The 72,089-nt window shown below is 36.2% G+C and overlaps 3 protein-coding genes and 4 pseudogenes across 3 annotated transcripts; 5 read left to right on the top strand and 2 right to left on the bottom strand.

Annotated features, from left to right (window-relative positions):
• Positions 1 to 6,677: 6,677 nt before the first annotated feature.
• LOC140809141 (secreted RxLR effector protein 161-like) lies at positions 6,678 to 7,454 on the bottom strand. Its single transcript, XM_073166634.1, has one exon. It carries the CDS (start codon positions 7,452 to 7,454, stop codon positions 6,678 to 6,680), a length of 777 nt encoding a protein of 258 aa, XP_073022735.1.
• A 7,154-nt stretch (positions 7,455 to 14,608) lies between these two features.
• On the top strand, positions 14,609 to 16,217 carry LOC140810728 (cyanidin 3-O-galactoside 2''-O-xylosyltransferase FGGT1-like). The gene has a single exon (XM_073168613.1). It carries the CDS (start codon positions 14,723 to 14,725, stop codon positions 16,109 to 16,111), a length of 1,389 nt encoding a protein of 462 aa, XP_073024714.1. The 5' UTR covers positions 14,609 to 14,722; the 3' UTR covers positions 16,112 to 16,217.
• A 3,115-nt stretch (positions 16,218 to 19,332) lies between these two features.
• LOC140810660 (cyanidin 3-O-galactoside 2''-O-xylosyltransferase FGGT1-like) lies at positions 19,333 to 20,983 on the top strand (annotated as a pseudogene).
• Positions 20,984 to 30,428: 9,445 nt separating this feature from the next.
• On the top strand, positions 30,429 to 31,923 carry LOC140810123 (cyanidin 3-O-galactoside 2''-O-xylosyltransferase FGGT1-like). The gene has a single exon (XM_073167946.1). It carries the CDS (start codon positions 30,492 to 30,494, stop codon positions 31,845 to 31,847), a length of 1,356 nt encoding a protein of 451 aa, XP_073024047.1. The 5' UTR covers positions 30,429 to 30,491; the 3' UTR covers positions 31,848 to 31,923.
• A 3,620-nt stretch (positions 31,924 to 35,543) lies between these two features.
• On the top strand, positions 35,544 to 37,144 carry LOC140810609 (cyanidin 3-O-galactoside 2''-O-xylosyltransferase FGGT1-like; annotated as a pseudogene).
• A 7,399-nt stretch (positions 37,145 to 44,543) lies between these two features.
• LOC140809138 (cyanidin 3-O-galactoside 2''-O-xylosyltransferase FGGT1-like) lies at positions 44,544 to 51,823 on the bottom strand (annotated as a pseudogene).
• A 4,634-nt stretch (positions 51,824 to 56,457) lies between these two features.
• Positions 56,458 to 57,969, top strand: LOC140810592 (cyanidin 3-O-galactoside 2''-O-xylosyltransferase FGGT1-like; annotated as a pseudogene).
• Positions 57,970 to 72,089: the final 14,120 nt, after the last annotated feature.

Below are 72,089 nucleotides of genomic sequence, written 5' to 3'. Positions count from 1 at the left end.
TAGGCCCATTAACCTGGTATAATATGCCCATTAGATAATATTTAAAATATTTTGTTTAGGAAAATTTGCAAATATATTAGCTGAGTTCTCAAAAAGTCCCTATTTTCATAAAAAAAATCGAATATCAATTTAAAATACGACTCGGCGCGCCAAAACAACTTAAAAGTTTTCATTTTTGGAAATACAATTTAAAATATACCATATATTAAATCATTAAAAAAATCATTTAATAAAATATTTTCATTCATGTGGTCACCGATCTTCGTTATTCGATCGCATCTCGAATAGCCTTTAAAACATATTTTTATGCATTCTAACAGAAAACCCTATTTTAAACATCTAAACATGTCCACCACATTTAATTAATGCAATTAAAATAATTTACTTAAAACATATAAGAAATTTGATAGCTTGCATGCATGTGGTTCATGTGGACCATCAATTTTTTTTTTCAGGACGTTACAATCTACCACCCTTAAATTGAATTTCATCCCCGAAATTCACTTACCCTTGATAATCAAAAAGTTCAGACTCTTAATTCTAGTATCTCAATAATTCACGCTTCCGCTGCGCAACTCTGATAAAATAAGTTTTAGGCTATCCTTATGTATGTTCAATCCTAATTAAATTTGGCTTCAAGATCATCTTTCGTGAATCGCAACTTAAAACGACCTATGGTGACTTAGTTCTATTTTACTTTAACCTCGAATTTTGACTTTTCTCACAATTCCCAGTATTAGAAATGAGGGTCCAAACTTATTGTATCTTACTTTCCTTATTATACCCAAGGTATTCATCAACCTATTATAATTCAACATTAAAATCCCAAAATATCATTTCTTAAATTTATTGAACTCAAGGCATGCTCAGGCTTTAAATCCAAATATTAGAATTTATGCAATTCAACTTAAGAGATCTTAGCATTAAAATTTACTAATCAATTTCTATCCCGGGTAGTACAGTTTAATCATTAAACCTTATCTCAGCCTCATAATAATATTAATCTAAGATCCTTGAATCGAACCTTTATCTTACGGCACCTAACACAACTTAACTATTTACAAGTGCATCTCAAATATAAAATTTTTGCAAATCTTAAATTTCGAAAATGTTAATCCATAAAACCCAAAATACCCAATATCGATCTTCCACATATATAATGAATCCCTTTCTAGCATCAAAGACATGCTTATATTATTTTCTTCCCTAGTTACAATTTAGTTGAATCCTAAGACACTTGGACTTTCCTCACTGTAATGAATGTCGTATTTTGACGTTTCCTTAATGTTTAATTAACACTAGTGCATAAAACTTAATAAGTTATCCTATGTTAATGTTGTACTAACTCTAATAATTCGACTTCATTTATAATCCATAGCATTCTATAATCCACATATCGAGATTTTAGATTACTTGCTCGATAAAAATCTTAATATTTGTTCATTGGTAACCTAAGTTGAACACAACTAATTCCTTTTGGTTTTCATTTCGCCCAAAATTTTCATATAAACACCTATCTCATAAACATGTAATTCAAGCTTACACAACTCAAATAGTCTTAGATAACATAATTCCAACACACATATCCACTTAATCTCAAGTTTCTTAATGTCTTTAAAAAATTCCTCAAGACATGGTGCCTATCTCACTTCTTACATGCGTCTTTTAAGTAATCTAACCATCAATCATACCCAACTTTCTAAAAAAAATGAACCCTAACAAGGTATAATTTTAACTCTTAAGATAATGACTAAAACTTATGATACATCAAACTTTAAGCTCTCAAAAATATGTTAACTTAATGTCTAATCCTATAGCTTAAATAATTGATCAAATTTACCTTAAATTGTCATCAATCTAAATTCGTAATTTGCCACAACATTATTCCACTAACGTTTAGATTTTCAAGCACAATATTGATTCATTTTACAATGCCATTGACTACCATTCCTTATAGCATTATAACATAGATATATCAAGATTCTAAATATCCTTTACAACCTAAATGATCGAAAATTTCTATTATTTAAACCATTCAATTTTCACTTATTACTAAACTAGTCGCTAAATTTCTTAACAATTGCAAAATTAATTCTTAATTTCTTCTAAAATTATCTAATCGGTCCTAAATTTCGAAAATTCTACAACTAACCCATAAGTTCTTGGTATTCCTAATTCCATTCTATAGGCTTCCCGTAACATAATGTTCAATAATCTTAAGCTTGTTAAACCCAAAATCAATTCTCATAACCAATTTTACATTTCCATCAAAACCTAAAATCTCAAATTATATATTTTTATACTTCTAAAGATCGTCGCAGTCTTCAAATAATTATTCCTTATATTAAATTCTCAAAAATTAACTCAACTAGTAACTACGAATCATCAGTATTTTCTAAGAAAATCTATATGTTCCAAAAGAATTCAGAATCTTCATGATTAACTTATGACCCAAAAAGTAGAACATCAATACTCAAACCCAAAAATCAATATAGTCAAATCATTTTCAACTTTTCCTAACGTCCATTAACCAAATTCTTAAACATGTCCAATTCCACCACAAGACCATCATTCATGAAAATCATACAATTTCTTGTTTCATGTCGTAACAAGCATAAAAATTCTAAAGCATATAATCTTTCAGCATAAAAAAAATCATATAACCATGCAGGTTAAAATCATAAAAATAATTTATCATGCAAGTTTAAAAATAAATGTCATTTAACTTCAAAAAATATTTAAACTTGTAGCTTAAACGTATAAACCGTGTAAATATGCAAGTGATAACATTGAAAACATTTAAATTAACAGAATTGAGGCTTAACAACTGAGCTTTCCGGAAAATCCAAAAGAACGCATTAGAAATATAAAATCGTAAACGTCAACCAACCCTTAGCTAATATTATTTCAAAAATAAACTTAACTCTAATATCCTCTCAAAAGTCTCTCAAAAATATCATAAGTTATAAAATCTTTAAAGTGGCTCAAATCTTAAACATATTTTTATAGGGATGTAAACGATCCAAACCAAGCCGAACAGTATCAGGCTTGAGCTTGGCTCGTTTAAGATTAATTCAAGCTCAAGCTCAAGTTCGAGCTCGAGCTTGATTCGAGCTTTTATAATCTGGCTTGAGTTTGGCTCGTTTAAGATTGATAGAGCTCGAGCTCAAGCTCGAGCTTTATTCGAGCTTTTATCATCAGGCTAGAATTCGACTTGTCTTGAAATTACTAAGCTTGTGAAAAGCTCGAGTTCGACTCGTTAAAAGCTCGTTTATCATGTTAATCAAGCCGTGCTCGAGCTTGGTTTATTAATAGCTCGTTTATCATATTTAACAAGCCTGACTTGAGCTCGGCTCGTTTTCGAGCTCGTAAAACATACAATTGAGCTCGAATTCGAGCTTGATTCGAGCTTGTTAAAATTAAATATATCTATGAACTAATTTTATATTAGACATAAAATTTTAACTTTTATTAGTACTAATATTTTTATTTGTCAACTCAACAAATGAGTCAAGCTCGAGCTGACGAGCCACCTAAACGAGCCAAGTTCGAGCTCGCGAGCCTATTAACGAACATGTTTGCGAGCTCACGAGCCGAATACGCTTAGGCTTGAGCTTGGTTTGATTAAGTTGTCGAGCTCAAAATCTAGCTTGAGCTTGGTTTGATATGATTAACAAACGAACTCAAACAAGCTTTTTATCGAGCCGAGCTCCGAATAGCTCGCGAACGGTTTGGTTTGTTTACATCCCTATATTTTTATTTGCGGAAACCTAGCGACGGTCCTCGAGTTGTGTGCACCTTCAGTCCAGCTAGTTCAACCATCAAGTCCTCTATCAATACCATGCTCATGATCACACCTAGTGAATCTATTGACTCATCAAACCTTAACCGTAATAGCAAGTAATTAATATACATCCACATGAAACAGTGAAAATACTTTTAATAAAATAACTTTTCATGAACATGCGTAAACTTAAACAATTTTCTTTCATCATATACTTTTTATTTTTCATCATATACATATATGTTCTCCTTTTTATTGAATTCGGATCCTCAATTGTGACTTTCATATTAGTTGTAGGTCGATGGATTCATCTACATATAACCACAGTACCGGACGACGGGGACATCAGCGATACTCTCACCCGTCAACTGAGACTTGACCTTACATATCATCGTATTAGTCACAATTAATTCACCTCCTTCAACATTTTATATTTTTATCACTTGTAAAAATTCATTCATATATAAATCATTTTTCTTTTAAACCAATGATACAACATGTCTTTTAACATTAAATTTTCATCATGAAATTTAATAAGCGTTTAAAATAAAAATATTAACATTTATTGTAGCATTCAGAGCACTGCCAGGACGTCTAACATTTTTCAAGTGTAAAATGACTGTTTTGTCCCTCAAACCCGGACTTGCCCAATTTATCCTAAGACATTAAAACGACGATCCATATCTATCCGAACTTAACAAAACACCTTAAAATACACCATAAGTACATATTTATTAGATGTAAAGTTATGCTCTCTGACTAATTTATCAATTCGTATTTAAAACTTAGACGTAAATCTTGATTTTAACCCGAATTAACTCGAAACTTAACCAAAACTTACCAAATCTGAACTATAGCTTATTAATACCTAATCATACCAAATACCACCCAATTCAAGCCATTTAAAACCATAGAACAAGCTTACAACCTTGTTGGACATTTATGCCCATGATCGACCAAACCCTAGACTTACAATCCACGTGCCCCCTCTATTCCTAGCCCTTAACCAACCCAACCAGATCCTGCATAACCCTCATAGGACCTTGACCGAGCCCCTAAGACCCTTCCTATACTAGCTCTACAGCCCATGTAAGCAAAACCCTAAACCCGCGCCCCTTCCTGCCTTATGCGATCCAAAACGCACGTGCAGCCTATGTCCTCCCGTTCCAGCCCTTGCACACCCTCTATAGGACCATGACAGGACTCTCTTAGGACCCTTGAACACGCCCCTCTCCTAGGATGAAAAACGTAAACCCTAGCCCATAGAAACCCAATTTTCGTTCATCAAGGTACCCTATCTTGTTCAGCATTTAAACATGCACCTAAGAACCCTTAAACATGTGAAAAAAAATCTCTTCAAGTAACCCTACAATGGCAGTCACTTTGTGCATCATAAGTAAGAGTTTTAAAAGATGAAAAATATAGTTTTATCATGTTTATGACATAAAATCGAAAATAAAAGAAGTGTATCAAAATTTTCATATAATCATATATCAAAACGCATAATATGGTGTGAAATATGAGTGAAAAAAGATTAAGGCGCGCCTTTTCTTATATTACGCTCGAAAATCAACTTGTGATGCAAGGAAAGTTGGCGGAGAGACGGGGGAAGAAGCTTGCTGAATTTTTCTCCAAACTTGCGTGACTTTTCTTCCAAATTTTCATGTGGTGTGTGTTGATAAAGAGTCCTAGTAATCCTAGGTGATGGACGTGTAGTTTGAAGGAAGTAAAAGAGCTTTGAAGCTTGATTATTTGATATCAAACACATGGTGTAAGCTTAGGCCCATTAACCTAATATAATAGAATCATTAAGCACATTAGATAATATTTAAAATATTTTGTTCAGAAAAGTTTGCAAAAATATTAGCCGATTTCTCAAAAAGTCCCTATTTTTATCAAAAATAGAATACCATTTATAATACGACTCGACGCGTCAAAACACCTTAAAAGATTCCATTTTCGGAAATACAATTAATATATACCATATATTAAATAATTAAAAATAATCATTTAATAAAATATTTTCACTCATATGATCTTCAGTCTCCGTTACTCGATCGCATCTCGAAAAGCCTTTAAAACACATTTTTATGCATTCTAACAAAAAATATTTTTTTAAACATGTAAAGATGCTCAACACATTTAATTAATGCAATTAAAATAATTTATTTAAAATATATAAGAAATTTGATAACTTGCATGCATGTGGTTCACGTGTACCTTCAATTTTTTTTCGGGACGTTAAAAATATATTACTTTTAAGTTATTTTATTTTCGTCAAGTAACTCGTCGAATAGTGTGGTAACATTTTTATGGGCGATTTCAAAGTTGTTAAGATTTCTTGTAAACGATTTGCACCGCAATCAATCCGATCACTTAGAAGCAAACACTCATTCAAGCAAAAGAGTAAATGCACACAAGAATTACTTGGTTCGGTGCTGAATCGCCTACGTCCATGGAAGAATCTGCCAATCTTGTATTAATCAACTCAACACCAGAAAGTTACAATTGCAAGTAACAATAGCCAAGAAAAGTAAAACACATTCGAAAGCTTCTCTCCTCTCAAATGTTCTTTATCTACTTAATGCTATCCATGCAACCTCTCGGCTCCTGAGTTCTAAAAAGTAGTGATCTGTCGGATTTTCTCTCCACCCTCACTCCTTTGAATCTCTGAACTGAGGGTGCCTTATTAACTAACTCTTCCCCAGGTCCACGTACACTGTCTAGCTGAATACCTTCCTCAAGTTTGTTGCTAACTGTCTTCGGTTATGGCCACTAACCACCTTTAGCTTTTCCTTGCTGTATTCCAACGGCTACTACCTTGAGAGTCACCTCCAAACCCAACAATCTCCACCTTGACTCCAAGGTTGGCATTCTTCCTTTTGTTATTTACTTAATTCCAGGTCACTGCTTTTACCAAGTTCATGCAGTGCACAAACTTGGTCCTTGGCAGTGGCTTGGTCATTATATCTGCTGGATTGTCCTTTGTATCAATCTTCTCCATCTGGACTTCTCCCTTTGATATCACATCCTTTACAAAATGTAGCCTTACGTCAATGTGCTTTGATCTTTCATGGTACACTTGGTGCTTGGACAGATGTATTGCATTTTGATTGTCGCAATGCACTACAACCTTGTCCTGTTTCACGCCCAGCTCAGACACTATTCCTTTTAACCACAGTGCTTCCTTAATCCCTTCAGACAGAGCTATGTATTCAGACTCTGTTGTTGAAAATGCTACTACCGATTGTGAGTTAGCTTTCCAACTAACTGCGGTTCCATACATAGTGAATATGAAACCTGAAAGGGATTTCCTCGTGTCTATGTTTCCAGCATAATCAGAGTCTACATACCCCACTATGGGATTTTCCAGATTCCATTCTTTCTCAAACATTAATCCAATGTCTGCTGATCCTTTCAAATATTTGAACACTCCTTTCAGTGCATTCCAATGAGCTTCTCCTGGATTAGCCATGTATCTTGATATTACACTCATGCTGTAGGACAGGTCTGGTCTACTACAGACCATTCCATACATTAAGCTTCCAACACCACTGGCATAAGGAATGTGTGACATGTCCCTTATTTGTTCTTCATTATAAGGTGATTGATCCTTGGACAACTTTAGGGAGTGAGGTAATGGTATACCAACTGGTTTGGATTTATGCATCTTGAATCTTCGGAGGACTTTGCAAATATATGAGTTTTGGCACAGGAAGAGTTTGTTTCTTTTTCTGTCTCTCATGATATCCATCCCTAAGATTCATTTGGCTTCTCCTAACTGTTTCATGTCAAACTCCGAGCTCAGAAGTTGTTTAATCGCTTCCATATTGGCCTTGCTGGTGCTAGCAACTAGCATACCATCGACATACAGCAGTAGATAAGTCTTGATCTCATTTTCCTGCTTGTAGATGTACACACAATTATCATAGCTGCATCTTCTGAAGTTATTGTACACCATGAACTCGTCAAATCTCTTATACCATTGTCTTGGACTTTGCTTAAGTCCATAAAGTGACTTTGAAAGTAGGCACACGTTTCCTCCGGTTTCTGGATTAACAAAACCTTCAGGTTGGTTCATGTAGATAGTTTCTTCCAGCTCTCCATGTAGTAAACCAGTTTTGACATCAAGCTGTTCGAGTTCGAGGTTTAATTGGACTGTCAATGCTAGTATCAGCCTAATGGATGAGTGTTTAACCACAGGGGAGAAGATTTCATTGAAATCTACTCCTTGTTGTTGTGAGAAGCCTTTCGCAACTAGGCGTGCTTTGTATCTTGTCTCTTCTTCCCCGGGCACGCCTTGCTTCACTTTATATATCCATTTGCTTCCTATCACTCTTTGATTCTTGGGTCTGTCCACAAGTTTCCAGGTTTTGTTTGTGTATAAGGATGTCATCTCTTCATTCATGGCCTTAATCCACCTATGACTGTCTTTTCCTGATACAGCTTCTTTGTATGAGCTCGGTTCATCATATTCCAGTTGTTCTGCCACAGTCAAGGCATAGTGGATCATATCGGCTTGACCAAACTTTTCAGGGGGTCTGATTTCCCTTCTTTGTATGTCTCTTGCCAATTTGTAGTCTCTGAGGTCATGATTTGTCTGAGATATTTGATCGTGTTGTTCCAAATCTTGGTCCAGATTTGTCTCATTTTCATTGGTTGTGATATCTATTGAAGGCTCCACCTCGACTTGTATTCCATTGGTTATCTGTTCATTTTCACCAGTGCTGGTGGCCCTCACCTTATACCCCATTTTGGACTCATCAAAGGTTATGTCTCTTGTATAGAAGAACTTAATGCCGGTGCTTTCTAGATTCCAGACCTTGTAGCCCTTTACTCCTTCGGGGTAACCAATGAAAATACACCTTCTTGCCCTTGGTTCCAATTTATCTTGTTTTACGTGAGCATAGGCAAGGCATCCAAACACTCTTAGTTTTGAATAATCAGCTGGTGTTTTGTTCCATAGTTCCATAGGGGTTTTGAAGCTTATGGCACTAGAAGGGCATCTGTTTATTAAGTAGCAAGCTGTGGTGATTGCTTCTCCCCAAAAAACCTTTGGGAGTCCAACATTTAGCATCATGCATCTTACTCTTTCAAGTAGAGTACGGTTCATTCTTTCAGCCAAGCCGTTTTGTTGTGGAGTGCCGGGCACTGTGAGGTGCCTCGAGATTCCCTTTGATTTGCACAGATCTTTGAACTGTTGGGACATAAATTCCAGTCCATTATCTGTTCTGAGGTACTTTAGCTTCGAGTCTTGTTAGTTTTCAGTCAAAATGAGCCATTCTTTAAACTTGGTTAGGGCCTCATCTTTTGTTTTAAGCAAAAATACCCAGATTCTTCTTGTGAAATCATCAACAATGGACATAAAATATCTGCCTCCAGCAAGTGTTGGGGTTTTTGAGGGCCCCCATAAGTCTGAATGCACATACTCAAATGGTCTGGATGTGTTGTGAGTTTCCCTTTTGAAGCTTACTCTTTTAGCTTTTCCAAGGATACAATATTCGCACTGGTCTAGGTTGAGAATTTGATCACTACAGAGCAAGTTTTGTTTAGATAGTTGAATTAATCCTTGCTCACTGATGTGCCCTAGCCTGAGGTGCCATAGTTTTGAAACATTAGTTTTGGCTTGTACCACAGTAGACCTTCCTATCACTGTGTTGTCTTGGAGTATATACAGTGAGTTTCTTTTGAGTCCTTTCATGACCACCAGTGACCCCTATTGGATTATGAGCGTGCCATTCCCAGATTTGAAATTATAACCATTTGAATCAAGTGTCCCCAATGAGATTAGATTTCTTTTAAGATCAGGAACAAATCTCACTTCAGTCAGTAATCTCTCCATTCCGTCATGCATCTTGAGTCTTATGGTGCCAACCCCCCTCACCTTGCATGATATATCATTACCCAGCAGCACCAATCCTTCTTCTGCTTCGTTCAATTTCTCAAACCATGATCTTGTGGGGCACATGTGAAATGAACACCCTGAGTCAAGAATCCAATCACTCCATGGTGTCTTATCTGTGACTGCCAGTACTTCAGCTGAATCTAGCCATCAAAAACAACTGCGGCTTCATCTCCTTCTTTCAACTTTTCTTGCCAGCTTTTCTTCTTATCATGGCAGTTCCTTTTGAAGCGTCCTTCCTTATGACATTGATAACATCTATATTTATTTCTATTTTTGGATCTTGATTGTCTTCTTTCATTTCTGAAATTCCTTTTATTAGTTCTCCCTCGTATTGCAAGGCTCTCGCCTTGCATGTTTCCATTAGATTGAATTTTCTTTTGCAATTCCTTGGATTGAACAGCTGATTGAACTTCTTCAAGGGAGATCGTTTGTTCTCTGCCATATAGCATGGCATCCCGAAGATTTTCGTATGAGCTTGGGAGGGAATTCAACAATATCAATGCCTTGTCTTCGTCCTCCAACTTCACATCTATATTCTCAAGATCATCTAAGATTTTGATAAATTCATCTATTTGAGTAGAAATATTTTTGTCTTCCGTGATCTTGAAAGAATATAGACGCTGCTTCATATATAATCTATTGGCTAGGGACTTCGTCATGTATAAGTGTTCCAACTTATTCCACATGGCTGCTGCAGAGGGTTCTTTGGAGACTTCTCGTAGGGGCTTGTCACCTAGACATAGTATAATGGCACTCTGTGCTTTGGCAAGAATTTGAACCTTCTCCTTTGAATCATCTGGGATCTCATCTTCTCCCTTCAGTGCCTCTATCAGCCCCTGTTGTATTAGTATGGCTTTCATCTTGATTCTCCACAGCCCGAAGTCATTTGTTCTAGAGAACTTCTCGATATCATATTTCATAGAACTCATCTTCTTGATCTTTGAGATTATGGCTTCGTTCTTCTTCGTTTCCCACAGACGGCGCCACTTGTTAAGATTTCTTGAAAACGATTTGCACCGCAATCAATCCGATCACTTAGAAGCAAACACTCATTAAAGAAAAAGAGTAAATGCACACAAGAATTACGTGGTTCGGCGCTGAATCGCCTACGTCCACGGAAGAATCTGCCAATCTTGTATTAATCAACTCAACACCAGAAAGTTACAATTGCAAGTAACAATAGCCAAGAAAAGTAAAACACATTCGAAAGCTTCTCTCCTCTCAAATGTTCTTTATCTACTAAATGCTATCCATGCAACCTCTCGGCTCCTGAGTTCTAAGAAGTAGTGATCTGTCGGATTTTCTCTCCACCCTCACTCCTTTGAATCTCTGAACTGAGGGTGCCTTATTAACTAACTCTTCCCCAGGTCCACGTACACCGTCTAGCTGAATACCTTCCTCAAGTTTGTTGCTAACTGTCTTCGGTTATGACCACTAACCACCTTTAGCTTTTCCTTGCTGTATTCCAACGGCTACTACCTTGAGAGTCACCTCCAAACCCAACAAAAGTCACAAAAACAATGTATTGTATCAAATCAACAATTTTCAATACGACGTCGATGATTTACAGTGTTATATCATCTTTACAGTAAAATAATATTTTTTTAGAAAAAAAATAAAGGAAAAAGCAAAGTTTATTCGACTAAGACTCAAAATTTGACTAATCAAATAATCAAAAACAAAATCTAAAAATAGATTAATTGATATGTCGATTTTTGCTATTTTCTTTTGAAATCATTATAGACTTAATTAATCACTCATTTATGCATAAAATATTACATTCAGTAGACTATGCATAATGAGCATTTGTTCGAGTGTAATGATTCGATCTACCCCACCGACACCTTATTGAGCAAATGTAGTTTGCACTGTGTTAACGAAAATTAGCTGTCACAGGTTCTAATGTCATTAAAAAAAACATATGAACCACAGAAATTTGTGGATCATGTCATCAATTTAATTTTACCATGGCCGATCGATTAGTAGTGAAGACTCAAATTATACCAAGTGACAAAGTGTAAGTTGATTTTAATTTTGGAATTGAAGATGAATTATTTCATATATGATAATAAATTACATGCAATAAACTATGCAACATTTGGTATGAAGGATAATACGTTACATGAAATAAACCATATAACATTTTGTATGGAGAGAGAAGGCCTTAAGTCACATTGGTGGCGATAAATAGTGACACAGAGATAAGTGAAATCACACTATAACAATACCAAAAATCATCCCCAAAAGTTGTAATTTTCGAGTGCAATTTTTTTTTTGTCCAATTTCATAAAGTTTTTCTCATTGTTTTACATGTCCAAATCCTATCTTCACCGTTCAAAATACATGTACATGTGTTTTGAGAATCATATCCAAAGTCATATCAATCCAACGGTATAATTAGGCACAAACATTATTGCAAGGTAACTAGTTTTTCTGTGTCAAACTACAACTTGTTCATTCTAAGATTTTTGGAACAATCTTTCAAATAATTGGGTTTTTGCTATACTTTTAGGTACACTTGCATTTAATAAGTATACTATTTGATATATATATATATATATATATATATATATATATATATATATATATATATATATATATATATATATATATATATATATATATATATATATATACATTGACATATTTGTTCTTCATAAGTGTGTCCACGTTTGCACGAAAATAAATTATGTATGCTTCTTGAAATTCGATCGACATATGTTATTCCTTCAATTTGCTAAATGATAATTGAAAATATGTTTGAGAAAAATATTTTTGAAGACACTGTTATGATTTGCATTTGAAACGATCAGGAAATTCCGACATTTGATTTGATTAGGCACTTATGTTGTGGGATATAATAACCGATACGATGGCCTCGCCCCCTTAGAGGATATAACTTAGGGAATTGATCAGTTAGTCATGTAAAATAAGATGATTTTCAGTACCATTTGTTTGCCTTAGTAAAATATGATATGATTTGAATATGATGTCTGTATTCGAATACATACATATATATGTGTGTGTGTGCATTTGTCATCAACTATGATCGATCGGTCCTACTTGGTGAATATTTAACCAAATACTTACCCCTCACTCCCTCCCCTCAGATAAGAACAATGAACAAATTGCAGAAGAAGAACAAAAATATTTCTAAGGATGGTGAAGATGTCAATTCGTAACGAGACCAATCATGTTACTTTGTTTCTTTATATTTGTTTACACTTCCGCGTTTCGTTCAAGTTTTGTAAAGACATTGATATGATTTATGAAATAGACCAGTTTTGAATATTTGATTACTACGAGGCTTGTTGTTAATAATCACATGATTATTGACAAATGTGATTATTAACAACCCCGGATGTTCCACATTTCGGTCTCAGGACGTGACATTTAATTGGTATCAAAGCTAGTCAGTGTCATAGTACGGTTGGGGGAAAATTTTCTATCATTTTTCGAATGTGATTATTGACAAATGTGATTATTAACAACCCCAGATGTTCCACATTTCGGTCTCAGGACGTGACATTTAATTGGTATCAAAGCTAGTCAGTGTCATAGTACGGTTGGGGGAAAATTTTCTATCATTTTTCGAAAAAAGGCTAATACAGTCCCTCTCAAACGGCCGAACGAGTCGAAATCATCACTTTGTTGTGAATTGGGGGATGATAACGCTAAATTCTTTCGTTTAATCCAGAAGAATATTTTTTCCAAAAATGCACAAAAAATATAGTATAGACTTAACCAGTGTGAATGATGATAGTGGCCAACTCTATATATATATATGTGAAACTAATTTGGTTGCAGTAAAAGTAATATTTTTCATGGATGACCTAAATAAAATATCTGTCTCACAAATACGATCCGTGAGACCGTCTCACTTAAATTTTTGCCTTTATTCATTGAGGAATTATACAAGGCATCCAATGTTTTTATCTTCCATGTTTGATGAATATATATTGATAGATGAATCAAAATTTGAATAGGATGTCAATATTCCATACGTGTCAATTATTTTTCAAATATATAATCTAATTTCTACATTAGTAACATTTTTTTATTTATGTACATTTTAAGGATTATAAATGTTTTTCTAAAAGATAATACAACTTGCTTCATATGATATTACTATTTTGATGAAGGGGTCTTTCTCCTCTACATGATAATACAACTTGCTTCATATGATATTACTATTTTGATACATACATTTTAAAGATTATTATCTTTCTCATATGCTATTAAATGATATAATAAAAACATGTATTATAATGTACAATATGATAATCGAATATGAACGTGATCTTAGTGCACAAATTCAAGGTGCTTGGGAGGCACCAAGTCCAGTGATTGAAATGATTGTCAATGAGCAGATCCGATTTCGAGAATTTCTCTTTCGATATAAAAAAATATAAGATGAATACGCTCACTATGCATTACTAAATGCTTTAATTGATAATTTATGAAATGGATATGATCGTTCAAATATTTGAAATTGCATTTATAATATTTTATTTAATTTAATGTCATGTATTAATTTTATTTCACCAATTTTAATTATTTCTATTTCAATTCGTATAACATAGTTTTCAATAATAAATTTAAAATAATTAAATCAATCATTTTAGTAATATTATCACGATTATTAATAATATAATATTAATTATATCAAATATAAAATATAATTATAATTATATCATTAAATTTAAAAAATATACATTTAATAATTAATAAAAAATTAATTAATTAAATAAAAAAAAATATTCCAAAAATATTCTTATTTAGAATAAGAGTTGAAAATGAATATTGTATTTAACGTACAAACTGTACTATTTTAAAATAAAGATTTGAGTTAAAGATGACCTAAATACAACAAAGTGGAATTCTGGGGTTTCTTAGCGGTAGAAAATACAATGTACGACTCTATGATTATTGATATGGGGCCAGCGAAAAAGAACTTGTCGCCTGATTTTTTATTTTTAATGCATTTTCCTTGGAAAAATGTTTTCTTGATTTGCACCAAAAACTGAAGAAGAATGAGCGAAGAGAAGCTCAAGATTTTGATGTATCCATGGCTGGCCATGGGTCATCTTACGACATTTCTTCACCTCTCCAACAAACTTGCCGAAAGAGGCCACATAATTTTCTTCCTCCTCCCCACAAACACACAGTTCAAATTGAACCAATTCAATCTCCACCCGGATCGCATAAGATTCATACCGATCACAATCCCTCATGTTGAAGGCCTCCCAGAAGGAGCCGAAACCACAGCAGACATTAGCTTCGCAATGGGTCCACTTCTCAGGCACGCAATGGATCTCACACAACCCTTGGTTGTTTCTTTACTCAAGGAAATCAAACCCCATTTCGTGTTCTTCGACTTCACGTATTGGTTGCCTGCTTTGGCGCGGCGATTTGGCATTAAATCCGTTGGTTATATGATAGTAAGCCCTGCCTCTGTAGGGTACCTCCTTCGCGATGAGCTTGAGGCTGACGCTTTGTTGGAACCTCCCACTGGTTTCCCTCCATCAGTACTCAAGCTTTCCCCGCAAGAAGTGCGTTCGCGGAGGCAATGGTGCACTTTGAAAGAACGTTGGAGTGGCATGAACTTTGTGCAGCGTTTAATTATGTCAATTGATGAATGTGATGCACTTGGATTCAAATCATGCAGAGAAATGGAAGGGCCATACTGTGAATTTCTTGAAAAAAAATACAAGAAACCGGTTGTTCTGGCAGGCCCCGTGTTACCAGAGCCACCGACCGTAAGTCTAGATGAGACATGGGCCAATTGGCTGCATCAATTCACAGCCAAATCAGTAATCTTCTGCGCATTCGGCAGTGAAGCCATTCTGAAACTGGATCAATTTCAAGAGCTGGTTTTGGGTTTAGAAATCACTGGGCTTCCATTTCTTGCTGCAATGAAACCACCAGAAGGATGTAATACCGTGGAAGAAGCATTGCCCGAAGGTTTCAAGCACAGAACTGAGAAAAGAGGCGTCATCCACGGAGGTTGGGTACAGCAACAGCTGATCTTATCCCATCCTTCGATCGGATGCTTCGTCACGCATTGCGGGTCAGGTTCGTTGTCGGAGGGAGAGTTGCGGGTAGGAGTCGAGGTTAAGAGGGGAGACGATTATGGATTTTTCATCAATGCAAGAATGATGGAGGGAGAGTTGCGGGTAGGAGTCGAGGTTAAGAGGGGAGACGAAGATGGATTTTTCACAAAAGAGGCTGTGATGGAGACCATCAAATTGGTTATGGCAGATGGGAGTGAGATCGGGAAAGAAATCAGAGCAAATCATGCCAAGTGGAGGGATTTCTTGTTGACTAAAGGGCTCGAGGATTCTTACATGGATGAGTTTGTTCAGCAGCTGAGACGCCTTGTAAAATTATTTCAAATTATCGGTCCTTTTATCTTGTGTTAATGACTTGAAATAAATGGATCACAGTCCATCCCTTCTGCTTATTTTGGTTTTTCGAGGCGGCCGGAGTCGTATTATTTAAATCTGCGTACATCTTAGATTGATATTACTACGTGTTTGTCTAAACATGTGACTGTCACAATGAAAATACGTGAAAAACTAACTTCTAAAACAAAATCAAAGGGGGTGGCATCCCTCTTCAAGATTCAACCTAAAATAAAGGAAGCACACTTTCAAATGATAAGCAAGTAGTAGTACTTAAAGTTAATATCTGCAAGCACAGATCATTAGTATTATTCGGGCCATTACATAACTTTAAAATAAAAGAACCGATAATTTGAAGTCATTTTACAAGTATGTAGGAATTATTTAATCATTTATAATAAACAAGGTCTAAATTTTTTTTTTTCTAAATTACACAGCGAAAACATAATGTCATTAAATTCAAATTACATATTAAACATCACATGTAACTATTGCATGATCTACAATAATCCGACTAGGTTCAACTACAAGTCAGTGTTGAATTCTAAGTTGCTTCCAAGCCCGGATCTCCACGCTATCTAGTCCAGCCTCGTTCTCTTCTTGACCCTGATCCTAGCCCACCTGTTGCCATGCACACATACAAACAAGACAACAGCCGGATAACTCCGGTGAGAATTATATTCCCAGTATAAATCATGTATACATGCAATCATATAAACAATATAATAGCATATAACAGACAATCATGTCATAAATCAAAATCATGATATGAATCAATAACAAGAATAAATCATATTCTAAACATGTACCCTGATCAGTAACATAAATCAATATCAAGAATAAATTCTATTCTAAGCATGTACCGATATCAGGAACATAATGGATCATGAACCATCTTCAGGAACATAAATTAACACCCATCAATACAAATCAATATAACTGTCACTCAAACTCGTGACTCTACGTTTTAGACTAGACTCAATCCTAGTCTAGGGATCCCGGTTTCCAGATGTGGTGATCCTATACCGAATTCCGTAATAGAAGGAACTTTGATCCTATTACTCGAGATAACCAAATATGGTGTTCCTATACCGATTTACGATATAACCAGATATGGTGTTCCTATATCGAATTACGATATAACCACTTATGGTGTTCCTATATCGAATTCCGTAATAGAAGAAATTCCAATTCTATTTACTTGATATAACCAAACACCCGGTGTCCTGATCTAACCGTCATGGACTGTAGCTCCATCGCTAACATCCTATCTTGAGACATCGTTCAATGTGCCCGTGGCGATACCACCACTATCAGGCACTTCTGTCACAAGATTACTCCTCTAACACCTGTCATCTATAATTCAAGAGAACAAGTATATCAATCAACTCAATGCAAATATCAATGCAATAAAATAAAGTATGTGATTTTGGGAAACTCGAGTCAAACCTCACTCGAGTTGTGCAATCCCAACTCAACATTAATTTATACCTTTATCTTCTCGTTCAGAAGAAGAAGAAGAAGTCCCGACTCTATCTCGGTCCATTCCCAATCTGGTAATAACAATACCAAACAGATATAATATCAATATACAACTCAATTCAATACCTGTTCTGATCAATATTCAAATCAAAATATACGCTGATCGATATCAAATCAAGATACAATCTACTCCATATCGACAATATCACGATATAATCGAAATCACTACTGAATCTGATCAATATCAATTAACTGATGTTTTGACGGTATAACAATATAGTCTCGATAACTCCGTCAGTCCGAACATCACAGATATAATACCAGAATTTCTAATCAATATCGATACCAGTCATAATCTCAATAACAATACATATCTGATATGAATTCTCAGTCAAATCGATTCCAACAATCATAACAATTCCATAATCAATCCGTTTCTCAATCTGACTTTGATTCTATGATGTCTAACTTGACAAGAACATCATATATGAATCCTATTTAATTTTGACAATATCATAATTTCAGAACATGTCTAAACGTAATAAAACTTACGTCCAATTGTAGCTGTCGTCGCTAGGAACACGATACCGTACTCGGATTCAAAATCAGACGGGCGGATTTTGCATATTCACAATTAATATTCCACGGAGGAATTTCTCCAGAGTTCCTTCGATTCTTCCCTTTTCTGATAATTGTCATTTGCATGTATATATATATATATATATATATATATATATATATATATATATATATATATATATATATATATATATACACGTCGCACGATACAAGGCAAGTGGCGTCCTTACGTTCTGCATGACTGGCGCATATGCGCGCCCAAGCGTCGCGCATATGCGCCGAACTCTCGGCCCGGCATTTTTGTCTCTTCGCGGATTGATAAAATGAAGTTTCTAAGGAGACTGATTGATTACAGAGCCAGACTGATAAAATATAAGAAGGGCATTCATAGTCAAATTAATTCAAAGATATTGATGAAGCCCAACAGACAGTCTATCTATGACAATCAATCAATCCAAAACCAAATATTCTCTGAAAAATCAGTAAAATGAGTAATAAAAGATCAGAGTCAATCTGAAATAGCGTATAAATTTTTTTGTACCAAAAGTCACTGAATCTTAATTAAAAAAATCCGAAATTTTGAATAAAATATATTTATTATCAAATAGATATTCTTGATTAATTGTTATTTGAATAAAAATTATAATACGATGCAACTGATCCGAAGTAAACTGTCGGTTATATTAGAGCCATGTTACATCACCTTTATAATTTTTTATTAACATAAACATAAAAAATGTCCACTAACTCCATTAAAGAAAAGTTAATGGATTAAAAATTGTTGGCGATTTATGATTTTTTAAAGGTAAAAACTTGTGTGAGACGGTCTCACAGGTCGTATTTGTGAGACGGGTCTCTTATTTGGGTCATCCATTAAATATTATTTTTTATGCTAAGAGCATTACTTTTTATTGTAATATGGGTAGGGTTGACCCGTCTCCAGATTAAGAACCGTGAGACGGTGTCACATGAAACACACTCTTTTTTAAATGATGGAAATCGCTTTGGCATGATTTGTAAAGTTTCGTGTTCAATCAATCTACAAGATTTAAAAATGTTATAATTAAATTAAGTATTTGAAATATAAAATTGTTTCACACACAGTACATGTTAGGTTGCCAGTTTAAATAAATAGCTAGTGTAGAATGTAGATTATTAACAAAAGTTGATCGATTTTCCCTTCAAAAAACATTTTCTTGATTGCACCAAAAACAGAGAAGGATGAGTGAAGAGAAGTTCAAGATTGTGATGTATCCAGTGGCTGGCCATGGGGCATCTCACTACGTTTCTTCACCTCTCCAACAAACTTGCTGAAAGAGGCCACAAAATCTTCTTCATCCTCCCCACAAAAATACAGTCCAAATTGACCCAATTCAATCTCCACCCGGATCTCATAAGCTTCGTACCGATCACAATCCCTCATGTCGAAGGCCTACCAGAAGGAGCCGAAACCACTGCAGACGTTAGCTTGGCAATGAGTCCACTTCTCAGGCACGCAATGGATCTCACACAACCCTTGGTTGATTCTTTACTCAAGGAAATCAAACCCCAATTCGTGTTCTTCGACTTCACGTGTTGGTTGCCTGCTTTGGCGCGGCGATTAGGCATTAAATCCCTTAAATATACTATCGTAAGCCCTGCCTCTGTAGGGTACATTCTTCGCGATGAGCTTGAGGCTGACGCTGACGCTTTGTTTGAACCTCCCACTGGTTTCCCTCCATCAGTACTCAAGCTTTCCCCGCAAGCAGTGCGTTCGTTGAGGCCATGGTGCAGTTTGAAAGAACGTTGGAGTGGCATGACCTTTGTGCAACGCTTAATTATGTCAGTTGATGAATGTGATGCACTTGGATTCAAATCATGCAGAGAAATCGAAGGGACATACTGTGAATTTCTTGAAAAAACGTTCAAGAAACCGGTTATTCTAGCAGGCCCCGTGATACCAGAGCCACCAACCGTAAGTCTAGACGAGACATGGGCGAATTGGCTGGATCGATTCAAAGCCAAGTCAGTAATCTTCTGCGCATTCGGGAGTGAAGCCAATCTGAAACTGGATCAATTTCAAGAACTGGTTTTGGGTTTGGAAATCACCGGGCTTCCATTTCTTGCTGCGATGAAACCACCAGAAGGATGTAATACCGTGGAAGAAGCATTGCCCGAGGGCTTCACGCACAGAACTGAGAAAAGAGGCATCGTCCACGGAGGTTGGGTACCGCAACAGCTGATTCTATCCCACCCTTCCATCGGATGCTTCGTCACGCATTGTGGGTCGGGCTCGTTATGGGAGGCGATGGTGAACGAATGCCAGTTGGTACTAATACCACATCTGGGTGACCATTTCATCAACGCAAGAATGATGGAGGGAGAGTTGGGGGTCGGAGTCGAGGTTAAGAGGGGAGACGAAGACGGATTTTTCACAAAAGAGGCTGTGATGGAGAGCATCAAATTGGTTATGGGAGAAGAGAGTGAGATCGGGAAAGAAATCAGGGCAAATCATGCTAAGTGGAGGGATTTCTTGTTGACTAAAGGGCTCGAGGATTCTTACATGGATGAGTTTGTTCAGCAGCTGAGACGCCTTGTAATATGACTTCGAATTCTCTGTCCTTTTATCTAATGACATGGAATAAATGGATCAGTCCCTCCTATCCTTATTCTGATTTTTCAAGGTGACAGAAGCGTACATTATAAATCTGCATAGATCAATCCAGGATCTGTTCATTGTATTTCTATGATATCTTAATCACGAAAATAATATAGAGGGGATGAACTCTCTCGCAGTCTTGCCTCCTTCTAAAAAATAAATAAATCAATGAAAATCAGTGCATTTCATGACTTGCAGGTCGCTTCACAACTTCACCTATGCTCATCTTCGTCGAAATGGGGGTTTGATTTCCTTGAGTAAAGAACATTTTCTTGATTCTTTACTCAAGGAAATCAAACCTCAATTCGTGTTCTTCGACTTCACGTATTGGTTGCCTGCTTTGGCGCGGCGATTTGGCATTAAATCCGTTGGTTGTTATATGTTTCATGAGACCGTCTTACGGATCTTTATTCTTGAGACAGATCAATCCTGTCCATATTTGCAATAAAAATTAATATATTTGACATAAAAAGTAATATTTTTTCGTGGATGACCTATATAGAATATATGTTCCACAAAATTGATCCAGTGAGACCGTTTCACAGGAGTTTTTGTGTATTTTGAAACACTTAAAGTTTTTTTTTTATTTTGTAGGACCGACATTTTCATTTACAAAGTTATAGTTGGGGTTAAATGTGTAACTCGAATATTTTAAACCGTACAACAACTCACACTTCACGTTTTGATGGCTCTCCTAGCAAGGACAACTATTGTATCAAACAATTTTTATCATTTGTTCGTGGCTTTTCGACTGAAAAATGACAAAAAAATCTAGTTAATAAATTAAAACAAAATAGTAAAAAGTAACAAGACTAAAACCCAAAACCTGTCAACTTACATACTAAAATTGCAAATTTCTCTGACAAAAATATCCGGGGAATGCTTGAATACGAAACTTGCTGAGATTGTTTACCTTCGACTGAAATAAGCTTGCTGCATGAGGTTATTTGTACAAGAATTTGTAGCAGTTCATGTGAAAATCTTGGTGGCTATTTATTTAGCGTACAAAATTGGAGCATGAATTTTTCAGGTATTAATATTAAATTAAAGTCCATAATTCCTTCAACTAATGACCATTGATAATTTCACAAAAACTTTTGGGTGACGACGATCTCATAACTCAATTTCGTGAGATGAATTTTCTATTTGAGTCACTAATAAAAAAATATTATTTTTATACAAAAAAAAATATTAATTATTATTATAAATATGAACTATATTACTAAAATAATTTTTGGCTCTCTGTTCCTTTAAAATGACGGGACGATAGATTTTGGATTTGCGCTTCAAATTTAGAGCTGGAACTCACATAAAATTAGTACAATGCAAAAGAATAAAATTTGACAATACATATAATCAAAATTGCATAGAAGAAAATTATATAATGCAAAAATTATTATATTTCACCTATTTACATCCTTGTTTGATGTGGTTCTGATATGAATCTGGCCGGACTGACTCGCTAAATCCTGCGATTAGAAGCCTCAAAGAATTCGGCATGAATATCAATGAAGTTGGAAGAAATTTCAATGTTATTCAAGTGCTAAATTATGAAAAGGAAGCCAAATCAATATCCCAGACTCGAGGGCCCCGCGCTAGGGAGGCCAAACATTACCGCCTCAACGCCAAAGACACTGTCTAGAAGGCGAAGTCCAGAGAGTCCACGCTAGGGCGACCAAACATTGCCGCCCAGTGCGCCTAGTCCAGAAGCCTTCGCGTTAGGGCGACCAAATTATACCGCCCCAACGCTCCGCTTGCGTGACAAATTTTTGTTTGCCTAATTTAGAGTCCAACTTAGTTAGGTAACTAGATTTTGTTAACAATATATGCACAAATTTTATTCATTGTAGACAATCAATTCTTGAGTTTTAATCATATTTGTAAGCTTTTCTCTCAATTTCAAAGCATGGCTTTGTATACACCTTTGTGTGTTTTTCAAATTAAACTTATCAAAGTTTAACACTTTGTGGCATTTGTCTTGTTCTTCACTCGGATTGTCAAAGACGAGTTCTTTGAAGGTTCGCTTGAGATCGATTGTTTATATCGTTAATATTTGTTGCTAAATTCTTCGTAATTTAGATGTGAATATTACAACCTTACTTGTTCAAAAAGATTGGGACAACACAACCGTTTTTTTGTTTCATCGAATCGAGGTCGTGACTCCGTTTTTTAGCGTGTTTGCTTTTCGTGGTCGAATAATCGCATCAGGTTCTATCATGATTGTTTTGTTGTTGTTCTTTGTGTTACCGTTGTTATTTTTATTATATTGATAGATACTGTTTGTAAATACTTTAAAAATTATTATTGATTTTTTTTTTATAAAATTGCACAACTTTATAAAGAAAATCCATAATTTATTTACTTTTTAATCATTTGCGAAGTCTTCATGTGATGCTTTGATGTGAAACCTTTCTTACATTGGAATTCTAAAAGTACAAAAACTCCTGTAAGACAGTCTTATAGGTCAATGTTGTGAAACAAATATTCTATATGGGTCACCCACGAAAAAATATTATTTTTTATGTCGAATATATTACTTTTTATTGTAAATATGAATACGATTGATCCATCTCACGAATAAAGATCCGTGAGACCGTCTTATGAAAGACGTACTCATCTAAAAGAGAGAACGATGATATCTAATTTTGATTTAAATTATCTAACCTATCACTATAAATTATAATACAAAATCTATATAAAATGTATATGGACTAACTCTATTAAAATTTGAGTGGGTATTAATCAATATATCAGATTGTAACTTAATGTATACCTCTCCAAGCATAATAAAATTCTCAAACATTCATCTTCAATAAAACAATCTCAAGCATCAAGGTTTTACATAACTCATACTATCAAATAATTTCACTCATATAATGTAATTCAACTAATTCGACAAATATCATGTCCTCAAACTACACCAAATATATATTACATATCGTACATTGCTAGATCGTAAAATACATTTGTTTTGTAGTTGCGATGACTTGATTTCTATGTAATAAAGAGAGTTTGTCACACCCCGAGCCCGGGCCCGCGCCTGTGTGACTGCACAACGGGCCCCTATAGCAACTACTTCGTATTCGTCCTCGCTTTACGAAAATGATTAACCCAAGTTGCTATAGAAGTCCATTGTAAGCCATTATAAACTCATTTTAAATCTTTGTTTTTTTCGATGTGGGACAAGGGTATAACAATCACCCCTCCTTCAGAACGCGACGTCCTCGTCGCGCCCTGACCCCTCGATCCACCAGCACCGAGAATCTAGAGGTGGCTCCTACAGGTTCAAGAGGTGGCTCCCGTCATGTAGCACTTTGCCCCGCAGGTTCAAGAGGTGGCTCCCATGCACGTAGCACTTTGCCCCGCATAGCACTTATTTCTCGGTGTTCCATGCCGGTGACCGGCTCTGATACCATTCTGTCACACCCCGAGCCCAGGCCCGCGCCTGCGTGACTGCACAACGGGCCCCTATAGCAACTACTTCGTATTCGTCCTCGCTTTACGAAAATGATTAACCCAAGTTGCTATAGAAGTCCATTGTAAGCCATTATAAACTCATTTTAAATCTTTGTTTTTTTCGATGTTGGACAAGGGTATCACAGAGTTGATCAAAGACTCTCCACAAATTCAATAGACATATAAATTCAGAAATTTCGCTTTTACACAACAGAGAAGCATAACTTAATTTTAGGGAAGTTTACATACTTCAATGGAACATGAATGCTTGTTAGCATCCTGATACATTGAACAGTTGTATCTGAGTTATTAGTCGAAGTGGTTGCATCATCGAGATCGCGACATTCGTAAACGAATCGGACATTACAAGTTCAATGTCATTTGTCTTCCCAAGCATTTCCTTTGCTGAAGATGCCACTTGACCTGAACTTTTATCCAATTCTATTCTTTCAAGGGTCGGAATGTCTCCAATTTCAAATGGGATTGCCTCCAAGTTGCCATAGAATGGAAGGATAAGGTGCTCAAGCCTTGGAAAATGGTCTTTTTCAGTTTTCCACACAACCAAATCTGAATATCTAATCAATTGGAACTTCAGTTTCATGAATTCTCCATCCTTTGTTTCCCACAACTTTCCTTTCATGGCTCCAGCTCCAAGTTTGAAAACCATGAAAAATCAGCTTGATTGAATTCAGCTAGGCACCATTCAGCAAGACTGCAATCATCTTGGCACTATTCTGCAACCCAAAAATCAGAAGAGCTGATTTCAACAAACCTGATCTCAGCAAGGCAAAATCAGCTGAGCTGATTTCGGCAACCCCAAATTTGGACCATAGGCTGCCTAATTCTAAATATGTCAAGAAATTATTCAGTTGGATAATGGAGGTTTCAACCTTTTATTGCCTTATTATTACATATATACCAAGTTATGAAGAAAGACACACAATCAGCAACCCTCCTCCCCAGATTTTCGAGCACTCTCTAGTAGTATATTTCGAGCATTATTCTGCACAGTTCAAACAGAAACACTGTCCAACTCGAGCAACAAGGTGCTGTCCATTTTCGAGATTCCAACAACCATTTGCAAACGAGGATTCTGTCCAAGTTCCAACCATTTCGAGCAACCAACAAGAAGTTTCTCACGTTTAGACCATTTTTCTTTAAGTGGGCTTGTGTTTTAAATAAATATGTATGTTTTAAATCAATTGTTCACGATATTTTCGAGATTCCAACCATTGAAAATGAATTTTTGAAACTACACTGCTAGAAGGAGATTCATCATCTTCTATACATTTGGGCTAAGAATCAAGCGTCCTCGAATATTTGTTTTCAGAGGATCAAAGGGGGTGCATCCCTCTTCAAGATACAACGAAACTTTCTTTTTTAGCCTCCCTTATGCATACTTCTCTAAACAGATCATGGACTTCCTATAATTAGGCCACCCGTTCTCCCCATAATTGGGTCATTTGTTGTGGGGACCCGGACGCTAATCAACTTCTTAACCATCATTGGGACTAATTAATCAATTATAAAACAGGGTCTAAATTATTTTTTTAAAATGCGGAACGTAGTGAAATCAAACTAATATACATCTCAGTATATAAAATACAATACAAGTCCTGTACTGCATGCATTCAAACTAAACTAAGGTTTAACAACTAATGTCAAGTGTTCAGCCCCTATTATACATCATAATCAAAGTCCGGAATCTCCACTCTAATCACGATCTTTCTTCATCTCCTCAACCCTGAACATGTCCCACCTGTTGTTATGTACACATACAGACAAAACAACAGCCGGATAATTCCGGTGAGAATATAATCCCAGTATAATCAACGAAACATGCAATCATATAAACAAATATAAAGCATGTAATCAGGTAACAAAGATATGTATCAATATCTGAAACATAATCAATATCAAATTGTCGACAATGTTCGTGACTCCACGACTCAGACTAGACTCAATCCTAGCCTAGGGATCCCGGTTTCCAGACATTGGCATTCCATATCGACCAACAGTAATAGAAAAGACTCCAGTTCTATCCACGTCGATATAGTATCGATCACCAGTAATAGAGAAGCTCTGGTTCTATCCACATCAGTATAGTATCGATCACCAGTAATAGAATAAACTCCAATTCTATCCACATCGATATAGTACTGATCACCAGTAATAGAATGAGCTATAATTCTATCCACATCGATAACCAATTATCCAGTAGCAGACTATGGCACTTCCGCCAATACAATATCTCATGACATCGTGCAATGTGCCCGTGGTGATCCCACCACTATCAGGCACTTCTGTCATAAGACTACTCGTCTAATACCTGCTATCTATAATTCAAGAGAACAAGTATATCAATTAAATCAATGCAATATCAATGCAATAAAGTAAAGTATGTGATTTAGGGAAACTCAAGTCTAAACCGACTCAAGTCGATCTCCCAATACCACATTGACTTATACCTTTCTTTCGTCGGTTTCTGGCTCAGTCGCAGTCCTGAATTCACAGCCTATCTGGCAATGACAATATCGATAATCTCATGTCAATATACCTTTCAAATCAATATCAATCTGATCAATCCTGATTTAATTCAAAATCAACGGCATAACGGTACAATTCCAATATCCCCGTCAATCCAATATTCTCAGATAATAGTTACAATCCATAACTCATATCCAATACATTCTATAATCAATCCATAATCCAAATCTGTCTGGTATAAATCAATATACCCCAGAAAATTCATAACAATTCCATAATCAGTCCGTTTCTTAATCTGACTTCGATTCTATGATGCCTAATATATCAAGAACAACATATATGAGTTCCATTCAATTCTGACAATATCATAATTTCAAGACATTTCAAAACGTAGTAAAACTTACGTCCACTCGTAGCCTACGTCGATAGGAACTCAGTACCGAAGTCGGATTCAAAATCAGACGGACGGATTTCTCACAAAAGGCGTAAGGATTTTCAACAACTTTCCCCTTACCCTTTTCTCGATTTTTCCCTTCTGAATCTTCAAAAATGAAGGATATACGTATATATATACTCAAATGCTCGGTTAGTGATACGCGTCACTTTTTCATGAATTTCGGTCGGCGCTCGGGCGGTAATAAACTACCGCTCGAGCTCGGCATCCTCTGGCCAAATCCTTCCGGATTGCACATTGGCGCTCGGGCGGTTAAATATTACCGCTCGGGCGCCATACTTTCTGCCCAAATGCCCACCTTGCTGAACATTGGCGCTCGGGCGGTCATTTTCTACCGCTCGGGTGCCACTAGTTCTGTTAAAAACTTGCACAATTCATATGATTTGGTCAATCTGGTCTCGTAATAGCCCGGTTATAAATATATCTATTCATAATCAATAATCATCTCAGATTACGATAATTAATTTCTCGAGCATTACATTTCTCCCCCCCTTAGATACGATTTCGTCCTCGAAATCACAGGCAATTAATCATATCACTAAGGAGTATATACAGAAACTGTATAAGAAATGTAATAAATTTTTACATCAGTGAAACAATGCTGGGAATTCTTGTCTTATGTCAGATTCAGTCTCCCAAGTAGCTTTTTCAACACCATGACGAGTCCATTGTACTTTCACCAACGGAATCATCTTTGTTTTGAGCTGTTTTTCCTTACGATCAATAATCCGGATCGGTTTCTCGACATAACTCAATGTCTCATCCAGCTCGGTCTCGTCTGGCTGAATCACGTGAGAATTATCAGGGAGATAATTCCGCAGCATCGATACATGAAAGACATCATGTATTCCAGATAATGAAGGCGGCAATGCGAGTCGATAGGCACGATCTCCTATCTTTTCAAGAATCTCATATGGACCCACATATCTTGGAGACAATTTTCCTTTCTTGCCAAATCTGACAACACCTCTGAAAGGAGAAATCTTCAGGAATACTCGATCTCCTACCTCGAATACCAACGGTCGTCTTCTGAGGTTGGCATATTTGGCTTGTCGGTCCTGAGCTGCCTTCATTTTCTTTTGAATCAATTTCACTTTCTCAGTCATATCTCTGATCATATCAGGTCCAGTCTCAGGAACTTCAGAGATATCATCCCAGTAAAGAGAGGAATCTGCATTTCTTTCCGTACAACTGCTTCAAAAGGCGCCATCTCAATACTCGTTTGATAGCTATTGTTGTACGATTTGGCAACCAACACGTGAAGTCGAAGAAGGCCAAATGGGGTTTGATTTCTTTGAGCAAAGAATCAAGCAAGGGTTTTGTGAGATCCATCGCGTGCCTGAGAAGTGGACCCATTTCGAAGCTAACGTCTGCAGTGGTTTCGGCTCCTTGTGGGAGGCCTTCGACATGAGGGATTGTGATGGGTACGAAGCTTATGAGATCCGGGTGGAGATTGAATTGGGTCAATTTGGACTGTGTTTTCGTAGGGAGGATGAAGAAGATTTTGTGGCCTCTTTCAGCAAGTTTGTTGGAGAGGTGAAGAAACGTAGTGAGATGCCCCATGGCCAGCCATGGATACATCACAATCTTGAGCTTCTCTTCACTCATCCTTCTCTGCTTTTGGTGCAATTCAAGAAAATGTTTTTTGAAAGGAAGACGACGCATAAATGTTTTAAAATTTTTATTTTTATTTTTATTTTGCAAGCTTTTTCCAACAACCATTATGTGAAACTAATTTGGTTGCAGTAAAGGCTTGTATATTTTATTCATGAGTAGGTTTTTCGTGAGACATACTCACGAATTTTTATTCATGTCAACTCTACCGATATTCACAATAAAAAGTAATACTCTTAGCATAAAAAGTAATATTTTTCATAGATGACCTAAATAAAATATATGTATCTCACAAAATACGACCTATGAGACCGTCTCACATAAATTTTTGTCTTTATTCATTGAGCAATAATACAAGGCATTCAATGTTTCTATCTTCCATGTTTGATGAATATATATTGATAGATGAATCAAAATTTGAATAGGATGTCAATATTCCATACGTGTCAACTTTTCAAATATATAATCTAATTTCCACATTAGTAACATTTTTTTATTTATATACTTGCATTAAATAAGTATTGGAAAACCTGCAACCATTTTCTGAATAAATTAAATAGTTGGTTTGTTTGTGAATCGTGTTTCCAGATATTAAGGTTGATGAACATGAAATTGTTATTAAGGTTGGGCGATTATCTGAGTAAAAATCAGATACTTAGGCAGAATGTTAAAGATGGCAAAATTGTCGATACATACATTTTAAGGATTATAATCAGTGTCTAAGCTATAACAATTTTTTTTCTAAAAGATAATACAACTTGCTTCATATGATATTTCTATTTTGATGAAGGGGTCTTTCTCCTCCATATGATAATACAACTTGCTTCATATGTTATTACTATTTTGATACATACATTTTAAAGATTATTATCTTTCTCATATGATATTAAATGATATAATAAAAACATGTATTATAATGTACAATTTGATAATTTAAGATGAACTTGATCTTAGTGCACAAATTCAAGATGCTTGGGAGGCACCGACTCCAGTGATAGAAATGATTGTCAATGAGCATATCAGATTTCGAGAATTTATCTTTCGATAAAAAAAATAAAAGATGAATACACTCACTATGCATTACTAAATATTTTAATTGATAATTTATGAAATGAATATGATCGTTCAAATATTTGAAGTTGTATTTGTAATATTTTATTTAGTTTAATGTCATGTATTAATTTTATTTCACCAATTTTAATTATTTCTATTTCAATTCGTATAACATAGTTTCAATAATAAATTTAAAATAATTAAATCAATCATTTTAGTAATATTATCACAATTATTAATAATATAATATTAATTGTGTCAAATATAAAATATTATTATAATTATATCAATAAATTTAAAAAATATACATTTAATAATTAATAAAAAAATTAATTAATTAAATAAAAAAAATATTCCAAGAATATTCTTATTTAGAATAAAATTGAAGTAGATAAGTTGAAATAAATATTCTATATAATGTACAATGTAATATTTTAAAATAGAGATTTGAGTTCAAGATGACCTAAACACAATAGAGTAGAATTCTGGGGTTTCTTAGCTATAGAAAATAAAATGTACGACTATATGATTATTGATATGGGGCCAGGGAAAAGAACTTGTCGCCTGATTTTTTTTTTTAAATGCATTTTCCTTGGAAAAATGTTTTCTTGATTTGCACCAAAAACTGAAGAAGAATGAGCGAAGAGAAGCTCAAGATTTTGATGTATCCATGGCTGGCCATGGGTCATCTTACGACATTTCTTCACCTCTCCAACAAACTTGCCGAAAGAGGCCACATAATTTTCTTGCTCCTCCCCACAAACACACAGTTCAAATTGAACCAATTCAATCTCCACCCGGATCGCATAAGCTTCATACCGATCACAATCCCTCATGTGGAAGGCCTCCCAGAAGGAGCCGAAACCACAGCAGACATTAGCTTCGCAATGGGTCCACTTCTCAGGCACGCAATGGATCTCACACAACCCTTGGTTGATTCTTTGCTCAAGGAAATCAAACCCCATTTCGTGTTCTTCGACTTCACGTATTGGTTGCCTGCTTTGGCGCGGCGATTTGGCATTAAATCCGTTGGTTATATGATAGTAAGCCCTGCCTCTGTAGGGTACCTCCTTCGCGATGAGCTTGAGGCTGACGCTTTGTTGGAACCTCCCCCTGGTTTCCCTCCATCAGTACTCAAGCTTTCCCCGCAAGAAGTGCGTTCGCGGAGGCAATGGTGCACTTTGAAAGAACGTTGGAGTGGCATGAACTTTGTGCAGCGTTTAATTATGTCAATTGATGAATGTGATGCACTTGGATTCAAATCATGCAGAGAAATGGAAGGGCCATACTGTGAATTTCTTGAAAAAAAATACAAGAAACCGGTTGTTCTGGCAGGCCCCGTGTTACCAGAGCCACCGACCGTAAGTCTAGATGAGACATGGGCCAATTGGCTGCATCAATTCACAGCCAAATCAGTAATCTTCTGCGCATTCGGCAGTGAAGCCATTCTGAAACTGGATCAATTTCAAGAACTGGTTTTGGGTTTAGAAATCGCCGGGCTTCCATTTCTTGCTGCAATGAAACCACCAGAAGGATGTAATACCGTGGAAGAAGCATTGCCCGAAGGTTTCAAGCACAGAACTGAGAAAAGAGGCGTCATCCACGGAGGTTGGGTACAGCAACAGCTGATCTTATCCCATCCTTCGATCGGATGCTTCGTCACGCATTGCGGGTCAGGTTCGTTGTCGGAGGCGATGGTGAGCGAATGCCAGTTGGTGCTAATACCACATAAGGGGGACCATTTCATCAATGCAAGAATGATGGAGGGAGAGTTGCGGGTAGGGGTCGAGGTTAAGAGGGGAGACGAAGACGGATTTTTCACAAAAGAGGCTGTGATGGAGACCATCAAATTGGTTATGGAAGAAGGGAGTGAGATCGGGAAAGAAATCAGAGCAAATCATGCTAAGTGGAGGGATTTCTTGTTGACTAAAGGGCTCGAGGATTCTTACATGGATGAGTTTGTTCAGAAGCTGAGACGCCTTGTAATATGACTTCGAATTCTCTCTGTCCTTTTATCTTGTGTTAATGAATTGAAATAAATGGATCACAGTCCATCCCTTGTGCTTATTTTGATTTTTCACCGGAGTCGTATGATGTAAATCTGCGTACATGTTAAATTGGTATTACTACGTGTTTGCCTAAGCATGTGAGTGCCATGATAAAAATATGTGAAAATCTAACTTCTAAAACAAACAAATGTGAGCCTCAATTCGATCTTTCGTTCTAATATCCCATTAAGTGTCGAAAACTAAATTGAAGTGAACGATGAAGATATAAGATATGAACTTTGCAGAAAGTTGTGTGTTTTTTTATGATTGACAGAGAGAGAGCTTGTTTATGCCTTATTTTTCTCTTTTATATGTGTATGTGCAGTTCCCCGAGCTGCCTTAACTGCCACTCTTAATTTTCAGCATCATGGGACATGTCCATTTTGTGCATGACTTATACAATCAGTGTTTGTACAATATTTCTTTTATAATTTATTTGGTTTATATGTAAATAAAAATCAAAATATATTTGTAAAAAATAACGAGGAACAACACTAATTTTGATATATAATTTTTTAAAAAAATTTAAAAAAAAAGAAGAGAAAAAAGTTCTAAGTAGGAATTGACCTGCAACTTGATGCTTAAGAAATAAAAACTCTATAAACTGACAAGTGGTTCACATTAAAATTTTAACACTTTATTAATATATATAATTATTAAAACAAACAATCTTACTAAAAACTAATTACTTTAAATCTCTCTAATTTAATAATATAACATAAATAATATAGATATGTAAAACTTGAATATGATGGATGATGATTTTTTTTAATAGATGTTCACTAGTATTTGGATAAATTTGAATTCACCAATAAATAAAAATATTTACTCACAACTTTACTTCACCTATCAATATAACATTGATGATTAAAAAAAAAAAAAAAATGAGTTCACAAGGATTTCTAAAGTAAAATTATGGCAAATGTAATCTTGACCAAGAGAAGACGTTTAAAGGCTTTTATGGGTGATTTTTTATGACTTATATTTTTTGATGTGACATTCGGTAAAATACTTGTTTGTTTTGTAAAAAAATTCATGCATAATAAATCAAACTGAATAGTCTGTGTTTGAAATGGAAAATAAATATATAAGCTAACTCTTTAGTTTAGTGGTCCTATACATGACACTAGAGTGTTGGGGGTTGTCTGTTTCTGGTTGTCGTAGTTCTTGAAATTATATGCCCTCTAAACAATTTATTTCATATCAATCATCACTTGCATATTATAATATAGGTATATTTTATTATAACTAGGCATTACTTGAATATTTTATTAATTTATACTTAGGATTAACGTCAGAACTCAAAATTTTGGAAATGTAATTTTTTTGCATATAAACATTATTTTTGAGTTATGATATTATTGTAAAAATAATAAATTCGAAAATATTAAATAATGTATGATATTTGAAATCCGAACTAATAAATACATGAAATTCCAAATCTAATACAAGACGAACAAGTAAGCGTCTTAAAATTATGGAATAATCATCTCAAAATTTATGGAAGAAACATCTCAAAAGTTGGAAGGAATATCATTCAAATTATGGTAAGATTTTCACCTCATCACTATAAATATCACCACCTCATTGTCAAAAATCACTCCTTCAAATTCACTATATATTTCGAAAATCATCTCTCATGTGTTGTAGCATTTTCGAAGATTTTGCAAGGTGAAGTTCTGTCCAATTTTCAAGTGTATGTTTAGGTCATGATTTTGTCGAAATCCGATCTCCACCATTCAAAATACACTATCATATGTTTCAAACATCATATCAAAAATTCAGACAAATCTGACGGTTAGTTTTCTGCACATAGTCTTCGCAAAAAAACTACTCAAATTTTAGGCGAGAACATCATACATACGTTTTTTCGTCCATAAACAGGTCAAAATGATTCCAGACCAGATCTCCACCGTCATAATTTGGTTGACGTAATCTGGAACGTAGTGTGAAATTTTGAACCCGATCAAACGGTGCAATAATTCCCAAATATTTCTGCAAAATTATTGATTTTCTGGTCTAAGTGTTACTGCGTTTTGGAAGTGTCATTTGCAAGCTTTTCTACTGTTTTTGAATTCTTTAAGCAATACTAAGGTAAGTGGGCTTGTTTTAAAATATATTGTGCATGAATTATTTCGTTTGTGAAAGTTTCGATGGAGCACTGTTATTCTGTTTCTACCTATTCTTGATACGATTATCGTATGTTTTATGTTTTGACATTATGATGATTCAACTGGATATGAATGAGAATCTCAATATGAGATATTTTTATGGCCCTTACATGGTGAGATTGTAACTATTATACGGCCTCACCTCTTAAAGGAGTAAAAATTAGAGAGTGATATCAGTAAATCATGGAAAGTAGATGAATCGCATTGCGTAGGTCAAGTATGCTTATGTCTATGCTTATGATATATGATACAAAATATGTTATGCATAATGTGCTGCTTTTTCAAATATCACGTGTACTTGTTATGTATGTGCTCGAGCGGCCTCCACTTACTGAGTGACAACCATATCACTCACTCCTTACTCTACCCTTCCTAGATAAGTCAGAAGAAGAAATCGAGGAAGATGAACAAGACCGGTTTTGAGGCTGATAATAAGATGAATCAAGAAGTTTATTTTAATTTTCGCTTATTTAAGTATTTTATTTCTTGTTGTAAAACGTTTCCGTATATTTTTATCGTTTTAAGAATCCATGTTGTAAAGACAATTTTATGATCGATTATGAGTAATAAACTTGTTTTTGTTTTATATTGTACTACGATACTTGTTGTTTTCAATTGTGTTATTGTTAAACAATTTCAGTGTCGACTAACCTCGGTCTCAAGACGTGACAATTAATGAATTATTTGTGAGAGCATTAATTTAGTCATAATCATTGCAAGTGTCGGAACATTTTAAATTTGGTTATTTAACAGGCTGTTGAAACATCATATGAAACAAAGCCTCAACTAACTGAATTAAAGAAGGAAAAGTGAATATTCATAAAATGAAGTTTTCTAAAGATATTAATTGATTACAGAGCCAGGTTGATAAAACATAAGAATGACATTGATTGCCAAATCGATTCAAGGATATTGATGAAACCCAACGGACAGTCTATCTAAGACGATCAATCAGTCCAAAAACCAAATAATCTCTGAAAAATCAGTAAAACGGGTAATAAATTATCGGAATCTAGCTGAAATAACGTATAAAGTTTTCCGTACCAACAATTACTGAATCTTAATTTAAAAAAATCCGAAAAATTGAATAGAATATATTTATTATCAAATAAATATTCTTGATTAATTGTTGTTTGCATAAAAATTATAATACGATGCAATTGATCCGAATTAAACTGTCGGTTATATTAGAGCCATGTTAATCACATTTACAATTTTTTATTTAACATAAATATAAAAAAATGTCCACCAACTCCATTATAGAAAAGTTCATGGATTAAAAATTGTTGGTGATTTATGATTTGCTTCCATGAACTTTTCTAAATGATGGAAAGCGCTTTGGCATGATTTGTAAAGTTTCGGGTTCAATCAATCTACAATGTTATAATTAAATTAAGTGTTTGAAATATAAAATTGTTTCACACACAGTACATGTTAGGTCGCCAGTTTAAATAAAGAGTAGTGTAGAATGTAGATTATTAACAAAAGTTGATCTTTTTCCCTTCAAAAAAACATTTTCTTGATTTGCACCAAAAACAGGAGGAGGATGAGTGAAGAGAAGCTCAAGATTGTGATGTATCCATGGCTGGCCATGGGGCATCTCACTACGTTTCTTCACCTCTCCAACAAACTTGCTGAAAGAGGCCACAAAATCTTCTTCATCCTCCCCACAAAAATACAGTCCAAATTGAACCAATTCAATCTCCACCCGGATCGCATAAGCTTCGTACCGATCACAATCCCTCATGTCGAAGGCCTCCCAGAAGGAGCCGAAACCACTGCAGACGTTAGCTTGGAAATGGGTCCACTTCTTAGGCATGCAATGGATCTCACACAACCCTTGGTTGATTCTTTACTCAAGGAAATCAAACCCCATTTCGTGTTCTTCGACTTCACGTGTTGGTTGCCTGCTTTGGCGCGGCGATTAGGCATTAAATCCCTTAAATATACTATCGTAAGCCCTGCCTCTGTAGGGTACGTCTTTCGCGATGAGCTTGAGGCTGACGCTGACGCTTTGTTTGAACCTCCCACTGGTTTCCCTCCATCAGTGCTCAAGCTTTCCTCGCAAGCAGTGCGTTCGCTGAGGCCATGGTGCAGTTTGAAGGAACGTTGGAGTGGCAAGACCTTTGTGCAACGCTTGATTATGTCAGTTGATGAATGTGATGCACTTGGATTCAAATCATGCAGAGAAATCGAAGGGACATACTGTGAATTTCTTGAAAAAACGTTCAAGAAACCAGTTATTCTAGCAGGCCCCGTGATACCAGAGCCACCAACCGTAAGTCTAGACGAGACATGGGCGAATTGGCTGGATCGATTCAAAGCCAAGTCAGTAATCTTCTGCGCATTCGGGAGTGAAGCCATTCTGAAACTGGATCAATTTCAAGAACTGGTTTTGGGTTTGGAAATCACAGGGCTTCCATTTCTTGCTGCCATGAAACCACCAGAAGGATTTAATACCGTGGAAGAAGCATTGCCCGAAGGCTTCAAGCACAGAACTGAGAAAAGAGGCATCGTCCACGGAGGTTGGGTACCGCAACAGCTGATCTATCCCACCCTTCCATCGGATGCTTTGTCACGCATTGTGGGTCGGGCTCGTTATGGGAGGCGATGGTGAACGAATGCCAGTTTGTACTAATACCACATCTGGGTGACCATTTCATCAACGCAAGAATGATGGAGGGAGAGTTGGGGGTCGGAGTCGAGGTTAAGAGGGGAGACGAAGATGGATTTTTCACAAAAGAGGCTGTGATGGAGACCATCAAATTGGTTATGGAAGAAGAGAGTGAGATCGGGAAAGAAATCAGGGCAAATCATGCTAAGTGGAGGGATTTCTTGTTGACTAAAGGGCTCGAGGATTCTTACATGGATGAGTTTGTTCAGCAGCTGAGACGCCTTGTAATATGACTTCGAATTCTCTCTGTCCTTTTATCTTGTGTTACTGCATTGAAATAAATGGATCACAGTCCATCATTTATGCTTATTTTGATTTCTCAAGTCGACCGGAGTCGTATTATGTAAATCTGCTTATATCTTTGATTGATATTACTGTGTGTTTGCATAATATTTGGGTATTGCTGACAAACAAATTACGTGATAGTCGAAACGAAAATACGTGAAAATCTAACTTCTAAAATAAACAGAGCCTCAATTCGATTGTTCGTTATAATATTTTGTTAAGCGTCAAAAACTAAAAAAAACTATCTTTGAAGATGACAAAATCTGAAATAAAAACTTCAAATTCTGCCATTGTCGAAAATGTACACAATTTACAGCTAAAACGAAGCAAAAGCTGGAAATCTTATAGGAGATTGAAAGCTATGAGTGGGAGTCTCAAATTTCAAATGAAAATTGAAGTAAAAGATGAGATTTAAGCTATGATGTAAATCTTGAATATGATGGAGGATGATCACTTAAAGCTTTTGAATTTTTTGATAGATGCTCACTAGTTTTTGGATAAAATAATAAGAAACATTCTTTTCTTGACATTTGAATTCACCAATTAAAAAAAAAAACTCATTACTTTACTTTACCTATGAGTATAATATTGATGATAAAAATAAAAGTAAAAATAAAAATTAGTTCAGGTTGAAAATTAATATTTAAAACATGTGTATTGAATAGTTGAATGTTGAAAATAAAGTTGTAAATATTGAAAATTAGTGTGTGATATGTATGTAATGATGAATTTATTTTTGGATTATTTGTAAAGAAATTCTATAAATAGATCTCTCATTTGTAAAAAAAACACAATTGAGTAGAGAGAAAATTTTATAAATTGTGTAGTTTGGTAAATTTTGGGAGTTTGAGATTTTTAATTTTTACCATAAATTTTAACTTTTTTCATAACACGTTATCAGCACGAAGCTCTAAAAGTCCTCCACATTTTTCCCTAAACAGAAGAAAAATGTAACAAAAGTAATAATATTTATTTTACTGTTTATTTATTTATTGTGTATATATTTAATATATAATATAATATTATTATATATAATTAAAATCTGAAATAATAAAAATAAATTTTTCAAAAAACTAGTTATAAATCATGAGAGGATGTTAAGACGATACCCCACACCCCCAGTAAGGGATACAACAAGTATTAAAGCATATAAGGTTTTCAAACAAAATACCTTATGACACCTCATTATAATAATGTGATATGATATACATAATTATTTAAACATGACTAATATTATATGCACCATATTATTAGCATAAAATTATACAAATACATACATTTATTTTTTGTAAACCAACGGTCATAAACAATAATAAAACGGCTAGTTTTTGCCCTATAAATATGATCTCACAAACACATTCAATCACTTCAACTTTCTCTTCTTCTCTAACAATTATTCTTCATCAAATTTTGAAGAAAAAAAAGAGATGGTTTTCTCAAGGTTATTTTTAATTATTTTGGTTATCATACTCACGAGTCTTGTATTTATCGGAGAATATCCTCCTCGTGTGTTTTCTTTATTTTTACGAATGATTGTACTTGTTGTTTATCCATTACTTTGTATTGTAATATTCATTAACTAATAAAATGCATCGTAAATTTTTTATTACCACCATGTCAAACTTGACAAAGCTCAAATTCATTGCTCTGGATATTACGGGGAAAAATTATACGCCATGGACTCTCGATATAGAAATGCATCTTGAGTCATTGGGTCTAAATGAGACCATAAAAGGAAATGACATATCCACAGCACAAGAAAAGGCAAAATTTTGTGGGCACGAGATTACTGAATTGGAAATGCTTGAAAAACATTTTTCACTTTTCATGCATCGAATATAACTCTACAACAACAATATAGAGTGCGTGGATTTTCAAGATATTCTGAACTTATCGCCTGTTTCCTTGTGTTGGAAAAGAATAACGAGCTGTTAATGAGAAATCATCAGGCACGACCCACTGGTTCAACGGCATTTCCTGAATTAAATTTCGTAAGCAAAAATGAATTTAAATCTGGAAACCAAAATCAAAGTTATAGACAAGATTTTGGTCGATGACGAAATCGGGGTCGTGGTCGTGGACGTGGAAGTGGTCGTGGTCGTGGACGCGGCCGTGGTTTCGAAAATAATCGAGATAGTTACTTCTATAACTCATCTCAAAAGAACGTCCCAAACCATCCACTGAAAAGACATCATGAGAATATGAGTGTTAATGAGAATCACTCCAAAAGATTTGAAAGTTCTTGTTTTAGATGTGGTACTCCAGGACATTGGTCCCGTATTTGTCGAGCCCCTGAGCCCCTTTGTAAACTTTATAAAGAATCAATAAAGGGGAAAGAAAAGGAGACCAACTTCACTGAACACAGTGAAATTTTGAGTGATTCAACTCATTTTGATGCTGTAGATTTTCTGATTGATTTCTCGGACAATGATCAATTTGTTGGTGGAATAAATATGTAAAATATTTTATTTTTCCATGTACTCTAATGATAATGTTTTATCGTGTAATAGATTTTTACATATGTATTGTATTGTATTTTATTTTTATAAATGTATTATTAGTAATTTTATTTCATTGCATATTTTTTTTGAAGTTCAAATATTAAAAATGCTATAAACAAAGCTGAAGTTTGCATATCTGATAGTGGTACAACACACACTATTCTTCGAGATAAAATATATTTCTTGGAACTAAAACCAACAAAAACGAAGGTGAATACAATATCAGGTCCTGTAGAGTTGATTAAAGATTGTAGTAAAGCACAATTTTTGTTACCTAATGGTATAAAATTTTCGATCAATGATGTTTTATATTCACCACAATCGAAAAGAAATTTGTTGAGTTTTAATTATATATATTCCCATGGGTATGATACTCAAACAATGAATGAAGGGAATGAGAAATATATGTGTTTTACCATATATAAATCAGGAAAGAAATATGTGATTGAAAAACTACCAATGCTCCCTACTGGATTGCATTATGTACATATAAGTCTCATTGAATCAAACATGGTAGTTGATAATTCTTCAATATTAACCAATTGGCATGATCGATTAGGACATACTGGTTCAACAATTATGCGAAAAATTATAGAAAATACACATGGTCATCCGCTGAAAGACCAGAATATCTGTCAGAATAATAAGTTTCAATGTAAATCATGTTCTCTTGGAAAACTTATTATAAGACCATCACCAGCCAAAATCCAAACTAAATCACCAATGTTTCTTGAACGTATTCAGGGTGATATTTGTGGACCAATTCATCCACCATATGGACCATTTAGATACTTTATGATATTGATTGATACCTCCAGCAGATGGTCACATGTATGTTTATTGTCAACTCGAAATGTTGCATTTGCAAGATTACTTACTCAAATAATAAAATCGATGAATCTATTTCCCGATTATATAATCAAGAAAATTAGACTTGATAATGCTGGTGAATTCACTTCTCAGACTTTCAATGATTATTGTATGTCTATGGGAATCACTGTTGAGCATCCAGTTGCTCATGTGCATACACAAAATGAATTGGCTGAATCATTGATTAAACATATGCAACTGATTTCTAGACCAATGATTATGAAAACAAAGCTACCTATTTCTATATGGGGACATGTAATTTTACATGCCGCTGCATTGATTCGCATCAAACCAAGTGCATATCATAAATACTCCCCATTGCAGCTGGCATTTGGTAAAATCAGACATTTCTCATCTGAGAATTTTTGGATGTAAGGTGTTTGTATCTATTGCACCATCTCAACGAAAGAAAATGGGATCTCAAAGAAAGATTAGAATTTATATCGGTTATGATACTCCATCAATCATTCGATATCTTGAATCTCAGATAGGCGACGTGTTCGCAACACGTTTTGCTGATGGTCATTTTAATGAGGAAATATTCTCAATGTTAGGGGGAGACAAGAAACATACCGAAAAATAAATTACATAATATATATCATCATTGTTAAATCTGGATCCAAGAACAAAACAATGTGAAAAAGATGTACAACAAATTGTGCACTTGCAAAAAAAGCAAATCAAATACCAGATGCATTTACAGATACAAAATGGGTAATTAAATCATATATACATGTTGTAAATGCTCCTGCTCGAATTGAAATTCCAAAGAAACAAATTGAAAAAACTCAAGATGTCATAAAACGCCTGAAGCGTGGAAGGCCAGTCGGTTCCAAGGACAAAAATCCTCGAAAAAGAAATTTCATAGAGAAACACAATGATCACAAAATAGAAAATGATGTTCGTGAAAAACACATGATGATCACAAAATAGAGAATGATGTTCTTGAAGAAACACATGATGATGAAAATGTTCTGTCAGAACCACAAACTGAAGAGAATCATGAAATATCTAACAATTATATTAATACTGGAAAAATATGGAACCAAAAAGATATAGAAGAAATTGATGATATATTTTCTTATAATGTGGCAATCGACATCATAAATGATAACGAAGATCATGAACCAAAATCTTTTGGTGAATGTAAAAATCGACAGGATTGGATAAAATGAAAAGATGTCATCCAGGTTGAATTTGATTCATTAAATAAACGCAATGTTTTTGGACCTAGAGTCCTTACACCTGAAGGTGTAAAACCTGTTGGATACAAATGAGTTTTTATTCTAAACCGAAATGAGAAAAATAAAATAATAAGATATAAAGCTCGACTTGTTGGACAAGATTTTTCTCAAATGCCTGGAATTGATTATGAAAAAACGTATTTTCCCGTGATGGATGCAGTTACGTTTTGGTATTTGATTAGCTTGGCGGTATCTGAAAATTTATAAATGCGCCTTATGGATGTTGTTACAGCTTACTTATATGGATCACTTGATAGTAATATATATATATATATATATATATATATATATATATATATATATATATATATATATATATATATATATATATATATATATATATAAATCCTAAAGGATTTAAGATGCCTGAAGCACAAAGTTCAAAACCCAGAGAATGTTGTTTTGTGAAATTACAAAGATCATTATATGGGTTAAAGCAATTTGGTCGAATGTGGTATAATCGGCCAAGTGGTCACTTGATGAAAAAGGGATATGTAAATAATTCAATATGCCCTTGTGTTTTCATTAAGAAAACAACATCCGGATGCGTAATTATTGTTGTATAAGTTGATGATTTAAACATCATTGGAACGAATAAAGAAATTCAAGAAGTTGTGTCATACTTGAAATATGAATTTGAAATGACGGATCTTGGAAAAACTAAGTATTGTCTGGGTTTACAAATTGAACAAAAAGAACGTGGAATATTTGTTCACCAGATAAATTATACAGAAAAGATCCTTAAACGTTTTAATATAGATAAATGAAATCCTTTAAGTACTCCAATAGTTGTTAGATAATTAAACATAGAAAAAGATCTATTCCGTCCATGTGAAGATGATGAAGATATTCTTAGTCCAGAAGTATCATTTCTAAGTGATATCGGTGCCCTTATGTATCTGACAAATTGTACAAGGCCTGATATATCTTTTGTCGTAAATTTATTGGAAAAATTTAGCACATATCCAACAAAGAGACACTGGAGCAGAATTAAACATATATTCCGTTATCTACGGGGAACGACAGACTTAGGACTTTTGTATTCAAAAGATGCAAATCCAAGTAGAAATGGTTATGCCGATGCTGGATACTTATCTGATCCACACAAGGCACGTTCTCAAACTAGATATATATTTACTCGTGGAGGCACTGCAATTTCTTGGCGTTCACAGAAACAAACACTCGTAACAACTTCATCAAATCATGCCGAGATTATTGCACTACATGAAGCAAGCTGTGTATATGTGTGATTAAAATCAATGAGCCAACATATCCAAATCTCATGCAGATTATCATTCGTCGAGAAGCCTATGATACTATATGAAGATAATGATGTATGTGTTGTTCAAATGGAAGAAGGATACATAAAAAAACGACATAACTAAACATATTCCACCTTAGTTCTTCGCATTCACCAAGGAGCTTGATAAGAATATATATATTGATATTCGTCACATTCAATCAAGTGAAAACTCATCAGATCTCTTCACAAAGACGCTTCCCACGACAATATTCAGAAAGCACACATATAATATTGGGATGCACAATCTACGGAATTTGTGAAGAATTGTTCGTGTCAACATGAGGAGAAGTTTGCGTGACTACACTCTTTTTTCCTTACTATGGTTTTTATCTCAATGAGTTTTTTCTAGTAAGGTTTTTAACGAGGCAGTTTAAAAACAAGTAATGAAGACAATAATTATGATCATCATCACAAGGGAGAGTGTTGAAAATTAATATTTAAAATATGTTTATTGAATATTTGAGTTGTAAATATTGAAAATTAGTGTGTGATGATGTATGTAATGATTAATTTTATTTTTGGATTATTTGTAAAGAAATTCTATAAATATATCTCTCATTTGTGAAGAAAAACACAATTGAGTAGAGAGAAAATTTTTATAAAGTGTGTAGTTTGGTAAATTTTGTGAGTTTGAGATTTAATTTTTACCATAAATTTTTACTTTTTCATAACAATTCACAGGGAAGTTTAAAGTAAAATTCAAGGTTTTAAATGCAAATTTGACGGCTAACAGTTCAGAATAAATCCATCAAGTAAAATTAAAGCAAATGTAATCTTGATCTCCAAAAATGCCTTTACTAATAAAGAAAATATATTTTTTTATTAAAAAATATATTATTTTAATATTTTTTCTAAGAATTATGTATGAAGAAAATATTATTTCTCTAATGTATTTTTTATTATCGAATATCTATCAATTTTTATGTCATAATATTTGCAAAACTTTTTATTTTACAATTTTGTATAAAAAAAATAAAAACACTATGATCCTCATGTGTTTAATGAGTTCAAAAAAATAAATGCATCAATTAAATAAATAGTCAATACATTACAAACTCAATATCCAAATTTGTATCTAAATTTTATATACTATTTCCACTAATGCTCACGCAATTAATACAAATAATACATAGTTTTTTGGTAATTTAGTAAAATCACAATACAAAACTTTACAATTTACGAGAATAGTAGAAAATTTACAACAAAAAACTTTGTTATTCTTTTATATTTTTATAAGTATAATAGTTAAATATATATATTCTTTTAATATTTTAAAGAAAAATATATATTTTTTATTAAAAAATCTATTTTTTAATTTTTTTTCCTATGAATTAAGTATGAAGAAAATATTATTTCTCTAATGTATTTTTTATTATCAAATATTTATTCAAAAAAATAAATGAATCAATTAAATAAATAATTAACAGATTACAAATTCAATATCCCAAATTTGTCTCTAAAGTTTATATACTATTTCCACCAATGCCGATGCAATTAATACAAACAATGTATAGTTTTTAGGCAATGTAGTAAAATCACAATACAAAAACTTTGTTAATCACCCATACTTATATATATATATATATATAAGTCATTTTATAAGGCTTCTCAGCTGCTGAACAAACTCATCCATGTAAGAATCCTCGAGCCCTTTAGTCAACAAGAAATCCCTCCACTTAGCATGATTTGCCCTGATTTCTTTCCCGATCTCACTCTCTTCTTCCATAACCAATTTGATGGTCTCCATCACAGCCACTTTTGTGAAAAATCCATCCTTGTCTCCCCTTTTAACCTCGACCCCGACTCCGACCCCAACCCGCAACTCTCCCTCCATCAATCTTGCATTGATGAAATGGTTACCCAGATGTGCTATTAGTACCAACTGGCATTCGTTCACCATCGTCTCCCATAACGAGACCGGCCCACAAGACGCAATAGAAGTTTAAAATTTTTGTTCTTGAGCCTCGTGTGTTTAGAAACATTCATAGAGCGTTTAGAGTTATACTTTTGCGTTTATTACGCTGGACTCCAAACTATTTCAGTTTTTACGCGGAGATAACTCTTTTTTAAACCCCTACGAAGGGATCTTCAAATTTGATCGTCTCGAAAGCTTTGTTCCTCGCTTGAATTGCAATAGAAATCGCAAGCGATTTGTGTGTTGAGATTGTAGTCTCTAAATTTCCAAAATCCGACCGAATTTTGGATGAAATTTCTTCAATTGGCCGTGACTTTTTCTTGGTGGAAGATTATTGATTCTTAATCAACAAATAATTGAATCTAATTAAGCCATTAACCATTAATAGCTTGCATGAATTGATTTTCATCAAATCCTTCAATTCAACATGGCCTAGTTGTCTTTCTTCAAAACTTGTGAAGTGGCTGAGAGCTTCAAGGGGAGGGAGATGAGGTTTTTTTGTGTAAAAATAATGGTATTCAATTACGAGTACTAGTGGTGTATGGATATAAGTTGTCTCATAATCTCATTAGGAGTCCCTCTCTCAAAAAGAATATAATAATTTCATTATATTAAAACTCTCATATAATTAATATATAATGTATTTATTAATTTTTAATAATACATATATAATAATACCATATACACATATTTTATATCACCATATAAAATATATATACACATTAATTTATTTTTCTTGGTTAATTTAATTCTAGACTCATCTCGAAAATATATGGAAATTTGTGCATGTTAGTAGTCACCATATAAAATATATATACACATTAATTTATTTAATTTATAAATTAACTTTTTGGTTAATTTAATTTTAGACATATCTATAACATATATGAGAATTTGTGCATGTTAGTAGTCACCACCATTAGCATAATCATTTAATTAGTAAATTCAAAATTCACAAAAAAAAAGATTCCGAACTAATTATAACCTCGATCGACAATCCAAGGGTGCCGATATACCAAAGATACAAATCTTGTTCATATAATGAAAATAAAAAATTTCGAGTATCAAAATTTTCATTTACCAAATTTGGAACTTACCATATATGGCAGTTATCATATTTACCAGCTGCCAGATTTGTAAATTCCTTTACTAAAACAGGCGGTTCCAATCTACTTCTTTATTTAGCATTCATGTTAACTTCAATTTCTTCCATCCTATGGAAACAACTCATAAACTCATTTATAAGCTTCTCGTTTGATCTCATCAAACTATAGTCGCCAAATCCCAACTCCTTGAAATTTGAATATCTCAACGGGAACATAGAATCCGATACTTGTGTGACCCTCAATGGTTCAGCGATACAACTAACCGTGGGTTCACATCTCCATGTGATTCAGAATAACATTTATTCTTATTCGGGTTTACCCTAGATAACCTAATTCTTTTCATCAACTCCTTGATCAAGAATGTTAGAATCATTTCTGATTTCATCAATCGGATCATGGTACGAGCGTCTAGTAGCATCGCCCCATGATCCCGTAGGTATCACTGATAGTGACTGGAAGAACCTTTAATCATGGTTAGCGTATAGTACAGTTCTTTTAACATATAGATCTCGATCAAACCTTACTTTTTTTTAATGTCAAAAAGATCTATGTTCAATGCAAAAATGAAGTAGAGTTTTTTTTTTTTTTTGATAATTCCCTATCGACAACATACTGAGATATATGATAAGACCAATAAGTTGATTCGAGATCTCGTTATTAACGTTTTGGCCTAAAAAGAATAATCTTTCTCGATAAAGTCGGTTGATTAGGGTAAAATTGCATCCTTGAGAGTTGCATATGAATTCGATAACGATGCGATTTATCTTTGAGATTAATAGTGATATGGTATGTGCAAGAAAACATCTTTCCCTAAAGCACATTTCTTGCTCTGTCCAGAGACTCCTTGCCATATTAATTCATCGGATCACATAGGATATCTTCACCCGTAGGCGAACAGTGAATCTCGACTACAATGCATTTGCTCCTACGTATTTCGAAACTACACCCAACCTCACCACCTGTTGACCTCGATGGAGTCGGTAAACGGATCAAAGTGCATGCTAGTACGTATAACCCTTACATTGTCCCGGGTGAAAAGACTAATGGTGTACAACCATAATTGTGGACTATTCCACTTGATAAGTGAGAACTACTTGGACAGTCCGAGGGAGGATTGTTCAGTGCATAATCATATGATCACTCATCTGTGTGAATAGACATCACCATGCCCTTGCCAATGAAACATGACGTTTATACTACAGATGCTAGTCTCCAGCTCGAGCGACCTTTATCCTTGTTTTAGGCGGCTGATTCGACTAAAAACTTGTATAGAATATACGGTACACTTCCTAATGAGTTTCATGATCTTACGTTGTGACGCAGACCTCATGATACCTATTGTATATTCAAGGATTTTATCTATACAGCTTACATAGGTATACAGATAAAGTATAATGCCGTAATTTAATGAAATCATAAAATATTATTATAATAAAGATAGTTTTACATCAGAGTAAATAAAGCCGGAACCACAAGTTGGCTTACCGGACACATACTCTAACAATAGGATCAGCTGTTGCGGTACCCAACCTCCGTCGACGATGATTCTTTTCTCATTTCTGTTCTTTAATCCTTCGGGCAATGCTTCTTACACGGTATTAAATCCTTCTGGTGGTTTCATTGCAGCAAGAAATGGAAGCCCTGTGATTTCCAAACCCAAAACCAGTTCTTGAAATTGATCCAGTTTCAGAATGGCTTCACTTACCGAATGCGTAGAAGATTACTGACTCGGATTTGAATTGATCTAGTCAATTCGCCCATGACTCGTCTAGACTTAAGGTTGGTGGCTCTAGTATAACGGGGAATGCTAAATTAACTGGTTTCTTGCATTTTTTTTCAAGAAATTCACAGTATGTCCCTTCGATTTCTCTGCATGATTTGAATCCAAGTGCATCATGTTAAGAAAATATTATTTCTAAGAATTTTGGTGTATGAAAAAAACAAATCAGTTCGAAAACAGCTGTGGTTCATATATGAAATGTGCATCAGCTCAACCGCTCGGATCATATGCTGGAATATCTTCTTAACCGGCTAAAGCTCCAAGAAGTCTCAACCGTTTACTTCAGACCGTAGCAGATTCAGCTTGGACTTTAATGATTCTCAGAACCGGATCATTAAAGAGAACCATTTATTGCTCAAAGACATTCTCTGACCGGCTTAATGAATTCAAAGTATTACACTGTCTTTAAGTCAACGAATATATTCATCAGTTCCAAGAATGATCTGCATTTATATCTTTATCCTAGAAAAGGTAGACCAAGTATAGACTTCAAGTTCTGATTAAAGAAGACAATTACTATAAAAGGAACTCCTCAAGTAAAGCGCTTCAGAACTACGTTGAGCAAAAGGAACATTAAATGCTTTTACGAAAGATTATTTAATACTTATAAAGTTGACATCAACGCATATGTTCAGTGAATCAGATTAACGTTGCTGCATCCTTTCTGACCGTTAAGAAGATCGTGTATATATTAACGGAGGAGTGTGCTAGCTCAAACTACCTCTTGATCTACAACTAAAAATCTCGTTGCTAGCATACACAAAGATCACAGAGAGCTATCACAACTCTCTCAGCACACTTTAAACATCATTACATTCGATCTTCTAATAGCTCTCTCAGCACACTTTAAACATCATTACATTCGATCTTCTAAGGATCAATTTTGTGCTACTCAAACAAACTGATTGTTCATATCAGTAACCTTTTGGTTATTTGATTTAGTCTTAGTTTCTGTTGAACTAAGTGTTCTTAAAATCCAGTAGTGTAAAGTGATCACGAAGAGTTCCAAAACAGGTAGTGTGATAAGTCCTGATTGGAGTGGGCTGTTGCAAAAAGTTTGTAGAGCCAATGCCTTTAGTGGAAACCTTCCTAAGAAGCAAGAAGGGCGTAGGAGTATTCATCTCCGAATATCCATAAAAACCATTGTTTCACTTTACTTATCGCAAGCATTCTCTTTGTTTCTAATTGTTGAATAAGTGTTGCGTATTTTCACTACCGCAAGTATACGGTGTCAAGTTTTAGTACTGGTTTGAGTACAGATATCGATCCCACGAAGAGTAATTATTTAAAATTGTATATTAAGTACCATAATTGACATAGTTCAACTTTATTTAGAAAAATCAAAGAGTTGGTGTATAATCAATTCAGATAAAATAACGAATTATGTAAATCTTATGCACACAGTCGAGATTTAGTGAGTAAAGCAATCTAGATATATGATTTCGTCGAGTCTCCCCTATGCTAAATTAAAATTGTCTAACATATTATTAATTTGCACCATATTTATTAACCAAAAACTCACAATATTTTCAATTCTCTTTTTCAAGTGATAAATAGAACTGTATTACATATTACCGATTTTAATATGTCTATTCAAAATCATGTAACACGTAATAAATGCAAACAAGGTTCTCTTATGGATTCGCCAAAGTTATACGTCTTTCGCACGTTATAAACATCTGACGATGTGATTTCCTCGGTCCTAATTTCAATCTCCTCTTTCGAGTGTTAGATCTCAATTATTAGATCAGTCGAATTATGGCCAGCAATTCAAAAGCATCAAAGACAAGAAATAACAAATAAACACGATGAATTAATTCAATGAAAATTCAAAACGTCAATAACATAGGTTCGACCACGACGACGTCAATCTCTAAAAAATAAAATTAATTCATACTCAAATCTAGATCACAACAAACCTGTTTGTTATCATTAAAACTTAAAAGTAAAGAACCGAATTTAAAACGTGTTGAAGAGAGATGAAGGTGTATCACCGTGTTCGGATTCAGCGTCTTTATACTCCGTTCTTCGCGCTCCGTCGTTGGCTCTCGCTTTTTCCTTTCGCTCTATGATATGTCCGATGTGTCAAAATTTTTCAGAACCCCTCTCCAAAGCCCACGTCGAAACCTATTTAACTCTGAAGTTAGCGTCGCGCGCATATGCGCGACCAAGACTCGCGCATATGCGTGGGTCTTTCTGTGTGTTGGCTTTTTTCTTGCGCGCACATGAGCGGAGTCTTCTGTTTTGTTCATCCGGAATTCCTTCGCGCGCTCATATGCGCGCACATGTCCGGCAAATATGCGCGAGGTTCTCTGGTCTCGCCTCATGTCTCGCGCGGATATGCTCGCCATGAGTGGCGCATATGCGCGGGTCTTACTGCCCTCAATGCTTGATTTGCTCACACTTCATCTCCTAAGCGCCATTTTAGTTCATTTTCACGTCCATGTCGTAGTCGTACCTAAATTCCTGCAATCACACCAAAAATAACAAAAACGCATAATTATGCTCAAGAAAACTAACAATCTATATGAATTATAAGGATAATTTAAGTGCACAAAATGCACTTATCAATAAGCCTATTAATGTGTTCAAGTTTCTATTGGAAATTGTGAACCGTCTTCCGCACTAAATAGTGGTTCACATTTCCAACCGTTTGAGAATAATTGTCTCAACCGCCTAAAAACGATCGAAACTAACATTTTACACGAGAAAATTTGAAAGAGTTAATTCACCCCCCTCTAAACTCTTTCCCGATCATAACACATCACATTCTTCAAATGACATAATTAAGTGCTGCATAAAGTTCATGTCGCCACGTCCATATTCTTTCAAAATGCACCTTGGCCTCCACGAACGCACTTCGTGCGGGTTAAGCTTGAGTACTAATGGAGGGAAACCAATGGGAGGTTCCAACAAAGCGTTGGTGTTAGGCTCGTCGCGTAAGAAGTGTTGAAAATTCAAGCCTAATTTGTATTCAAATCATTTTTCAAAGTTTGGTTCAAAGTTAGACTACCAAACTTTGAAAAATACATCCATCATTCACACTTCACAAAACCCAAATTTTTTCTATAAATAGCCATGCATTTTTATTCATTCATCCATCCCAAAAACAAGCAAAAACACAAGCAATTGAGTGTTGTATAGCCTAGTCATTTAGATAAATTTTAATATGCTATGTGGTTGCAGCAATGTCCAATCTTACACATCAGAAAGAATTTTCTATGTCATTAGATTTGTTTGAGTTCCAATTTGAAATTGAGATTGAGTATGTCATCCAAGAATAATTATTCTTGAAGTTCTTGGTGTGTCCCTTGAGTTGTTCTAGGGAGGGTTTTTGTTATCTCCAATTAATATAGGAACGATTTGTACCCATTATTGATATAGTGGAGATTTTTTTTGTTGGACTTTTGTCTCGTGGTTTTTCCCTAATTTGGGTTTTCCACGTAAAAAATCCTTGTGTCGTTTTCTTCATAATTAGTATCATTATAGATATCGTGAAAATATTTTGATCTGATATTACCGCTAAAGGGAAAATAATCAACCCTTCCGCTGTAAGAAAATTTATTTGGCTATCTTTTCCCAACAAGAAGTATCCCACAGAGGCAGGGCTTATGATCCAATAACAAACGGATTTAATGCCTAATCGTCGCGCCAAAGCAGGCAACCAAAGCGTGTAGTCGTAGAACACCAAATGTTTTTTGACTTGTTTGAGTAATGAAGCAACGAAGGGTTGTGCGAGCTCCATTGCGTGCCTCAGAAATGGACCCATCGGAAAGCAAATGTTTGCGGTGGTTTCGGCTCCTTCCGGGAGGCCTTCGACATGAGGGATTGTGATTGGTACGAAGCTTAGAGATCCGGGTGGAGATTGAATTGGTTCAATTTGGATTGTGTTTTTGTGGGGAGGATGAGAAAGATTTTGTGGCCTCTTTCGGCAAGTGTGTTGGAGAGATAAAGAAATGTGGTGAGATGCCTCATGGCCAGCCATGGATACATCGCAATCTGGAGCTTCTCTTCACTCATCTTCTTCTGTTTTTGGTGCAAATGGGCAAAATGATTTTTGAAGGGAAATCGATCAATGCATTAAAAAAAATTTGAGCTCAAGAAAACGTTATATAAAAAAGAAATCGTGAAATTATATGTCATTGATCTTTGTAACCATACAAATGAACTATATTCCACATGGCTCATTGTCAAAATAAATTTAACCATATAATTAATTTAAGCAAAATTTTCATAATTCTTTTTAATTATATTATATAAATATCTCATATCGAAGGATAAAAAAGAAATCATGAAATAATATATTTTTGACAACAACACTTATTTATATAAACCTGGTGTTATGATCGGAAATATATTTAGAGAATATGGATAAACTTATCTCAACAAATATTTCGATTAGATTAGCAACACTGAAATTTTATTCTTGTTTATTGGAGTCTCAGTAAGTCCATCAGAATGAATAGTACAGAAGTAGACTGAATGAGACTGTTTGAACAAATGACTTATCAAGAAAATCAGTTGAGTTCTACTGAATAGTATTTACAGTAGGCAAACTGTAAATTAAATAAGCACGAAGTTGTTTTTGGATGTTCCTAGGCTTCAATACTCATACGTCGCAACTTCTTCTTCACGGTAGGATTGTACCAAAATACTTTGGTAATTGAAAATATTTTGAAATTACACACTTCAATAGAACTTAACACTGTCTAATTGAAATTTTTTGTAAACTTCAATCTAAATTAATTTGAGCAGTAATACTTCTTAGATCTTACTCTCAATTACACAGACTTCATATGGAAATTCTAAGAACAAATTTGATCCTCAAAATGATTATATAATAATGTATCAACACGTGCTGAATTTTCATTTTGTCTCACAAAATGCTTCTTCAGAGAAGATTAATTCGTTTTCAAAAATTCGGAGATAAGATAATGTAACTTTTAACATTCGGAGCTTGTTCAATTGATCTATTTGTAGCTTAATCAACAACGGTAATCTTTTAAAAATGATATATTCGTTTCCAAATACATGTGTCGTTGTTGTCATGTCATCGTCATTTCTTACATATCTTAGTAGTGCACAGGAACCTGACTTTCTGTTAAGATTTAATGATTGTTGGTACGAAAAAGTTTATACGCTATTTCAGCTGAGCTCTGATCATTTATAACTGATTATACTGATTTTTAATGGAATATTTGGATTTGAACTGATTGATCATCTTAGATAGACTGTCTGTTGGGCTTGATTAGTATCCTTGAATTGATTTGACTATCAATATCATTCTTATGCTTTATTATCCTAGCTCTTGTAATCGGTTAGTCTCCTTAGAAAATTTCATTTTATGAATATTCACTCTCTTTCTTGATTTCAGTTAGATTAAAATCTGTAATCATCTGCTAGATCAACAACCTTATTAAATATCCTAAACTTAAAATGTTCACACCTGGAATGACTTGAATGATTATGACTAAATTATTGCTCCCACAAATGATTCATTAATCATATAGTACAACTTAACAAAATATTCAGATAATGCCCAATTAAGATAGGTTTGACTCAATTAAATCGTAAATTCGTGGAAAACCCTTGAAAACTATAAATAAGATCCTCAAATCAATGCTTTTAGATTCTTGTTTTGCATGTAATTACATTTTTTTACATATAATTTTCTCCTATATTTCTTCACACGTCTATGAAAAAGATTCGGAAACCCCGAGAGTTATATTTTCTCACGGTTTATAATGTTAAAATCACAAAAAATAAGTCATGTTTTATCTTGAAAGACGAGTGCTATAATCCTTATGCACGGTATATTGAGCAATTTCGTCATCTTTAAAAAAAGATCACGACTCTTACATCGATTTTAATATTATTGAGCCTCGGACGTAACACTGGATGTTATTGATGTGCAATTAGACATTGTTGACATCACTTGAATGTGAATAAATATAAATAACAATTAATATGAGGTTTTTTAAAAAATGTTAAATAATAACAATAAAATCCTAATATGAAAGTTTTGAAATAAAACATATAAATAAAAGACAAAAACTTGTGTGAGACGGTCTTACGGGTCGTATTTGTGAGACGGATATTTTATTTGGGTCATCCGTCTCACGGATCCTAATATGTGAGACGGGTCAACCCTACTCATATTCACAATAAAAAGTAATATTCTTAGCATAAAAAATAATAATTTTTCATGGATGACCCAAATAAGATATTCGTCTCACAAATACGACCCGTGAGACCGTCTCACACAAGTTTTTACCCTAAATGAAAATAATAATTGTTTCATGAGTAAAATTTCTTGATTTTATTCAGAAGGTTTTATGGTTTTCTACGTATTTAAATATATTTTTAGATTAAATAAATGAAATATTGAAAATAACATGTTTTAAAAACTAAGACTAAAAATAAAGGATAGAGAACAACCAAGATAAAATAGATTCCAAATAATATTCCTCCTTATTTTTCAAAGCTCAACCATCCGATTTGTATGTATTGGCATACTAACTGTTCTCATGCACTATTTAGCTCGTGATATGGACGATAAGAATCTATAATACGAGGATAATAAATTTAAAAAAAACGCATAACATAATTATTCTACACTCCAATATAATTGTTCTATACTCGAATCAAACGATGGATGAAACAAAGACGCGATAAAATTATATCTTTTGCACCACCATGCGGTCGATATATATGTATCTTTTGGGGACGAAGAAGAAGATTCAAATCATCAATAATGGAAGCATACTTGAATGCATTTACTACTCACAACCTAACTTAAATGGATATTCTAGCTTCACTTATAGATGGAGTTATGTGATCCACACAACCCATTAGTGTATTTGAATATTATATATTATTATACCATTATATGAGGAGATATTATTCAAATAATATCAAACCGACACCCTAGTACTATAAATGAATTATTATTTTTTTAATTTTTTAGCTAACTATATGTTTAATTAGAAAAGCTAGTTCGCCTATTTTCTTTAGATGCCAGTCAAAAAGTGAGGATGACATACAAAGATTTACGTGTGAGTTTATGTTATATCGAGAGTTAATCTTTTTATTTTTGTTTTGCACAAGATGATTGATCGATCATCTTATACAAATACATCAGGAGTATAGATACTCATCGAAGATTTACTGAAAATTTCATATTATTTGTCCGACTGGCAAACTGTTAGTTATTGTGGTGTGAAAATTCGTTAATCAGTTAACGAAATACTTGTTTTTTTTTTTCAAAACATTATCTCAATACATGTTTTGTATGGATAAATACTTTGAGATCGACATAATGAACATAAAATATGATTGATAACAATGAAATACAGTCTCTAAATGTCTTCCTCGCTGAGAAAACTATTCATTTTGGCATATCTGCGTCGTTTGCATTGTGCAAGTCTACTACATGTCAAATATGAAATCATTCTTGAGTTTTGTTGTGTACCAATCGATCCCTCAATCAAAGATCAGTTTTGGGACTGATAATAAGATGAATCAAGAAGTTTATTTTATTTTTCTCTTATTTAAGTACTTTAGTTCTTCTTATAAAAGCTTCCGCATATTTTTATCGTTTTAAGAATTTATGTTGTAAAGACAATTTTATGATTGATTATGAGTAATAAACTTGTTTTAGCTTTGTATCGTAATACGAGACTCTTTGTTTTGCATTGTGTTGTTGTTAAACTACTTCGGTGTCGACTAATCCCAATCTCGGGCGTGACAACTAATGAATTATTTGTGGGAGCAATAATTTAGTCATAATCATTCAAGTCATTTCAAGTGTTGGAACATTTTAAGTTTTGATTATTTAACAAGGTTGGTGATCCACCATATGATTACAAAGCCTAAACTAATAGAATTCAAGAAAAAAATGAATATTCATGAAATGAAGTTTTTTAAGGAGACTAATTGATTACAGAGCTAGACTAATAAAATATAAGAAGGGCATTGATAGCCAAATCGATTCAAAGATATTGATGAAGCCCAACAGACAGTCTATCTATGACAATCAATCAGTCCAACCAGATTTGATCCAAGAAAAAGACCAGGTTGAGTTAGATTCAGGTAAACCCGCCTCGAGTTGAACCGAAATTTTAAATTTATTTTTAAAAAAATTAGTAAATATTTATACATTTTTATATATTGTATGTCTGAAAAAATATTTATTATATATTTATATCATAAATTTTCATAAATTAATATTTATGTTGAAATTTTTTTATTTTTAAACTATTATTTATTTGATTTAGTAAATATATTTTATTTTTCTACGATTAAATTTTCAAATTTAAATCATATATATAAGATAGATTTTGTTATTATATGTTTAAATTAGAATATTATTTTTTTAATTTTCTTTAAAAAAAATTCAAAATCGGTTTGATTCGGGTTCGGGTTAGTTTCGGATTGAGCAATTTTTGAATAGTAACCCAACCCAACCACCCGAATTGTCACCGTTATTTCAATGGTAGTATTTTGTCATAATTAACAATTGATTTGTTTTATAATTATTTATAATAAATTTTATTTAAATTGACATGGTAGTTTATTTCTATATTTCTCATTTATGAAAATTATTTCTTTTTTTCTATAAAAATGTTATAATTAAATTACACATTTGAAATATAAAATTGTTTCACACGCAATACATGTTAGGTTGCCAATTTAAATAAATAGTAGTGTAGAATGTTTCACAAAAGTTGATCTTTTTCCCTTTAAAAAACATTTTCTTGATTTGCACCAAAAACAGAAAAGGATGAGTGAAGAGAAGTTCAAGATTGTGATGTATCCATGGCTGGCCATGGGGCATCTCACTACGTTTCTTCACCTCTCCAACAAACTTGCTGAAAGAGGCCACAAAATTTTCTTCATCCTCCCCCCGAAAACACAGTCCAAATTGACCCAATTCAATCTCCACCCGGATCTCATTAGCTTCGTACCGATCACAATCCCTCATGTCGAAGGACCTCCCAGAAGGAGCCGAAACCACTGCAGACGTTAGCTTTCCGATGGGTCCACTTCTCAGGCACGCAATGGATCTCACACAACCCTTGGTTGATTCTTTACTCAAGGAAATCAAACCTCAATTCGTGTTCTTCGACTTCACGTATTGGTTGCCTGCTTTGGCGCGGCCATTGGGAATTAAATCCGTTTGTTATATGATCGTAAGCCCTGCCTCCGTAGGGTACCTCCTTCGCAATGAGCTCGATGCTGACGCTTTGTTGGAACCTCCCACTGGTTTCCCTCCATCAGTACTCAAGCTTTCCCCGCAACAAGTGCGTTCGCTGATGCAATGGTGCACTTTGAAAGAACGTTGGAGTGGCATGAACTTTGTGCAACGCTTAATTATGTCAATTGATGAATGTGATGCACTTGGATTCAAATCATGCAGAGAAATCGAAGGTACATACTGTGAATTTCTTGAAAAAAGGTTCAAGAAACCAGTTATTCTAGCAGGCCCCGTGATACCAGAGCCACCAACCGTAAGTCTAGACGAGACATGGGCGAATTGGCTGGATCGATTCAAAGCCAAGTCAGTAATCTTCTGCGCATTCGGGAGTGAAGCCATTCTGAAACTGGATCAATTTCAAGAACTGGTTTTGGGTTTGGAAATCACAGGGCTTCCATTTCTTGCAGCCATGAAACCACCAGAAGGATGTAATACCGTGGAAGAAGCATTGCCCGAAGGCTTCAAGCACAGAACTGAGAAAAGAGGCATCGTCCACGGAGGTTGGGTACCCCAACAGCTGATCCTATCCCACCCTTCCATCGGATGCTTCGTCACGCATTGTGGGTCGGGCTCGTTATGGGAGGCGATGGTGAACGAATGCCAGTTGGTACTACTACCACATGTGGGTGACCATTTCATCAACGCAAGAATGATGGAGGGAGAGTTGCGGGTCGGTGTCGAGGTTAAGAGAGGAGACGAAGATGGATTTTTCACAAAAGAGGCTGTGACGGAGAGCATCAAATTGGTTATGGAAGAAGAGAGTGAGATCGGGAAAGAAATCAGGGCAAATCATGCTAAGTGGAGGGATTTCTTGTTGACTAAAGGGCTCGAGGATTCTTACATGGATGAGTTTGTTCAGCAGCTGAGACGCCTTGTATTATGACTTCGAATTCTCTCTGTCCTTTTATCTTGTGTTAATGAATTGAAATAAATGGATCGCAGTCCATCCCTTAATGCTTATTTTGATTATTCAAGGCGATCGGAGTCGTATTATGTAAATCTGCGTACATCTTAGATTGATATTACTGTGTGTTTTGGGTGTTGCAGACGGACAAACTACATGAGTGCCAAAACGAAAATATGTGAATCTTACTTCTAAAACAAACAATTGTGAATTCGATCATTCGTTCTAATTCCTGGTTAAGCCTCGAAGACGAAAAAAACTACCTATGAAGATGACGAAATCTGAAATAAAAACTTCAAATTCTGCCAATGTCGAAAATGTGCGTAATTTACCACTAAAACGAAGCAAAAACTGGAAATCTTATAGGAGATGGAAAGCTATGAGTGGGAGTCTGGGATAATATATATATATATATATATATATATATATATATATATATATATATATATATATATATATATATATATATATATATATATATATATATTAAATTCATGAAATTAAAATATAAAAAAAAACAGTTCACTTGACTACTTCTTGTGTACAAACTAGGGGTGGTATATCGTACCGTATCGTATCGAAAATCATATATCGTGTCGAAAATTTCGGTATAAAAAAATTCATCCCGATACCATACCGAAAATTTCGGTATATCGGAAAATCGATATACCGAAAATTTCAGTAAATATAACTAGCATACCGATTATACGAAATTGTATGGTATAAGATTTCGGTACTGTGAGAACCTGAAATTCCAGCAGTAGCAGCAGCTGGCCAATTCCAGCAGTAGCAGCAGCTGGCCAAATTCAGCAGAAGCCAACGATTCCAGCAGCAACTCATATTTCAGAAGATGACATTTTCCAGCAGACAAAATCCAGCAGCAGAAGAGCGAATTCCAGCAGACAGTTACTGATTCATCTTAGACTTGTAATTGAAGCATTTATCACGGAATAAAGGTGGTTAATGGCAGATTATGGCCATTAAACGGGGAAGCTAACAGTCAGAATATTTGCCTATAAATGACACTCTCAAACCTCTGAATTGAGTTACACAAATCTTGAGAGTATCACTTGAAATTCGAGCTAAGAGAGTGCTTATTTTCGGGCAGTAGAAAGCAGTAGCGAGAGCAAGCCTATTTCCAGAATTCAACCGAAACTCTCCAGCAAATTACTGTAAGTGGGCTTATGTATAAATATCTTGAAAATTGTTTGAGGATTTCTGATTTAAAGCAAAGTATGTTCTTGAATCCTGTTATCTGATTTCGAAGCACTGAAACTTAGTGAACTAATGGTAGGAATATATATTCTGAACATTACTGATTATTGATTACCGATTACTGGCCTCACCCCTTAGAGGAGAGAACATATAGGGGACTGATATCAGTTTAGCCATGAAATTCACGAATGTGCTCAGTGCTTATTTGATAAACTTCTGATTTCCGACTACTGAATACCGATTACTGATTTCTGAACACTGAACATTGATTTCTGTTATGAAAATAAGAATTTCTGTATATTTTCGTATTACTGTTATGTATGAAAATGATTTCGAAAACTGGGAGTTATTCCCGCCCCCGCTTACTGAGTGACAACCATATCACTCACCCACCAAAACATCTCAGATAAGAACGATGAAGAAAGGCTAGAAGAAGAGGAGCAGATTCAGTTCTGGGGCTGGTGAAGAAGATTGTTAATTCTCAGTTTTATTTATGTTGTTTTCCGCTGCGTCTATAAGACATTGTGCTGTCTGGTTTGTTTTACATTTCCGCTGTAAAACATTAATTATTCGAGTTTGTATCAGACATTGAAATATTCAGTATTTATGAATAAAAGACTGGTTTCTGAATTTCGTACTTCTGAGGCTTGTTGTTTTCGAATGTAAATTTGAGAGCAACACCGATGTCAACCAACCCCCGTCCCGGGGCGTGACATTGAAGTGGTATCAGAGCAAAACCGGGTTTCATAATCTGGGGAGGAGGAACTAGAAATAATAAGTTCTTATAGACTTCTAAGAATAAGTTCTGAAGGTTACTGAAATAGACTACGGAAAATAAGCTACTGTAATAGATCAGTGAAACGAGTTTTAAAAAAAAAAAAATTTCAGTAGGCCAAAACCAGTAGACGAAAAACAGTAGGATAAGACCAGTAGCCTGAAACCAGAACCAGTAGAAGGAAACCAGTAGGTCTGAATGCAGAAGACTGGGTTAGTAGACTCGGAATGCAGCAGACAATGCTGGAAAAGCAGCAGACTGATTGCAGTAGCATCAGAATTGCAGTAGACAGTGTATTCCAGCAAGCAAATGCAGTAGACCTCGCAAAATGGCATAGAAGTTGAGGTGTTTTTCGCGCAAACTTCAAACGGCCATAACTTTTGATCCAGGAGGAATTTTTACCATTAAAAGTAGGCGTTGGAAAGCTCTCGACGAGGAGAACCTAACCTAGAACCATTCATCGCTCGAGCACCACCGACGAAGACCAAAATTCATCGTTTAGATAGGGATATCATCATTTCCGTAAAATTTTCCAAAATTTTTAAACTTTGAGGAATTTTCATTTTCAATTGACTTAGTATTTTTGCACCAAACTTGGTACCATTCATGTTCTTGATGTGAAGGATTTTTAGTAAAATTTTCACACCATTCTGAGACCGAAAATTTTTGAGCTATTTCTTCTGATTAATTGTATAGGCAGTACTGATTCTATTCATTCCAGTATTTGTCTATAACTCGACCTATATTCTTGAGATTATTTCTGAACCTTGAATCTCATGTTTTTGGATGTAGGATATGGCTGACCAGAGTAGCTACATTAAGAGCCTAGAAAGGAAGCTAGAGAAACTCAAGCAACATAACTATTGTCTAGAGTTGGACAAAGATGAGCTAGAGCGTCGAGCAGAGCACTTAGAGGGTGATGTTCAACGTTATGCTCACTATCTGCATGAAGCAGAAGACAGGAATAGGAAGACTCAAGAGGAGTTTGAAATATCCCAAGAGACTGTGGTAGAATTCATCGAGTTACGTGATACACTACTCGAGAAGATCCAAATACTCAAGGATCAAAATCATCAACTCGTGCACCAGCACAATCAGTATAGTGAGCAGACTGATGCTCAAATTCATGAGTTGCAGGGTACTGTTGAAGTTCTTAGCGACCAGAATGCAGTTCTGCATGGTCATATTGAACATCTACAAGCAGTAATAGCCGACCATGAAGAAGAACCTGAAGAGGATCCAGAACAGGAAGAAGAAGTTGAAGAGGATTATATGGATTTAGATTTGGGAGAAGTGATAGATTAGAATACCAGTAGTAGTTGTTGTAATAACACTTGCCCCACTTGCATTTCTGTCTTCATTTCGAAATTCAGTTGTAATTGCACTTTCTTGGGAAATCAATAAAAGTTATTTTTATCCATTGGTTTCATATTTAAATTATGAGCAATTACTCAATCATTTTGTTTCTTTTCTTGAGTCCATATTTTGTCATCAATCTTAGAACTTTTGTACTTGTAGGAAATGGACAGAAGACCAGTAAGAAACAATCGCAACCCCCGTTATGGAAACCGCAACAATCGCAATGACGACCGTAACAATGAGGAGGCACAGCAACAACCCCCACAACCACCACCAGCAGTTGGACTCAGTCAGGTGGACTTGATGGCCATAGCCACGATTGTGGCAACTACGCTGCAAGGGTTGGTCAACCCAAATGCTAACCAACCACCGCCACCACCTCCAGCTCAGAACAACGGGACTAAGCAGCACTACGAGGCTCTCCGAAGAGCAAGAGTCCCTAACTTCGATGGAAGCACCGATCCAGAGGTCGGACAGAATTGGAAGAAAGAGGTGGAAAATCATCTTCGACTACTTGAGGTTCCCCAAAGGATCAGAGTAGAGGTGATTACACCTTTTCTTGTCGATCAAGCTGCCAAATGGTGGGAAGGAGTCTTACCAGCCATGTTAGAGGCGGGACCTATCACTTGGCAAAGGTTCCGAGAGGCATTTCTGAGACAGTACTTTCCGACAGCAGTTCGAGTGCAGAAGCTGTCAGAATTCGAAAGCTTGGTGCAAGAACCAAACATGACAGTGGTGGAGTACTCATCCAAGTTCCACTCATTGGGAACTTATTCCCCAACCATCATGGGAGACGAAGCTTTGAAGATGCATCGCTTCAAGAAGGGATTGAACAGCCGTATTCAATCTGCTCTTGCCGTTATCGAGCCCAACAGCTTTGAGGAATTGATGGGAGCCGCCATTAGGGCTGAAAACGACATTAAGAGGCGTGAAGGAGAAAACAAACTCAAACGTCCTCAGCAAGGTCAGTACTAATCGGGCCAACAATTCAAGAGGTCTAGGTTCCCAAGCAATCAATTCATCAGTGATCCAGCCAAAGGAAACACTTCATCCCCATCAAGCAAAGAGGGAGTCAAGTGCCAAAATTGTGGATTCACTCACACGGGTGAATGCCGTAAGAATTCGGGAGCTTGTTTCCGTTGTGGAAAGATGGGTCATCGCATTGCTCAATGCCCTTTTCCAGATCCGAGGAATGGTCCAGCAGGCGGAGCAACTCCAAGCAAGCATAGGGAGAACAAGCCGAATGGTCGAGTCTATGCTATAACTCAAGAAGAGGCTGACAACTCCAATTTATGTCGTAGCCGGTACCATTCTAATCAATAATATACCTGCCTATGTGTTATTTGATTGTGGTGCTACGCATTCATTCATGCCTAAGAGATTTGCCAAGAGGTTAGGAGCTAAACCTGATAACTTAGAAGAACCATATAGAGTAGCCACTCCTACAAATCGAATTTTAGAAACTCGCACTCTATATCGGGATATTAGTGTTCTCATAGAAGATCAGAAATTCAAGGCAAACCTGATTCAACTAAACATGGTGGAATTCGACGTAATTCTTGGAATGGATTGGTTAGCCAAGAATCATGCTTTATTGGACTGTCACGGAAAGACGGTAACCATCCAAGCTCCACACCAAGAGAAAATTTTATTTCATGGCAAGACCAAAGAACGAAAGACTCTTCTTTCTGCTTCTCAAACTTGGAAAGCCATGAAAAGTGGGGAAGAAGTTTACCTAGCTATGTTAAGCGAGGTAAAAGAAGGAACCACACTGACACTAGAAGAGATTCCGGTAGTACAAGAATTCCCGGATGTCTTTCCTGAAGAACTCCCGGGCGAACTTCCTGATCGCGAAGTGGAATTTGAGATTAACCTAGTGCCCAATGCTATACCAATCTCAAAAGCACCATACCGAATGGCTCCAGCAGAGTTAAAAGAACTCAAAGAGCAACTTCAAGAGTTGTTGGACAAGAAGCAAATCCGACCAAGCGCATCTCCGTGGGGAGCTCCTGTCCTATTTGTAAAGAAGAAGGACGGAAGCATGAGGATGTGTATCGATTACAGAGAGCTGAACAAGATCACAATCAAAAACAAGTATCCGCTTCCACGGATAGATGACTTGTTTGACCAACTCAAAGGAGCTTCAGTCTTTTCCAAGCTCGACTTAAGGTCAGGCTATCACCAACTCAAGGTTAAGACATACGACATTCCGAAGACAGCCTTCAGAACAAGGTATGGACACTATGAGTTCACAGTGATGCCGTTCGGATTAACAAACGCTCCGGCAGTATTCATGGATCTCATGAACAGAGTGTTTAAACCATTTCTAGACAAGTTTGTTGTGGTATTCATCGACGATATTCTAGTATATTCGTCAAGTGTAGAAGACCACAAAGAACATCTTCGTCTCACCCTACAGAAGTTGAGAGAAAAAGAACTATACGCCAAGTTCAAGAAATGTGAATTCTGGCTAGAGAGCGTCGCATTCTTGGGACACATAATATCAGCAGCGGGAGTATCTGTGGACCCTAAGAAAGTGGAGGCAATCTCGGATTGGTCTACACCAAAGAATGTGACAGAGGTACGAAGCTTCTTGGGATTAGCAGGCTATTATCGAAAATTTGTTGAAGGATTCTCTTCAATAGCCGTACCACTCGCCAAGCTCACACAGAAGAACTCTAAGTTTCAATGGAGTGAAAAATGTGAGCAAAGCTTCGAAACTTTGAAGAAGAAGCTTACCTCCACACCAGTGCTAGTATTACCTATGGAAGGTAAGGACTACACCGTCTATAGTGATGCATCCAAAGAAGGTTTAGGATGTGTGCTCATGCAAGAGGGAAGGGTGATTGCATACGCGTCAAGACAGTTGAAGCCGTATGAACAGAATTACCCAACACATGACCTCGAATTAGCTGCAGTGGTATTCGCACTAAAGATTTGGAGGCACTATCTTTATGGAGCCAAGTGTGAGATTTTCACCGATCACCAAAGTCTCAAATATTTTTTCACTCAAAAGGAACTAAATATGAGACAAAGACGATGGATCGAACTCATGAAGGATTACGACTTGACAATAAGCTATCATCCAGGCAAAGCCAACAAAGTAGCAGATGCTTTAAGTCGAAAAAATATGAGTAAGGTGATCCTGACGTCACTTTCAGCACGACCATGTCTTCGAGAGACAATCAAGATGAGTCAAGATAGAGATCCCGCTTTGGTGAAACTAAAAGAGCAAGTTAAAGAAGGGAAATCACCAGATTTCGAGACGGATAACAAAGGAACCTTGTGGATGAAAGGACGATTGTGCGTACCAGACATTGATGACCTTCGACAAGAAGTAATGTCTGAAGCACAGAAGTCAAAATTTTCAGTACATCCTGGCACTACCAAGATGTACAGGGATTTGAAGAGAAATTTTTGGTGGAGTGGAATGAAGAAAGACGTGGCAATGTATGTTTCCAAGTGTCACGTGTGCCAACAAGCCAGGCAGAGCACCAAAGACCTGGCGGACTTCTTCGACCATTAGAAATCCCGGAATGGAAATGGCAACATATTTCCATGGATTTTGTAGTAGGTTTGCCCAAGTCGAGACAAATTCATGACGGCATCTGGGTAATCGTAGATAGACTCACGAAATCGGCGCATTTCTTACCTGTCCGCATGAATTATAATTTGGACAAGCTAGCCACCTTGTACATGAATGAGATCGTGCGATTACATGGAGTACCGGCTAGCATACTATCAGACAGAGACCCTAGGTTTACATCTCGATTTTGGAAGAGCTTTCAACAAGCTATGGGGACAAAGGTTACTCTTAGTACGGCCTATCACCCTCAGACCGATGGCCAGACAGAGAGAACAATTCAAACCCTTGAGGATATGCTGAGAGCTTGTGCTCTAGACTTCAGTGGTAATTGGAGCGAACATCTGCCCTTGATCGAATTCGCATACAATAATAGTTACCACAGTAGTATTGGAATGGCACCATACGAAGCTTTGTATGGACGAAAATGTCGATCACCACTATATTGGGATGAAGTCGGGGAAAAAGCCATCGTGGGACCCGAACTGATCCAAGAAACAGTGGATAAAGTTGCTTTGATCAAAGAAAGATTAAAAGCTGCACAAGATCGACAGAAAAGTTGGGCTGACTTGAAGAGACGACCCGTGGAATTTGAAGTTGGAGAAAAGGCATATGTAAAAATGTCACCCATGAAGGGTGTAATCCGATTCAATAAGGCTGGGAAACTGAATCCCAGATACATCGGGCCATTTGAAATTCTTGAGAAAGTGGGAACACTTGCTTATAGATTAGCACTTCCACCCGAAATGTCAAGAATTCACAATGTATTCCACGTTTCGCAGCTAAGGAGATATATTTCTGATCCAAGTCACATTCTGGAAGCTGGACCACTTCTGGTTGAGAGCAATCTAAATGAAGAACTGAAGTATGAAGAAATTCCGATCCGAATTGTGGATTTCAAAGACCAAGTACTGAGACGGCGAACTATTCCATATGTCAAAGTACAATTGTAGTGACCCGTTCCAGAATCACCTACTAATTGAAAACTAAGCATGCAATTAACTTAATAATTACTAATCAGAGATAATAGCGGAAACAACTAACAAATGATAGTTATACAACCCAAACGAACTCTAGAACAACTCAAAATAAGGTAAAGAATATCTGGTACAACCATATCGAATCAAATGATACCGAAACTAAACCAACCGGCTACTCAACGTCCTCCTCCTGCTCCTCCGGAACCATCCAACCTGAGACCTGCCCCGAGGGAATGGGGTGTCCAAGATAAACAAAACCGAGGACGTGAGCGATAAGAACGCCCAGTACAAAAGTATGAGTATACAGACCTATATGAAATGCACATGCTATGATCATGATACCGGGGTAGTCAAGAAACAGGAATCACAAAAGGATCTCAACAATGCTCAGTCTAGAGGCGCCAAGTGGATAGTGCCGCGCGGTCCAACCTCTGGGTCACTGCATCCACTACAAGACAGACGTGGACCTAAAATGTCCCGGACCACCGAAGCCCTCCCGACCCGTCGGCCACTGTGTACTCTCGGTGTCCATGCGTCCACAAGACAGGGCTGAGCGGCCCCAAGATATAGCTTATCTCGAAAGAGATACAGCTCAACAGCAAAGGCTATCTCGAAGGAGATACGGCTCAACATGAAATGCAACGTGCAGTAATAAACGTGACATAATAGCATGCATCATATGACATATATCAATGCACCACATAATCATGCAACACATATATGAATGTATACTCAACCAGGATATCTCGGATAGTACTTTCGTACCTCTATCACAGCAATCCTAATCCACTGGAACAACCAGACAACAGGTCTAATCCAAGCCTATTCATCAAGTGAAAACCATCACTAAACTTATCTACCAGACTTAACTAGATAATCCTGAGATAAATACTGATAAAATTCCAAACCTTCGTCCGTCGCTAGCCCGCTGATGCCGCTAGCTCCCAACTAGAGCACAGCTCTGCTACAAGACCAGCAGCTCCCCGCTAGTGCCCAAATCTCGGAACAAGACTAGAACCTGTCAGAAACGACTGAAATGCTATGGAACTCTCTGAATTGGCGAGTCAAAATGAGGAAATCCGACCACTATTTATAGGCCATGTTCGGATCCTCCGAACACCACTTCGGAACGTCCGAACGCTACGTGTCCACTGGCTCTTGACAGCTCATGATCGGATCCTCCGATCACCACTTCGGACCGTCCGAACATGCACGTGTCCAGCTGCTCTTGACACCTCATGATCGGATCCACCGAACCTACACTTCGGACCTGCCGAACTCTTCGGTGCTTCCGAACCATCTTCGGACCTTCCGATCATGATTAATCACCATTAATCCGTTAATTACCCAATTCGGCATTCGGGCTACTACATTCTCCCCCCCTTAAAAGATTTCGTCCTCGAAATCAGGCTTAGAGAATGAACAAAACGAAATAACAACATCGCTATTATATCTCAATTGTTGTTGAATACAACTGATATCTCGATTACAATTGAAAAACACAAACATATACAAAGCAAAACTCAAAAGAGCTCTGGATGTTCTGAACGCATACGACTCTCTAACTCCCAAGTGGCTTCTTCAGTGCCTCTGCGCTGCCACTGTACTAAGACAAGAGGAATGATCTTATTCCGCAACACCTTGTCTTTGCGATCGAGAATCTGAACTGGTCGCTCCACGTAAGACAAATCTGATTCAAGTTGAACTTCAGAGGGATGCAAGATGTGAGACTCATCTGCTACGTATCGTCTCAACAAAGATACGTGGAACACATCATGAATACCGGACAAATACGGAGGTAATGCTAACCTGTAAGCTAAATCTCCCACACATTCTAGAATCTCAAAAGGACCAATGAATCTCGGAGATAGCTTACCCTTGAGACCAAATCTCAAAATCCTGCGAAAAGGCGAAACTCGGAGAAACACTTTCTCACCTGGCTGGAAATAAAGAGGTCGCCGCTTGGTGTTCGCATAACTAGCCTGTCGATCCTGGGCAATCTTAATCCTCTTCTTGATTACTGCAACTTTATCAATAGCCTGCTGGACTAACTCCGGTCCCTCAACATGTCGTTCACCAACTTCGTCCCAGAATAAAGGAGTACGACAACGTCGCCCATACAACGCCTCAAATGGTGCCATACCAATACTACGATGGTAGCTGTTGTTGTACGCGAACTCAATCAAAGGCAAATGATCCTGCCAAGCGGGTCCGAAATCCATAACACAGGCTCGCAACATATCCTCAAGCGTACGGATAGTCCTCTCTGACTGACCGTCAGTCTCCGGATGATAAGCAGTACTCAGACTCAGTGTAGTACCCAAAGCTGACTGGAAACTACCCCAAAACCGTGAGGTAAAACGAGGATCTCTGTCACTGACAATACTGACAGGCACTCCATGCAAACGTACAATCTCCTGAATGTACAATCGAGCCATACGATCGAAAGTGAAATCCCGGTTATAAGACAGAAAATGAGCAGACTTGGTGAGTCGATCCACCACTACCCAAATAGCGTCACTATTCCTCGACGATAATGGCAAGTGAGTAATGAAATCCATCGCGATATGCTCCCACTTCCATTCAGGAATAGGTAGATTCAACAATAATCCTCCAGGTCGACGGTGCTCTGCCTTAACCTGTTGACAAACAAGACACTTGGAAACAAACTGATAAACACTGCGCTTCATCCCTTTCCACCAAAATCGTGTCCTCAAGTCTTTATACATCTTATTACTTCCTGGATGAATACTCAACTTACTTCGATGAGCATGAGATAAGATCTCCTCCCTCAAATTATCATCTTCTGGTACTACAACTCGATTAGACAAACACAGAAGACCATTAGACTGATAATGGAAACCGCTATCTCCACCCGCTAACCGAGCTAATCTCTGAGTCTTGAGATCAGACATCTGAGCATCTCGAATCCGAGCGAACAAGGCTGGCTCAGATAAAATGGTAGCAACACGAATGCTCTCCATACCTTTCCGATGTTTGAAATTAAATCCCAACGAACAACAATCCTAAATAGTACTAATCATAGCACTGGTCTGAAGTGCAGAAACTCTCACTTTGCGACTAAGAGCATCAGCTGTGAGATTTGCAGATCCTGGATGGTACTTGATCTCGCAGTCATAATCTTTCAGCAAATCCATCCAACGACGTTGCCTCATGTTCAACTCAGCCTGAGTGAACAGATATTTCAGACTCTTATGATCAGTAAAGATTTCAAACTTAACCCCGTACAAGTAATGACGCCAAATCTTCAGCGCGAACACAATAGCTGCCAACTCTAGATCATGAGTAGGATACTTCTCCTCGTGAGATTTCAGCTGTCTGGAAGCATAAGCAATCACATGACCGTTTTGCGTCAACACACACCCTAAGCCTTGAGAAGAGGCATCGGTGTAAACACTGAAACCATCAGATCCTGACGGTAACGCCAAAACAGGTGCAGAAGTCAGAAGTCGACGAAGCTCTCTGAAACTATCTTCGCACTCAGATGACCACTCAAATGGAACATCCTTCCGAGTAAGTTGCGTCAAAGGTCTAGCTACCTGGGAGAAATTCACGATGAAGCGACGATAATACCCTGCTAGACCTAGAAAACTACGGATCTCAGCCACCGTCGTAGGTCGTGACCAATTTAGCACTGCCTCAATCTTGCTGGGATCCACAGAAATTCCTTCCTTGGAAATCACATGACCAAGGAATACTACACGATCAATCCAGAACTCGCACTTACTCAGCTTAGCATACAATTGCTTCTCGCGAAGAATCTGCAACACAATCCTCAAGTGCCGGACATGCTCTTCCACACTATGAGAATAGATCAAGATATCGTCAATGAAAACCACCACAAACTGATCCAGAAAATCTCGGAAGACTCGGTTCATCAGATTCATGAACACCGCTGGCGCATTCGTCAATCCGAATGGCATAACTAGAAACTCGTAATGCCCATAACGAGTACGAAATGCAGTCTTGGAAATATCATCATCTCTGACTCTCATCTGATGATAACCTGATCGCAAGTCGATCTTGGAGTAAACAGAAGTACCCTGAAGCTGATCGAACAAGTCATCAATACGGGGTAATGGGTACTTGTTTTTGATCGTCACCCGATTCAGCTGGCGATAATCAATGCACAACCGCATCGATCCATCCTTCTTCTTGACAAACAAGACTGGAGCTCCCCAAGGCGAAACACTCGGGCGAATATAACCCTTATCAAGAAGATCCTGCAATTGCTGCTTCAGCTCTCTCATCTCTGACGGAGCCAGACGATAGGGGGCACGAGAAATCGGTGCAGTCCCTGGCATTAACTCAATGCCAAACTCCACCTCTCTAACCGGAGGAAAACCAGGAATCTCTTCTGGAAATACATCAGGAAATTCACAAACCACTGGAATATCCTCTATACCAACACTACCTGTGGACGTATCAATTGCATAGATGAGGTAGCCTTCCCCGCCCGCCTCTAAAGCACGACAGGCTTTCAGAGCAGATACTACTGGCATCGGAGGTCGCGCTCCCTCACCATAGAAAAACCAACTAGAGCTCTCAGTCGTACGAAACTGAACAAGCTTCTGGTAACAATCCACAGTAGCTCGGTAGGTAGTCAAAATGTCTATACCCAAAATACAATCAAAATCTTCCATCTCCAGAATCATAAGATTTGCAGTCAACTCGTTACCCTCAAAATCTAAAGGACAACCCATCACTAGACGCTTGGCTAAAACCGAATGACCCATCGGGGTAGAAACAGAAAGAATGACGTCTAGAGAAACATACGGTAACTTATGACGTTTAACGAATCGTGCAGAAATGAATGAATGAGATGCTCCGGTATCTATAAGAACAAAAGCAGGAATACCGCATAAACAAAAAGTACCTGCTATGACTCTCTCGGTCTCGTCTGCAGCCTGATCCTGGTTCAACGCAAAAACTTGACCTTGGGCACGAGGTCGAAGATTCGAACTACCCACTGCCTGACCCTGCCTCCTCTGCTGAACAGTCGCCTGAGATCCAGAATCAGATCCTGCTCCACCTCGCAACTGAGGACAATTCTTCTTAATATGCCCCATCTCTCCGCACTGATAACAAGCTCCTGCGGCTACTCGGCATTGCTCCGATGGATGGTTCTTCCCACAATGCGCACAAGACTCCTTCTTCTTACCAAAGCGGAAAACACCGCTAGATCGAGATCTAGATCCAGAAGAAGACGAACCAGATTTCTTGAACGACTGAGATCGAGGCCTCAAAGTACTCGGAGGTCTAGAAGAAAGAATAGCCCTACCACGCTGGAGACTGATCTCTGCTTGACGACACCGGTTCACCAACCCATCGTACGAAGTAGGATTATCACAGACAGTGACTCGATCAAAGATCTCCTGATTAAGGCCCTGGAGGAAATGATCATACTTGGCCTCAGAACTGCCACTGATATGAGGAGCGAAGGGTAATAACTCAAAGAATTTCTGCTGATACTCATCAACAGACATACTCCCCTGCTTCAGGTTCAAGAGCTCAATCGTCTTGGCCTGGCGAAGGGCTGGAGGAAAGTACAGCTGCATGAACGCTGCACGGAAATCGACCCAAGTCGCTCTACCCTGAGACTGAACTATCGGCGCAGAAGTCGATCGCCACCACCTGCGAGCACGGCCCTCAAGAAGAAAACTAAGGGTCTCCATCTTCTGCTCATCGGTGCACTGGAATGCGTGGAAACAACTCTCCATGCGCTCTAACCAATCCTCCGCATCATCGGGAGTCTCACCGCCAACTAAAGGCTTAGGCCCCATCTGCATGAAACGATGCATATCGAAACGCCTAGGACCATCCCGACGATGACGATGCTCATGGTGACGCCTAAGATCATCTTGGTCACCCCATCGACCTACACTCCCCTGACTACTCCCGTCATCAAAATGGTCAGCCATCGCTACAAGATAGAATAGGGAAAAATGGTCAACGGAAATCCCAAAACAAAATCTATATCCCAAAATCCTACGCATGCTCTGATACCATAAATGTAGTGACCCGTTCCAGAATCACCTACTAATTGAAAACTAAGCATGCAATTAACTTAATAATTACTAATCAGAGATAATAGCGGAAACAACTAACAAATGATAGTTATACAACCCAAACGAACTCTAGAACAACTCAAAATAAGGTAAAGAATATCTGGTACAACCATATCGAATCAAATGATACCGAAACTAAACCAACCGGCTACTCAACGTCCTCCTCCTGCTCCTC

The sequence above is a fragment of the Primulina eburnea genome, chromosome 13 (genome assembly GCF_022965805.1).
Source record: "Primulina eburnea isolate SZY01 chromosome 13, ASM2296580v1, whole genome shotgun sequence".
Taxonomy (NCBI): domain Eukaryota; kingdom Viridiplantae; phylum Streptophyta; class Magnoliopsida; order Lamiales; family Gesneriaceae; genus Primulina; species Primulina eburnea.
The sequence above is the reverse complement of the archived record's forward strand: the minus strand, read 5'-3'. Positions and strand labels throughout refer to the sequence as shown.

What these genes read in the sequence shown, in the direction of transcription:
- LOC140809141 (XM_073166634.1), bottom strand. Translation starts at nt 7,454, where the DNA reads ATGCATAAATCCAAACCAGTTGGTATACCATTACCTCACTCCCTAAAG.
- LOC140810123 (XM_073167946.1), top strand. Translation starts at nt 30,492, where the DNA reads ATGAGCGAAGAGAAGCTCAAGATTTTGATGTATCCATGGCTGGCCATG.
- LOC140810728 (XM_073168613.1), top strand. Translation starts at nt 14,723, where the DNA reads ATGAGCGAAGAGAAGCTCAAGATTTTGATGTATCCATGGCTGGCCATG.